At 46.7% G+C, this 71,767-nt stretch overlaps 5 protein-coding genes across 5 annotated transcripts; 3 read left to right on the forward strand and 2 right to left on the reverse strand.

Annotated features, from left to right (window-relative positions):
• Positions 1-1,758: 1,758 nt before the first annotated feature.
• Positions 1,759-2,801, forward strand: LOC119961540 (gamma-crystallin S-1-like). Its single transcript, XM_038788868.1, has 3 exons — positions 1,759-1,835; positions 1,930-2,172; positions 2,451-2,801. The coding sequence occupies exons 1-3, from the start codon at positions 1,827-1,829 to the stop codon at positions 2,724-2,726; spliced, it is 528 nt and encodes a 175-aa protein (XP_038644796.1). The 5' UTR covers positions 1,759-1,826; the 3' UTR covers positions 2,727-2,801.
• Positions 2,802-17,873: 15,072 nt separating this feature from the next.
• LOC119961593 (gamma-crystallin S-1-like) lies at positions 17,874-19,495 on the forward strand. The gene is made up of 3 exons (XM_038788901.1): positions 17,874-17,903; positions 17,998-18,240; positions 19,146-19,495. Exons 1-3 carry the CDS (start codon positions 17,895-17,897, stop codon positions 19,419-19,421), a joined length of 528 nt encoding a protein of 175 aa, XP_038644829.1. The 5' UTR covers positions 17,874-17,894; the 3' UTR covers positions 19,422-19,495.
• An 8,687-nt stretch (positions 19,496-28,182) lies between these two features.
• On the reverse strand, positions 28,183-28,911 carry LOC119962291 (eyes absent homolog 4-like). Its single transcript, XM_038790279.1, has 2 exons — positions 28,760-28,911; positions 28,183-28,693 (listed from the first exon to the last, which is right to left on the reverse strand). The coding sequence occupies exons 1-2, from the start codon at positions 28,909-28,911 to the stop codon at positions 28,183-28,185; spliced, it is 663 nt and encodes a 220-aa protein (XP_038646207.1).
• Positions 28,912-42,903: 13,992 nt separating this feature from the next.
• LOC119961465 (gamma-crystallin S-1-like) lies at positions 42,904-45,212 on the forward strand. The gene is made up of 3 exons (XM_038788843.1): positions 42,904-43,056; positions 43,140-43,382; positions 44,864-45,212. The coding sequence occupies exons 1-3, from the start codon at positions 43,048-43,050 to the stop codon at positions 45,137-45,139; spliced, it is 528 nt and encodes a 175-aa protein (XP_038644771.1). The 5' UTR covers positions 42,904-43,047; the 3' UTR covers positions 45,140-45,212.
• A 9,944-nt stretch (positions 45,213-55,156) lies between these two features.
• Positions 55,157-56,981, reverse strand: LOC119962425 (gamma-crystallin S-1-like). The gene is made up of 3 exons (XM_038790381.1): positions 56,901-56,981; positions 56,557-56,799; positions 55,157-55,503 (listed from the first exon to the last, which is right to left on the reverse strand). Exons 1-3 carry the CDS (start codon positions 56,907-56,909, stop codon positions 55,228-55,230), a joined length of 528 nt encoding a protein of 175 aa, XP_038646309.1. The 5' UTR covers positions 56,910-56,981; the 3' UTR covers positions 55,157-55,227.
• Between the last annotated feature and the right edge of the window lie 14,786 nt (positions 56,982-71,767).

Here is a 71,767-nt window from a genome sequence, read left to right on the forward strand (position 1 = left end):
CCCGGCCAAGGTCAGAAGTGGGGATGTTTGCGGATCACTGCACAATGTTCAGCACCATTCGAGACTCCTCAGATAATGAAGCAGGCCATGTTCAAGTGCAGCAAGACCTGGATAATATGCAGGTTTGGGTTGACAAGTCAAGTGGCAAGTTACATTCGCGCCACACAAGTGCCAGGCAACGAACATCTACTACAAGAGAGGATATAACCATCACCCCATAACATTCAATGCCATTACCATCGCTGCATCCCCCTCAATCAACATCCTGGGGGTTACCATTGATCAGAAACTGAACTGGACTAGCCATATGAATACTGTGGCAACCAGAGCAGATCAAAGGCTAGGAATCCTACGGCGGACAACTTGCCTATTGAACCCCCCTCCCCAATGCCTGTCCACCATCTACAAGGCACAAGTCAGGAGTGTGATGGAATACTCTCCAATTGCCTGGGTGAGTGAAGATCCAACAACACGCAAGAAGCTCAACACCATCCAGGACAAAGCAGCCCGCTTGATTGCTCCCCCTTCCACCACAGCCAAACCCTCCACCACAGACTAACAGTGGCAGCCCTGTGAACCATCTTCAAGATGCACTGCAATAACTCACTGGGGTTCCTTAAAGAGCAACTTCGAAACCCACGACTAATACTATCTAGAAGGACAAGAGTAGCAGATACCTGGGAACACCACCACCTGGAAGTTCCCCTTCAAGTAACTCACCACCTGACTTGGAATTCCTTCACTTTCACTGGGGCAAAATCCTGGAGCTCCCTCCCGAACAACACATGGGTGTACCGCAGCGGTTCAAGTAGGCAACTCCCCACCAGCAACTAAGGATGGGCAATAAATGCTGGCCTAACCAGCGATTCCCACATCCCATAGGTGAATAAAAAAATTGCATCACCCGATGTCTGTGTTTATGTATTTACATCATGCATTTATCGTATGTTTTATGTTTTAATTTTTAAAAATAAATTTAGCGTACCCAATTAATTTTTTCCAATTAAGGGGCAATTTCACGTGGTCAAATCACCTATCCTGCATATCTTTGGGTGGTGGGGTTAAAACCACACCATCACGGGGAGAATGTGCAAACTCCACACAGACAGTGACCCAGGACCGGGATCGAATCTGCGACCTCGGCACCATGAGACATCTGTGCTAATTCCTGCGCCAACGTGATGCCTGTTCTATGTTTTCATGTATGGAGCGATGTGCCTGGACTGTACTCAGATCAATACTTTTCACTGTACCTCTATACACGTGGCAATAAATCTAAATCTAATGTAAATCTAATTGCCATACAATTAAAATGTATTGCTGAAGGTTCTATCGCCTTTGGAATGCAATCTGGAAGCAAAACACACAGGCATTTATGTATCAGCCATTATGTAGAGTGCTGTAAATAAAGCACATTATTCTGAAAATGTACATCTGCATTGTAACCGGTTTTGCAGTCAGCTTCAGCACTTACGCTGAACTGTTGGAAACATACCTGTTGAATGTGTAATGCCAATTCTTCAGTAATGTCCGTGAAAGCACTGTACAGTATCGGAAACACAATGATTCCAATGCATTGTTGCCTTCTTCACACAATTAAAATGCGACAGAGGCAAAACACATTCAGTGATACTCAGGTGCGTTAAATGGTTCTATTTAGTGTATGTGACATGTGTTTTGCTGCTTTTGTGCTGAGTTGAAACTATTGCAATCATTAAAATAACAAAAGTACAGCCCAGGGAGGCAATTCTGTCCAACATATAAATACCAAACTGTGTGAAGTGGTGAAACATAGTCAGTTACTCAGCTAAACCACTGAGCTCAAAATGGGGAAGGCAAGGATAAATCAGAGTTTATATATTGAATTGGAATTCTTCATAGCCTAATTTGACAAGTTATTAATTTAAAAACCTGTGACTTTTTCCACAGATTATCTTTTACGAGGACAGGAACTTCCAGGGTCGGCACTATGAGTGCAGCAGTGACTGTGCTGACCTCTCCTCTTACTTCAGCCGCTGTAACTCCGTCCGTGTTGAGAGTGACTGGTGGGTGATGTATGAGAAACCCAATTACATGGGATACCAGTATGTTCTGAGCAGGGGAGAATATCCTGACTACCAGCGCTGGATGGGATTCAATGACAACATCAGATCATGTCGCTCCTACCCATATGTAAGTTGCTTTTGGTGATTTTTATTTTCTGTCCAATTTCTAAGCCTTAGAAAATGATCAGTGTGCTCAACATTCGATAGGAGCTACTTCTTTGTAACAAGTTTCAAAGATAATCAACCTATTGAATCAATGTTAATAAACTATCTCAGCTTTGCTCTCATTGTTGATGCATCATCTGGGCTCCATTAAATCCTTCTTTCATAATGTTTCTCTTTTTCTATGTATAACAAATGTATATTTATTATTTAATCATTAATGTAATCTTATTTTTATTACAGTACCGAGGTGGAAACTACAAGATGAGGATTTACGAGAGGCCTGACTTTGGAGGACAGATGATGGAATTCATGGATGACTGTCCATCTGTCTACGATCGTTTCCGTTACCGTGACATTCACTCCTCCCATGTGATGGACGGTTACTGGACCTTCTATGAACATCCCAACTACAGAGGCCGACAGTACTTCATGAGACCCGGTGAATACAAGAGATACAGTGACTGGGGCGGCTACAACTCAACTATCGGATCTTTCAGACGCATGAGGGATTTCTAGTTTTTCATTGTAATGTATGATTTAACTTTATTGAATGAGTTGTCAACATAATAAATACTCTCCATTACACTGTCATCTTGTTTAAAACACTTATTTTTAGTTCTTGGCAGAAACTGTTCAAAGCAGTACAACGTATCCAGTTGGCAGAGCAAATGTGTGGACTGATCCTCCAGAAAAACTGGGCCAGTGCCAATCCTCTGCTGATTTTACTAAAGTTTGTGCAGTCATCAGGAGATTATCTAATTTCTCTGGGTATTTCAGGCACATTTTTGCGAGACATCGTGCTCTGTTTGGGGGATGGGGCGGTGGGAAGTGGGTTTCAGAATTTGATGGGAGGCAGGTGGACCTGATGCCAGAAGAGAGGTGGTAACGGATCTTTGCAGCTCGGTGGGTCTCGTTGGCCTTCTTCTGACATTGGAAGGAGAATGTCCTGCTGTCCTGCTGCCTGAACTAACAGCAGCTTGCACTGCCTCCCAGGCAGCATTGGTGACCCAGCCACTGGTCCTCCAACCTCCTCGGAAGAACAGGATGTCAAGCCTCTCATTCACAGCATTGAGAACCTTGGCCCGGACGACATCGCCAAAGCCACAAGCAAGTCAGCGTGCTGCCATGCTTGTATGTTGACTGGAGTGAGTGGTGAGGAAACACTTAAAAACAGCTCCCCCTTGTTCGCGACAAGGAGCTGAGGCAGAAAATATAACTGGTTAACCATTAGCTAGTTCCTGAATTCCCATTTTAACTTGCCTCCACCCTCTACACTGACACACAAGACAGACATACACAGAGGGGTGGAAAGGGGTGAAAATCAGAAGTGAATGGAATATGGTCTTTGTTTAGGATGATGGGTTACACTCACGTTCCCTCACAGTATGCTTGAAGATTAACATTGTTGGTTTGCAGCCTGTAATGGCCTTTTCAGTAGATCCATTCTGTTGTTTAGAAATGCAGCACTCACAACTTTCCTGGGGAGGCACCTTACATCCATTCAAACATTGCTTTCAAATTTTGGTTTGTACTCAGGCCTCTGTAGTTTCAGCAATTCACTCCCCCTTCCCCCCCATAGGATTTCTGGACAGAGAAATAATGCGACAGAAGTGCTTTGGAGTTAGCTAGCTGGATCTTTTTTCTGTGCTGCCAAATTCAAAACTGAAATCTTGGCATTGGGACTCTGAACTGCATACCAGTGGGATAATATCCAATCACCACCTGTAACCATGCAGAGCACAGCCCTTTGGATCAATTCATTGGCCACCAGCACAGCAACCAAACCGAATCCTAACCCACATCTCTCAAAAGATAACAAAAGATCCAACTAATATTCTCTACAATGATCAGTGACAGTTATGGAAGGAAGAATTTATTCTCATTCAGATGAGACGTGACTGGACAATCTTCTTACTTAACTGCATTACCTCAGCATTTATAGATTGACTATAGCACAATTTAGATAGAGAATGAAGCTCCTTCCTCTGATACACTTGTCGCATTTTCAACCAGATTTTCTTTGGCCTCTTAATTTGTGCCAAATTTCATGCCCTCTGAGTGCAGGTGGAGGTACTGAAGGAGAATCAAGAAAGTGTTAGAAACTATTTCATGAGATTGGTATTTGCTGTTTGCAGCTGTTCTAATTCACCTTGCAATTCTCTCACTTAAAAACTATTTCCCTGTTCTCACAGATAATTGTGCAAAGAGCATGGCTCAACTGCCTTTGAGTTTAACACTGCAGGTGCGCCTGGACAAAAGCTGAGTCCGTGAACACAGTACAGCACAGTGAAGCATGTTATCACTCTGATACATATTATTGTTTTGCCATGAGATTATTGAATAGTGGCACAGGCTGAGTGGGCCAAATAGACTACCCCTATTCCTTATTACATGGCTGGCATTGAGGTGGCTGGCACTCAGGACTTCAGCAGAATAACAACATTGGGATTACTGCCAGGATATTGAACTTAACCCTGCATGGTTCATTCCCTATGCCTCTGAGGAAGTTTAAGCGTTTTGGATCAAGTAGGTAAACTCATCAGAGTCCCAGGTCACCATAGGCCACTTTGACTTTGAGGGGGAGAGCAGACTGGTGGTGATTTAAGATGAGAATCACCACACCTTAGACAAGGGGCAAGGCAGAGAAGGCGGGGCCTTCATGGGTAACCTCAGAGGGTACTGGAATTGAACCCGTGCTGTTGGCCTCACTCTGCATCACAAACCATCTGTCCAGCCAACTGAACTAACCCGACCCCAGTACATAAGAGAGTTGAGATCAGATGTACACAAAGATATGTGCTGACACTCAATGGCACCCGGCATTATAGAAAAGTCCAGAATCCTGAGAAAACCTTGTTCTCACTCGACCTGCTTATCTTTGCTATGTCAGAAGGAGATGAATTTGCATAGAGAGCCTCATCATGCAAATTCCATAATGTTGCTTACATATCCAGGAGCTCCATTAAGTGAACCTATAACTCTAGCCATCTTGACAACCACAGGCAATGTGATCCTTGACCTAACAGGAGTTTAGAAAGGAAATCAGAGCAGAAGTTGACCATTTAACCCCTCAAGCATGCACCGCCATTCATCCAGTCCATGGCTGATCTTCTCTCTCAATGCTGTTTTCCTGCATTTTCCCCATATCTCTGATATCTTTAATATCTAGATGTTATCAATCACTGTCTTGAACATATTCAATGACTGAGACTTCACAGCCCTCGGAAGTAGCGAATTCCAAAGAGTGAAAGAAATCATCTCAATCTCAATTTCATGACTATTATTTTGCTTCAGATAATTTGAGTGAATCCTTGCCATTGGTTCAATATTATTTCCTTGGGATATCTGGCATATTTACCTCTTCCTGTTCTGTAAAAGTATCAATATTTAGCTGCCACCTCCTCCTTCTTATTATTGACAACATCAATAATCAGTTTTCAAGGGTTCACAATCCTCTTGAACAATATAATTTCCCCCAAAATAAATATCGTCTTTTTGTTCCGAACTGGCTATCCTTTGCAAATTAGTTTTCAGAATTATTTTTTTGTAGCTTATCTGTTTTGTCACATTTGCTTTTCCTTGTATCTTTCTGTAGTGATCTGAATATCTGTATGTGGGGTTAATGTTTTGAAGTAACAGCTAAGTAATCACTAGATGGCAGCACTAGAGATGGGTATAAAAGACAGTCTCAAAACGAGTTCCCACCTCCCACCTCCCACCTCCAGCGGAGATTCACACGGATAATCCCAGGAATGGTAGGCCTAACATGTGATGAGCGTCTGAGGATCGTGGGATTATATTCATTGGAGTTTAGGAGGTTGAGGGGAGATCTAATAGAAACGTACAAGATAATGAATGGCTTGGATAGGATGGACGTAGGGAAGTTGTTTCCATTAGCAGGGGAGACTAGGACGCGGGGGCACAGCCTTAGAATAAAAGGGAGTCACTTTAGAACAGAGATGAGGAGAAATTTCTTCAGCCAGAGAGTGGTAGGTAAGTGGAATTCGTTGCCACAGAGGGCGGTGGAGGCCGGGACATTGAGTGTCTTTAAGACAGAAATTGATAAATTCTTGATTTCTCGAGGAATTAAGGGCTATGGGGAGAGAGCGGGTAAATGGAGTTGAAATCAACCATGATTGAATGGTGGAGTGGACTCGATGGGCCGAATGGCCTTACTTCCACTGCTATGTCTTATGGTCTTATGGTCTTTGTGGATATAGTGACGAGTAACCAGAGGTAGACCAAGATAGCTCAGAGTGCAGGTGTGGTTAATCATACTTAATATATATTTAATCTTATTTATTTAATCTCCAGTTTAGTTGTTGAAGAGAGAACAAACTCACAATATATTTGTTAGCGCTACTTTATAAATAATTTGCTTGAACTGGAAGAGTTCGAGTGTTAATGAACATCGAAGACAGGATCATCCTGGTAAGAAGCAAATGAATAACATATATTACACACGGTAATATAACATGGTACCAGGTTATTGACTTCAAGAAAATTTACTAGATTAGATTAGAATCAGCAAGAGAAAAAAAATTGTATGGACTATTTGACACGGGAAGGCTTCGCAGCATTCAGGTGCCTCAAAGACAAATCACCTCGACGGACCACGTTCAAGCTCCATGTCAACTGAAAACTACCGGTAATCTAAACTCAAATTGGAAACTATCCAAACAGCAATTCCAAATCTATCTAGAAGCACATGATCTTACCACTGCTACTGAGGCTAGGAAAATAGCCCTGCATTTGTCCATGGCAGGACAGCAGGCTATAGAAATATATAACTCTTTCATTTACTCGAAAGGGGTTGGACAAAAGCAAATTTAATTTGATAATCGCCAAATTTGACGACCAATGCAAAACACAGACAAATGAAATCTTTGAGAGGCATTTTAACAAACATTTGCAAAAACATGAGGAATTGTTCACCAGCTTTGTCACTGATTTATAATTACTAGCACAAACTTGTAACTCCGCAGATTGCATGAGCCGCTGATCCGGGATCAGATAGTGTAAGGAATATGTGATGAGAGTCTAAGGGAAGCATTGTTATGTCAGCAAGATTTAACGCTGAAGTATTTATTTCCCGAAAAGAGTAAAAATCAATATCTTGAATTTTATCATCGTGAAAAAGGTGCGAAAGTCAACCACGAGGTCTAGAGTGTTAAAATGGTGTCGCAGGCAGTAAAGAAGCACGTTTCGGATGACAGCTAGCTTACGCGCGCACACTCCAACCCGGGACATACGCACTCCGCTCAAAAATGCGAGACTGAAGAAAAGAAGTCTGTGCATGCGCGAATGTATCTCATACGTCAGGGAGACAATGTCATCACATGTTACCGATGTGGCAACGCCCACTTAAAATGGCACAAGGCAAAAAAACTTTAAAGTTTGGAAAACTCAATTACTATGCTTCACAATGCAGATCTACAGCGCAATATCAACCTCCGACAGCAAAACAAAAGAACGTCAATGTTGGCAGTGTGGATTCATCGGAGCAGAACAAATCTGAACAAAATTATTCATCCAAAGAGGATCATTTTTCCTTAGAAAACACGTTTTTCATGGGAATAATTGAAAAGAGTGAAGAACCTCAAGCAATAACCAACCCTCCTCAACAGGTCAACATGATCAACTCAGGGCAGCACAGTGGCCTAGTGGTTAGCACAACCGCCTCACGGCGCTGAGGTCCCAGGTTCGATCCCGGCTCTGGGTCACTGTCCGTGTGGAGTTTGCACTTTCTCCCCGTGTCTGCGTGGGTTTCACCCCCACAACCCAAAAATGTGCAGAGTAGGTGGATTGGCCACGCTAAATTGCCCCTTAATTGGAAAAAATAATTGGGTAATCTAAATTTAAAAAAAAAACATGCTCAACTCCAACAGTGAATGGACTTCAACAGTGCAAGTTAACAATTTTCCAGTATTATTCAAGCTTGAAACTGGGGCTTCAGCCAATCTACTGTCAAACAAAGATCTCAATATGATTCCAGGAGAACATGAGATGCTACCTGCTGCATGTAGGCTGAAAGACTACAATGGCAACCAGATCGCTTCAAGAGGATCGTGCCATCTTCAAGTCACAAACAAGAAGACACTACGATTTGAGATAGTGGAGAACGAGAAATTATCACTGTCAGGCGCTCAGGCTTGTGGAGACTTATGGCTTGTTCAATGAATCTATATGAATACTCAGGATACTTCACACGTGGAAGCTGAAATCCAGCAGATACTTCATAAATATCCTGATATATTTAAAGGTATGGCTACTTTACCTTATCAGTACAAGGTTCTACTGAAAAAAGATGTAAAACATGTAATTCATCTACCTGAATGGGTTCGTGCTCCTTTGCGAGAGAGGTTGAAACTCGAACTTGACCGACTACAATCACAAGGAATCATCTCTCGATTCACACCACCGACTGACTGGGTCAGCTCTCTAGTATGTGTCAAGAAATCATCTGGAGATCTTCGAAACTGCATAGATCCAAAGAATCTGAACAAAAATATTCGTAGGGAACCCATTATCCCATCCCTAAGCGTGAAGATATCACATGTAATGAGCCAATGCTCGAATCTTCACGAAACTCAAAACTTCTCAGGGATTCTGGAAGATGCAGCTTGACGACTCATACAGGTTATTGTGCACTTTCAATACTCCATTTGGATGCTTCTGCTCTTCCGCATGTCCTTTGGGATAATATCCGCTTCAGAGATTTTCCATAGGATAATGGAGCAGATGACAGAGGGTATCAATGGTGTAAGAGTCTACGTCAAAGACATAATCATCTGATCCACGACTGAAGAAGAACACATTTGTCATTTGAACATGGTGTTTCAAAGAGTCCATAAGTTTGGATTGAAACTAAACCAATCAAAGTGTACATTTGCACAAGCATAGTTAAACTTCTTGGGAGGTACCATATCCAGTCAAGGTGTCAGGCCAGATGATGCGAAGATTTCTGCAATCCAGAATATGAAAACGCCCCAGGATAAAAAGGCTGTGCGAAGATTTCTGGGCTTTGTAAACTTCTAGGGCAAGTTTATCTTGAACCTGTCCATGAGGACGTCAGCTTTACACAATTTGATAAGGATGACCACCAACTTTAAATGGACACAAAGTCACCATATTATTAATGGGTGGATCTCAAGCATCAACTAATGACTGCACCAATTCTTGCTTTTTCAACCCAACTAGAGCAACCAAGATACCCACTGATGAAAGTCAGGGTGGAATCGGCGCAGTTCTTTTACAGCAAGACGACCAATCTGATTGGGTTCCTGCTGCATATGCTTCAAGGGCTATGACTGCAACAGAAAGCAGATATACACAGGTAGAAAAGGAATGTCTCGGGTTACTCACGGGAATACTGAAATTCCATGACTATGTGTATGGGCTTCCAACCTTTATAGTGGAAACGGATCACGGGCCGTTGGTCCACATCATTGAGAAGAATTTAAATTACATGACTCCTCGCCTACAGTGCATCATGATGAAATTAAGGAGGTATGATTTCAACTTGGTATACACTGCGGGAAAAGATCTCATCATTGCTAATACGTTATCCAGATCAATTGACACAGAAAGTTCACCACCAGAATTTATTAGAGACATCGAGGCTCAAACGCAGTTATGCGCGGAGAATCTTCCGGCATCTGAAGAGACGCTACAACTGATTGGTCAAGAAACAAAGAAAGATGCAACCTTGCTAAGGGTGATGCACCATTTCCAGCATAATTGGCCAAAGGGACAATGTCTACAATATCAAAACATTCAGACCGAGATAAAAGTAGTTGATGGGCTATTTTTACGAAATGACAAAATAGTAATTCCACTGAGTCTGTGCTCTGAGATGCTACACAAGATTCACAAGGGACATCTCGGAATTGGGAAATGTAAGAGGAGAGCATGACAAACAGTTTACTGGCCTGGCATCAACACAAAGATAACTGACATGGTCATGACATGTGATACCTGTCGGAAGCATCAACCTGTACAGTGTAAAGAGACACTTCAGCAACATGAGCTAACAACGTCACTACGGACAAAAGAAGGCATCGATCTGTTCCATGCTAGTGGTCGTGACTACGTTCTCATCATGGACTACTACTCAAACTTTCCGGAGGTTATGAAACTTCCTGATCTTACTTCTTCATCTGTCATAAAGGCTTTTTTCACGACATGGGATTCCGCACACTGTAATGTTCGATGTTTCGCGAATTGGGAATGGACAGAGGTTTCAAATAACTACAACTTTTGTCATGTGACATCTAGTCCACACTACTCCCAACCCAATGGGAAAGCTGGAAACTGTTTTCACATCATCAAACAACTTATCAGTAAAGTGAATGATTAACAATCTGACATACACTTGGCTTTGTTATCGTACCGAGCAATTCCATTAAGCTCAGGACTGTCACCAGCTCAAATGCTTTTTAACAGAGACAGCCGAACAACTTTACCTGCAATACAACTCAAAGATCCTGATCACTTGTATGTTCTCAACAAAATCAAAGAACAATGTTCTAAACAGTGACAATGCTATGATCAGCACGCGATCAAGCTCAAACCCACTGACAAAAGATGAGACTGTCAAACTAAGAAATCCAGAGGGAGGATGGTCTGCTCTAGCCACTGTATTCAGGCAAACAGCACTGCGATCCTACATCGCCAAATCAGCTGAGGGGGCGATTTTTTGACGCAAATGGCAAGATCTACTGAAGAGTCGACTTCAATCACCAGATTTCCTACATTGAATCTAAATGAGCCACTCATTCGACAAAATTTACTTCACAGCAAGACAACAGACGGCGTTCACAATGGCATTAAAATATCCACATCACCACTTCAACAGTTATAAAAGTCTAATAAAAGAAGAAAGAAACCCAACCGACTCAATTTATAAATATTGGACTCTAAAATGATACTTGACTTTGTATAATTATCAATATTGTCATAACTTGTACAGTTATACACATCCTTATTTATATTTTCCTGTTGTACAATTTTCTTTAACCAGTTCAGAAAATGTGTCAAAAAAAGGGGGATGTAGTAATCTACACACCTGTATGTATACAACGGGTAATGTTTAGAAGTAACAACTAAGTAATCCCTAGATGGCAGCATGAGAGTTGGTTAGAAAAGGCAGACTTGACACTTCCGGTGGCGGCCATGCAGTAGGTGATCGCACATTTGGTAGCACTCGCTTGCGACGGAGCTTTTGGACCTTTCCTCCTGATTTTGTCAGAATTTTATCGGATTAATCAGTGGAGAGTGAGACAGTGGGGAAAAATTCCCAACCAGTATATGGAGCAGTGGACTAGAAGTGGCTTCACAAGGAGACATAGTCGAGCCAAGAAGGCGCGTGCAGAAACGGCACCACAGGAAAGCATGGCGGGGGCACAGGATCCTGGTGCGGTGGCACAGTGGTCGATGGTACAGCTGGTGAAGTTCTTCGAGGAGAGTTTCGCTAAAGTAGGATACGCTAGACCCGATTAAGGCATCGATGGATCAGGTGGAACAGGGGCCACGGATGGGCGATCCAGAAGGTGGAGCAAAAGGTGTCCAAGCACGAGGACTATCTAACTGTGTCGGAGGCTGAGGTGGGGCTGATGAAGGACCACCAGAAAAGACTGCAGGAGATGTTGGAGGATTTTGAGAACAGGTCCACTAGAGAGAACCTGAGGATCATATGCCTCCCGGAGGGTAGTGAGGGATCGGACGCGAGGGAAATTGTGGCAAAGTATGCTGCAAAGGTTGATGTGAGAGGGCACATTTACTTGACCCTTGGAGGTGGACAGAATGCAAAGAGCGCTTGCGAGGAAGCCGCGAGCGAATGAACCGCCAAGGGCGATGGGCCAAGCAGTTGCGGAGCTGCAAGTGGGAGAACTGTGAGTTGCGCATCTACGAGGACCTGGGCGTGGAACTGGCCAAAAGGCGAGCCGGATTTAACAGGGCAAAATCAGCCCTCTTCAAGAAGGGGGTGAAGTTCGGGATGTTATATCCAACGTGTCTGTAGGTCACTTTTGTGGGCCAGAAACTTTACTTTGAATCATCAGACAAAGCAATAAACTTCATCAAGGACAAAAGGCTGGCAGGGGTCGAAGGAGACTGAATCTTGGGGGAGGGCATTGCAGGATCGATTTGGTTTAAATTTATTTATGTGAGGTTCTGGATATGCAATGCTCTCTGCAAGAAGGGATCATTCTTGTTTTTTTGCCCCTTCCTTTTTCTTTGGTTTTCATTTTGTTAAGGTGTTTGAGCAGTTGTTCAGAAATGTAATTTAAATCTGTTCTGGTGTGTGATGGGTGGGGGGATTTTTTCTGCTATTTGTTTACTGGGGACTGTGATGCTCTGAATATGTATGTCTGAGCGGGGGGAAGGAGGGAGAACAGAAAGGAGCTAGGATGTCTGATGTCATGGGCGGGAGCTACCAGGTTAGCTAGGTGAGCTAGTTCACGGAAGCGCAGTGGCGGGTGAGCAGGTGATAAGCTTGGTATGGGGGGGTTGGGATTGTGATGGTGCTAATAGGGGTGGGGTGAGCTGCTCTGCTGACAGGGGAGGAACAGTTGCTTGGGGAAAAAAGGGAGGTCGAGGACGGCAGATGCCCGAGGCCAGGCCCGAGGAAGCGAGGGACGTGAGCTGGAGGCTGGCTTATGAAGGGTTGAGGGCCCCAATTGAAATTGAGGAAATAATGGAGGGGCTGGAGGCCATGTAGTCGGGTAAGGTCCCGAGACTGGACGGTTTCCCAGTGTAATTTTACAAGATGTTCTCAGAGATGTTGGGCCCAATGCTGGTGAGGGCATTTAATGAGGCAAGGGAGCGGGGTGTCCTTCCTCCAACAATGTCACAGGCCTCGCCCTCATTGAATCTGAAGCGGGAGAAGGATCCTGAGCTATGCAGGTCATACAGGCCAATCTCCCTATTGAATGTGGACGCCAAACTGCTGGCTAAAATTTTGACCACAACAATAGAGGAATGAGTTCCGGAGGTGATAGGGGAAGACCAGGCGGGCTTTGTGAAGGGCATGCAGCTTACGGCCAATGTTAGAAGGCTCCTAAACGTTATCATGACTCTCTTAGAGAGGGGGGAGGTGGAGGTGGTGGTTGCGATGGAGGCAGAGAAGGCCTTTGAACGGGTGGAGTGGAATTATTTGTGGGAGGTTTTAGGAAGGTTCGGTTTTGGACAGGACTTCATTCATTAGGTGCGGTTGCTCTATCAAGCACCAGTAGTAAGCGTGCGAACGAATCGGCCGATATCGGGCTACTTTAAGCTGCACCGGGGGACAAGTCGAGGGTGTCTCCTCTCCCCGCTATTGTTTGGTCTGGCTATGGAGCTATTGGCTATGGAGTTAAGAGCTTCTAGGAACTGGAAATGGCTGATCCGGGGGTGGAACACCGGGTCTCGCTTCACGCGGATGACCTGCTCCTGTATATTTCTGACCCGTTAAGGGGGCTGGATTATGTGGATCCTAGGGGAATTCGTTCACTTTTCGGGTATAAATTGAACATGGGCTAAATTAAGATGTTCGCGATCCAGTCGAGGGAGCAGGACAGGAGAATTCGAGAGCTGGCGTTTAGAATGGTGGGAATGAGCTTTCGCTATCTGGGAATACAGGTGGCACAGGAATGGGAGACATTGCACAAGCTAAACTTGTCCCGGCTTATAGAGCAAATGAAGGAGGACTTTAGGAGATGGGACATGCTCCCACTGTCACTGGCGGGGAGAGTACAGACCGTGAAAATGACGGTCTTCCCCAGATTTCTGTTTGTTTTTCAGTGCCTCTCCATTTTATCCCGAGGGCCATTTTAAACGTGTAAATAGGCTGATTTTTGGGCTTTGTGTAAGTGGGCAAAACCCCGCGAGTGAAGAAAGTGTTGTCGAAGCGTAGCTGGGGGGAGGGTAGGTTGGCACTGCCTCCCCAAGTTTAGAGGATTTTTGGCAAGGTTTCGCTGATATCATCTCCATGGTACATGAATCAAAGGTGGTGCCGGGTCCGGAGGTGGCGATCTTTGGAGTGTCGTAAGAGGCGGGAGACAAGGGGGCGGGAGAGGCTGACATTTTGGCCTTTGCCTCCCTGGTAGCCCGGAGATGGATACTGATAATGTGGAGTGACACAAAGCCCGCAAAATCAGAGACCTGGGTTAGCGACATGGCTGGGTTTCTCAGTCTTGAGAAAATAACGTTTGCCCTTAGAGGGTCAATGTTAGGGTTCGTCCGGAGGTGGCAGCCGTTTGTCAACTTATTGGGGGAAAATTTAATGTCAGCAGAGGCAGAAATCTAGGGGCAGGGATGGTTTAAACTATTGCTTCATTGATTGGGGGCTTGAGGATCGTGTCAGGGATGGAAATGTCTTACATACATTGTTCATGTTGTTGTTATTGTTATTACGATTGTTATGGGGTTTAGAGAACCCCAAAGTGTATCATGGAGTTCACCTGACCCAGATTTTAACAGACACGTTTTAATAGATTGTGGTATGGGAAGCACACAGCCCACTCTACAGGTGTGGTACAGCAGAAATGGAAAAGTCTTTTTTAAATGCAAAACAATGTTTATTCCATGAACTCAAGTTAACCTTTTTAAAACAAACAGAACATACATCTCAGCAACCATTAATTCAAATACAACCCCAAAAGAATAGAACACTATGTAATTCTTAAGCTGTCCTTTTAACATCGAGAAGACTTTAAAAAAAAACTTTCAGCAGAAGCACAACAGGTTAAAGTCACTACTAAGAGCAGTTATCAGTTTTAAATCACCAAAGGATCAATTTAAATTCTTTTGATTATCGAGAGAGACTGTAAGACACCTTTTGGCTGTGACTGCAGCTATCCAGCTCTGAAAACGAAACTAAAACACACCCTTCAGCAAACAGCCTAAAATTAAATTAAAAAGCTGACAGACAGCCCAGCTCCACCCACTCTCTGACATCACTGCAGTAACAAACACCCATTTCTTAAAGGTGCTCTCACATGACACTATAAAACTATGAATACACCAATAAAATGTTTTCAAAAAAATAAAAGATCAACTCAAACCGGGTCCCCGCCTCTTCATGGATGTAGTGACGAGTAACCAGAGGTAGAGAGAGATAGTTCAAAGTGCAGGTGTTGTGAATCATTGTTAATATATATTTAATCTTGTTTATTTAATCTCTAGTTTAGTTTTTGAAGAGAGAACAAACTCACAGTATATTTGTTGACGTTGCTCAATAAATAATTTGCTTTAATTGGAAGAGTTTGAGTGTTAATGAACATCGATAACAGGATCATCTTGGTAAGAAGCAAATGAATAACATACATTACACAAGGTAATATAACACTTTCCAAGTCACCAGTATCATTGCTTTGATTCTAGTTTTGTACGCAATTTCTTTATTTTAATACTGTCACTTATCTCTTTATTTATCACTGGATTTCTTTTATTGACTTATAGATGAAAAGGAAAAAGTTGGAATCTATGGGAAAGTTGTGGAGGATTGTGCCTAATTGGATAACTCATTCAAAGAACACAGCAGGTGGAGTGGGATGAGCCATAATCTCCACTTTGTGATTCAATAACTCTCGGTCAAATTGCTGTTTCTGACCTTGAGGATGCCATCTCTGGGAACGGAATTTGCTATTATGTCAAAATTATGTTCTGTTTCAGTCACGCAGAGCCTCTTTCCTCCTTCACTGATTTTTGTTTGGTTAAGAATTCAGCTCCCCGCTTCCTACTTTAGAACAAACATTCTAAAAATGAATTTGTTCACACTAACACCTGACGTACTATTGTTCTGTTTATTGTTCTAATATGGCTTCAGGTAAACTGAATTTGTTAAAATATTGCAACATAATATCATGCACCAATAGATTCATAAACAGCTTCTTCCCTGCTGTTATCAGACTCCTGAATGGCTCTCTTATGGATTGAGTTGATCTTTTGAAATATCTTCGCTACAGTCATAGCACTATACTCCATATGCACAAATGAAGTTGGTTGTGGTGGCCGTAGGTCAATAATCTCAACTCCAGGACATCGGTGCAGTAGTTCCTCAGGGTAGTGTCCTAGTCTCAACCATCTTCAACTGATTCATCAATGACCTCCTTTCCATCATAAGGTCAAAGTGGGGATGTTTGCAGATGACTGCACAATGTTGAGCACCATTAGTGACCACCCAGATAATGAAGCAGTTCATGTGCAAATGAAGAAAGACTTGGACAATGTACAGGCTTGGGCTGACAAGTGCAATTTACATTCATGCCTCACAGGCGGCAGGCAATGACAATATCCTACAAATGAGGTTCTAACCACTGCCCCTTGACATTCAATGGCATTACCATCGCTGCATCCCCCCTGGGAGTTACGATTGATCAGAACTGAACTGGACTAGCCACAGTAATACTGTGGCTACCAGGGCAGGTCAATGCTAGGAATCCTACAGCGAGTAACTTTCCTCCTGACCCCCCAAACCCTGTCCACCATCTACAAGGCACAAGTCAGGAGTGGAATGGAATACTCTCCACTTGCCTGCATAAGTGCAACTCCAACAACACTCAAAAGCTTGACACCATCCAGGACAAAGCAGCCCCATTGATTGCTCCTCCTTCCACTAACATTCAAAACATTCATGGATGAACAATGGCAGCCGTGTGTACAATCTACTAGATGCACTGGAGCAATTCACCAACGTTCCTTGGACAGTGCCTTACAAACCCATGACCACTACCATCTACAAGGACAAGAGCAGCAGATGCCTGGGAACCCCACCATCTGAAGGTTGCCCTCCAAGTAACACATCACCCTGACTTGGAAATATATCATCGTTTCTTCACTGTCGCTAGTGCAAAAAACTTGTAACTCCCTCCAGAACAGAACAGTGGTGTACTTACACCTCAATGACAGCAGCGGTTCAAGAAGGCAACTCACCACCACCTTTAGAAGCACAACTAGGGATGGGCAATAAATGCTGACCTAACCAGGGACTCCCACATCACATAAATGAATAAAAAATGCAAGACCCGATGTCTATGTTTATGTATTTACATCATGCATTTATCATATGTTCTCTGTTTTCATGTATGGAGTGGTGTGCCTGGACTGTACTTAGAACAATACTTTCACTGTACTTCGGTATACGTGGCTCTAAGTCAATTTCTAAATCAAATCGACATACAATTACGTGCACTGCTAAACGTTCGATAGCCTTTGGAGTACAATCTGGAAGCAAAACACACAGGTAATTATGCATCAGCCATTGTGTAGAGTGCTGTAAAGAAAGCACATTATTCTGAAAATGTACAGACTGCATCTTAACCGGTTTTGCAGTCAGTTTCAGCACTTACACTGAACTATTGGAAACATACCTGTTGAATGTGTAATGCCAATTCTCCAGGAATGTCAGTGAAAGTGCTGTACAGTATCGGAAACACAATGGATTCCAATGCATTGTTGCCATCTTTATACAACAATTAAAATGAGACGGAAGCAAAACACATTCAGTGATACACAGGTGCGTTAAAATGGTTCTCTTTAGTGTATGTGACATGTGTTTTGCTGTTTTCTGCTGAGTTCAAACTATCGCAATCATTAAAATAACAAAGGTGCAGTCCAGGGAGGCAATTCTGTCCAGCATATAAATACCAAACTGTGTGAAGTGGTGAAACATAGTCAGTTACTCAGGTAAACTCTGAGCTCAAAATGGGGAAGGCAAGGATAAATCAGAGTTTATATATTGAATTGGAATTCTTCATAGCCTAATTTGACAAGTTATTAATTTAAAAACCTGTGACTTTTTCCACAGATTATCTTTTACGAGGACAGGAACTTCCAGGGTCGGCACTATGAGTGCAGCAGTGACTGTGCTGACCTGTCCCCTTACTTCAGCCGCTGTAACTCCATGCGAGTCATGAGTGACTGGTGGGTAATGTATGAGAGACCCAATTACATGGGATACCAGTATGTTCTGAGCAGGGGAGAATATCCTGACTACCAGCGCTGGATGGGATTCAATGACAATATCAGATCATGTCGCTCCTACCCATATGTAAGTTGCTTTTGGTGATTTATATTTTATATCCATACTGAGCTTTAGAAAATGATCAGTGTGCTGAACTTTGACTTTGTGCACATCAGCTCTGAAGAGTCATCAGCTGTTTTGACAGGACTGATTTTAACTTTGGTCAGTGGTGGTTAACAGGTAGTGAATTGTCTGCCTGTCAAACATTCAGCCTGATTTACCAATCCACTGGCATGTCTTTTGGTCATTGCCTGAAGTTAATTTTGTAATTTTTCAGACGCTGTTAAGGCTTGCGAGATGGACCTTAATGTATTGGTTGTGCAAACTGAGTTTACATCTGGGTGTCATGTCGACACTCTGTTGCAAAATCTGGTGTAATTAGATATATTTATTGTCGATTAATCAAATATTTAGAACTGAAATCCGTTTTGATGCATTGATGTTGCTGAAAGTAATTAAATCATCTACAGGTAGACTGAGACATGATTGGCAACAATGTGGTGACAGACATATGCCTACTCACTATCTTATTGTAAATGTTTAATACTTTCTAGGAAAGAGAAAGCTGTTCCCACACAGAGAAACAGAGAAACAAGCCGATCTCAATAGGAAACAGAAATATATACAGCTTATTACTGATATTGATAAACCTCTGTCTGTGTGCACCAACTAATATCAGCCCTGTGCACTCTTACTCACACATCACTGATTAACTGTTTAAAATTAGATAGGAGCTGCTTGTTGGTAACAAGTCTAAAAGATAATTAACCTCTTGAATCGACGTTAACAAATTATCTCAGCTTTGTTCTCATTGTTGATCTCATCATCTGAGGCACCATTATATTCCTTCCTTCACAATGTTTCTCTTTTACTGCATATAACAAATGTATATTTATTATTTAATCATTAATATAATCTGTTTTCTATTACAGTACCGAGGCGGAAACTACAGAATGAGGATTTACGAGAGGCCTGACTTTGGAGGACAGATGATGGAATTCATGGATGACTGTCCATCTGTCTACGATCGTTTCCGTTACCGTGACATCCACTCCTGCCATGTGATGGACGGTTACTGGACCTTCTATGAACATCCCAACTACAGAGGCCGACAGTACTTCATGAGACCCGGTGAATACAAGAGATACAGTGACTGGGGCGGCTACAACTCAACTATCGGATCTTTCAGACGCATGAGAGATTTCTAGTTTTTCGTTGTAAAGTATGATCTTATTTTATTGAATCAGTTATCAGCATAATAAATACTCTTTATTACACTGTCTTCTTGCTTAAATCACATATTTTTATTTCTTGATCGAAACTTTTCAAAGCAGTTCAACTTTTCAGGTGGGCACCTGCAGAATATTTCACCACAGTGATCTCAGGTTTGCGAATGTCATTAAAATGAAAAAATAGAGAAACAGCAAATGTGTGGACTGATCCTGCCAGAAAAACTGGGTCGGTGCCAATCCTCTGCTGTTCTTACTGAAGTTTGTGCGGTCAATAGGAGATTATCTAATTTCTCTGGGTACTTCAGGCACTTTTTTGCGAGAAATGGTACTCTGTTGTGGGATGGGGGGGTGGGGGGAGGGGAGGGGTGGCGGATGGGGGTGGTGATGAGTGGGTTTGTGAAACTGAGGGGTAGCATATGGACCTGATGCGAGGAGAGAAGTGGTAACGTAATCTTGAAGCTCGGTGGAGATCATTGGCCTTCTTCTGACATTGGACGGTGGATTAAGGTCTTTGGTTTGCAGCCTATAATGGTCGTCTCAGTTGATCCATTCATTCAGGTTCTCTGCAGTTTAGAAACACAGTACTCCCAACTTCCCTGGGGAGGCACCTTACTTCTCTTCAAACCTTGATTTCAGTTTGTGGTTTGTATTCAGGCCTCTGTTATCTCAGCAATACCGACCGACCCCCCCCCCCCCCCCGATAACGCTTACAGAAGCGTTTTACAGATAGCTGACTGGATCTTTTTTCTGTGCTGCCAAAATCAAACCGAACCCTTACATAGAGCATAAAACATACAGTGCAGAAGGAGGCCATTCGGCCCATCGAGTCTGCACCGACGCACTTAAGCCCTCACTTCAGCCCTATCGCCGGAACCCAATAACCCCATCTAACCTTTTTGGTCACTAAGGGCAATTTAGCATGTCCAATCCACCTAACCTGCACGTCCAAGCAATCAGACCGAATCCTAACCCATATGTCTCACTGATGCCTAAATGGCTGCAGCACAAGTTTAAACAAGCAAATAATTTCTCCTTAAACTTCTGGATTCTTCTACTGAACTAAAGACCCAGGCTGCTTGCCTTAAAGATACATGTCCATTAATCATCCATGGACCAAAATATGAACGGAAATAAAAGAAAGGGGGAATAAGGAGAATAAGCATGACAGTTCCTTATAATCTGAATTGGAACTCAATTAATGGAAGTAAAGTGATGAAGGTGTAAATGATTTAAAACTTCCAGTCCAGGTGATAGGCTGACTGTGTCCTTATGTGATTTCTTCCACTCCTTTATGCTTCTGCAGTAAATCATCCTCATCGCATCAAAATATTTATTTGCTTGGCTCCCAAGGCATAAATGAAAACGTAGCCTAAATACTTGCTGAATCTTTCATCACATATGTCTTTGAGATGTTTTGCAGAGTGTCTATCTCACTGGTACATACAAACAATGTACATTTATATTTTATATCTCTCTGAATTACTTTCTCAACAATTGCATTGTGGTTGTACAAAATGTTAACTGCCAAGACTGAATTGGTTCAGAATGTGGACAGCAACATGCTGGTATGTCATCAACCCAATGTGGTCTGTCCACTTCCGAAATATGTTGGAAATCCAACCAGGATGCCGAGAGAGCCACTTATATATCCAATTTCGTCTTTGACCCAGGATTCTGACTTCAACATGCAGTACACATATTTTCCGAGCAGTACAGAACTCACCAGGGTCAACAAGGCAAGAGTGTAGCGGGGAGTCATTGTTCAATGAAACTGACAGGCTAGTAAGCATTTAAGCAATGGAACTGCAAAAATGCTGCCTTATCAACAGCCACCTGATAATAAAAAAACCTTTGATTGATATGAATTATTGTGCCTACTCTTGCTGAAGTTAAAAGATCCAACTGATATTCTCTACAATGGTCAGTGACAGTTATGGAGGGGAGAATTTATTCTCATTTAAGAGAGGTGTGACTGCTTCTATTGGAATGGGCAATCTTCTCTCTTCACTACATTACCTGAGCATTTCTAGATTAACTTTTGCACAAGTTCGGTAGAGAATGAAGCTCCTTCCTCTGATACACTTGTCACATTTTCCACCAGGTTTTCTTTGGCCTCTTAATTTGTGCCAAATTTCAGGCCCTCTGAGTGCAGGTGGAGGTACTAAACGAGAATCAAAAAAGTGTTAGAAACTATTTTCTGAGATTGGTATTTTCTGTATGCAGCAGTTTCTAATTCACCTTGAAATTCTCTCACTTTAAAACTATTTCCCTCTTCTCATGGATAATTGTGCATAGAGCATGGCTCAACTGCATTTGACTTTAACACTGCAGGTGTGTTGGACAAAACGCTGAGTCCATGAACACAGTACAGCACAGTGAAGCATGTTGTAACTTTGATACACATTATTGCTTTCGGAGCTATGAGATTATAAAATAGTAACACAGGCTTGGTGGGCCACATAGACTACTCCTGCTCCTTATTACCTGGCTGGCACTGAGCCTGTCTGGCACTGAGGACTTTGGCAGAATTAACAACATTTGGATTATTGCCAGGATATTGAGCATTATCCTACATGGTTCATTCCCTATGGTCAAATACTAACTGCGTATGAGGTAGTGGAAGCATTTTGGTTCAAGTAGGTACTGTCCCAGATGACCTTAGGCCACTTTCTCCTTTGAGAGGAAGAGCAGATTGGTGGGGATTTAACCCGAGAATCACCACACCTCAGGCAAGGGGCAAGGCTGAGAAGGCGGGGCTTCATGGATAACCTCAGCCGGGAATTGCACCCGTGCTGTTGGCCTCACTCTGCATCACAATCCAGCCGTCCGGCCAACTGATCTACACCGACTCCAGTATTTGACAGAGTTAAGATCAGATGCACACAGAGATATGTGCATACACTCAATGGCACCCTGCATTATGGAAAAATCCCAAATCCTTCAAAATTCTTGTTCTCGCTCTACCTGCTTATCTCTGGTATGCCAGAAGAAGATTAATTTGCATAGAGAGCCTCATAATATAAACTCTGAGATGTTGCTTGCATATCCTGGAGCTCCATTACAGGAACATGATGCATTAAAATTCATAATCCCAGTCACCTTGATAACCACAGACAATATGATCCTTGACCTGTCATGTGGTTACAAAGGAAATCAGAGCAAAAGTCGGCCATTCAACCCCTCAAGCCTGCACTGCCATTCATCTATTCCATGGCTGATCGTCTATCTCAACTCTATTTCCCCGCACTTTCCCCATATCCATGATACCTTTAATATCTAGAAATTTATCATTCTCTTTCTTGAATATATTCAATGACTGAGACTTCACAGCCCTCAGAGGATAGTGAATTCCAGAGTCATCACTCTCTGAGTGAAAGAAATCATCTTAATCTCAATTCTAAATTGCCAACCCCTTATTCTGCAACTATCTTCCCTGGTTATAATTACTCCACCTCCCCCTCTCCCCATCCTAGCCAGGGAAAATGTCCTTCCTCCATCCACCCTGGCGATCCCCCAAAGAATTTTGTAAGTTTCAAAGAAATCACCTCTCATTCTTCTGAGCATTCGGAGAATACAGGCCCAGTCTCCTCAATCTCTCCTCATTGGACAATCCCGCCAACCCAGGGCTCATTCCAGAGAATCTCCACTGCACTCGCTTTGTGGCAAGTATGTCCTTCTATAGGTAAGGAGATCAAAACTATAAATGCTGAAGAGCCATTTAAATTGACGGATCTGCCCTAAAAATGGCAATGTAGGACTCCATTGGTTCTCCAGCCAATTAGTGAGATCCTGCTTATTTCCATTAAATTCAACCCCGAATCAAACGCAAGAATTGAATTGGAAATCAGGCCGAAATCGAGGGTCGAGCTGAGCGGTGAACCGACTGCTATGCTCTGGCCCCCTGCTGGTGGCGGGATCGGATTTCATGACCAATAGTGGATGCAAATGAGTCCTATTGACCCATTTTGAGCCGCCATTTTGAGTAGGCGACCCGACAGCTGAATTCCCTGAGGAATGCCTCGTATTCCCCGCTATCCATAAATTTGCATGGTGAGGGATACCAAATTGCTTCCTGATTTTGGAGCACAAATCAGTTCTTCTTTAGGTAAGGGCACCACAACTATAAGTGCCGAAGAGCCATTTAAATTGGCGGACATTCCCTAAGAAAGGCAATGTAGCGCTCCACTGGTTCTCCAGCCAATTGGTGAGACCCTGCTTATTTCCATTAAATTCAGCCCAACATTTCCTCAGACTTAAATGCTTTTACACAGATCAATCACATCCAAATATGAGTGGGCTAGTATACCCTCCGGATGGCAATAACATGACTTGCAGGGTGGAGAGAGGTTATACAGAGCACAACATATGCTGGAAGAGGGAGGTGGATGGGTAAATCGCTCATTATCTCTGAGGAGGCTCTGTCACTGCACAAATCAAATTTTCAGTATTTACATCAAGGCCGTTATGTTTCTAAGGCCAGGCCACAGGCCAATGATGGAAATATGTCTGAAAGAACAAAAGAACCTGTAAGCCTCTGTTTATCTTATTAATGGTTGAAACGTTAACCAATTCAACAATCCAGACCAGGAATATATGCCCTTTATCCATGTTGGGAAAGGGAGAAATCAGAAACACCTTTCTGTTTACAATGGATGGTGAGAGGAGAAATCAGGGCTGTTTAAATTAAACACTTTCCTGGCTGTAACAATATATTAATCAAATTCAAATTCAAGAGAGTTACAACTTCTGAGGAGTAATCAAGCCTTGGAAATGTAACCTACTCTTCATCAACAAGTATTCTTGACGCGGGATACAGCTGGCAAAGAATGTCTCTGCGAACCTCTGTTTTTGCTCCCAAAGTGACTATTACCTCATCTTGAATTGTCCTCTTTGAAACTTTACAATTGGTCAAATTAATTACTGTATTATTTTAATTGCAGTTCAATTACCTGAGCATTTGTTCCAGACAAGAATATAATGGAACCCTAACTCTTACTATTCAAACTATCTTGCCATCTGAAACTTGTACATAACCTCATACAAGACTCTATTCATTCTCTGTCTCTGGGGTTTACCTCGGTTAAAGAAGAATCCTGCCAGTATATCCCATCTGATTATACAGCTGACTTATTCATAAAGTTACTAATGTTTGTTGCGTTATTGGACTTTATGAGGTGAATCAAAAGTTTAAAATCTCGTTGTTCCCATTATACCCCTTTACAGCAATTGAGATTTATACATATTTTCAAGCAAATTAAACTCACTCTTTCTAATTGCCGAGAGTCTCCATTGTGAGTTCTCTCAACTACCGCTGCTAGCGAGGGCAGGGAAGTTGACACTCAGCCAAAACTCCTTCCACTGCAGTGGGACCGGAGAATACCGCTGCCTCGAATGGACAGAGAATCCTGATGTGTTATGTACTCTGGGATAACGCAGGCTCCAACTGGATGCAGCTTTAACCAAAAGATACTCCAGACCTTGAAGTTAGTTAAATCTGATTTATTGAACCAGTAGCATAGTTAGCACAGTTCTCTATGAGTTCGACTCTCTGCTCACCTAAGTGTGCTTATTCTGACTGAACCAGACTAGCTCTTAGCCATGTGCTGGAGATGTGAAACTGTACATACACCTTGACTCACTCTGTAGATGTTCATCAGTGGAAAGAGGCAGGGTGTGAGTGCCTCGTGCCTTTTATAGTGAGATGCCACCCCTGAGTGTCCTGCCTGCTCATTGGTCATGTCCTGTTCTCTGTGTTCATTAGCTGCCTGTCTATGCCTGTCAGTATTTCATTATCTGCATGTCTGCGTATCATGACAAATCCTACCCATGTTTACAATAGGGTAATTATATTAGATGATTTCAACTTTCCTAACATTAATTGGGATCATCACCGTGTTAAGGGCTTAGATGGAGTGCAGGTCTTAAAATGTATACATGCTAACTTTTTAGCTCAAAATGAAGAGGGTCCATCAAGGGATGGTACAGTGCTGGATCTCATTCTGGGGAATGAAATTAAATGAAAATCGCTTATTGTCATGAGTAGGCTTCAATGAAGTTACTGTGAAAAGCCCCTAGTCACCACATTCCGGCGCCTGTTCGGGGATGTTGGTATGGGAATTGAACTGTGCTGCTGGCCTGGCTTGGTCTGCTTTAAAAGCCAGCGATTTAGCACAGTGAGCTAAACCAGGAATGAAGCCAGGCATTGTTGATGTTTTGGTGGAGGAACATTTTGATGAAAGCAACAACATGGTACAGTTTAAATGTGTTATGGACAAAGAAATGGACAAGTTGGAAAAAAAGGTTGGTAATAGGAAGGAGTAAAAGTCCAGAGACATTCAGAATACGATGAGAAGGAAAAGAGAGGCTTTTAGCAAATACAAGAGAGCAAATCAATGGAGACATTAGTGGAGAATAGAAAGTGCAGGATGGAGCTTAAGAAAGCACTTATGAGAGCAAAGAGGGTATACGAAGAGTGGGAAAAGTAGGGAAAATCCCAAGATTTGCTCACCAAGGAAATAGTACGGCCCATTAGGGACCAATGAGGAAATCTGTGGGTGGAGCCAGAGGACATTGATTTAATGTTGAATGAACACTTGTGCTACTGTGGGCAGCACGGTAGCATAGTGATTAGCACTGTTGCTTCACAGAACCAGGGTCCTCGGTTTGATTCCCCGCTGGGTCACTGTCTATGTGGAGTTTGCACGTTCTCCCCATGTCTGCGTGGGTTTCCTCCGGGTGCTTCGGTTTCCTCCCGCAGTCCAAAGACGTGCGGGTTAGGAGGATTAGCCATGATAAATTGCCCTTAGTGACCAAAAAAGTTTCGATGGGTTATTGGGTTACGGGCATAGGGTGGAAATGACGGCTTAAGTGGGTCGGTGCAGACTCGATGGGCCGAATGGCCTCCTTCTGCACTGTATGTTCTATGTTCGATGAATACTTCATTTTTGGCTTCAACCAAGAGATTGAGGAGATAGTATAGAAATCAAGCAGAGAGACTGTATGGCTCTTGAGCAAATTATCAGAGGGAGTAACAAGGTATTGGAGGTGTTGGCAGGCTTAAAAGTGGATAACTCTCCAGGCCTGGATGTATCCCAGGATGCTGTGGGAAGCAAGGGAGGAGATTGCAGAGGCTTTGATCCAAATTTTGAATTGTCTGTGGCCTCGGGGGAGGTGCCAGAGGACTGGAGAACAGTTAATGTGGTCCAATTATTTAAGAAAGGTTGTAGAGATAAGCTAGGGAACTACAGACCAGTGAGTCTCACATCAGTGGTTGGCAAACTATTGGAGAGGTTTCTGAAGGAGAGAATCTACCTCCACTTGGAGAGGCAAGGTTCGATCAGGAATAGTCAGCATGGCTTTGGAAGCGGGAGGTCATGCCGAACAAACTCGATAACATTTTCTGAGCATGTGACCAGGTGTGTAGATGAGGGGAGTGTTGTTGATGTAATTTATGTGGATTTCAGCAAAGCCTTTGACAAAGTCCCAAATAAGAGACTTATAAAGAATGCAAATGCATATGGGATACTGGGTAACTTGATAGGGTGGATTCAAAATTGGCTCAGTTGTAGGAGACAGAGGATGATGACAGATGACGGTTTTAGTGACTGGAAGTCCGTGTCCAGTGGTGTAACTCAGGGATCTGTGATGGGGCCCCTATTGTTTGCTATTTATCGAAATGACATAGATGACTATGTGGGGGTAGGATCAGTAAGTTTACAGATGATGCAAAGATTGGTTGGGTGGTTCACAGTGAGGTTGAGTGTCTTGGGTTACAGGAAGATATAGATGGTCAAATGGGCAGAAAAGTGGCAGATGGAAAGTGTGAGGCGATAAACTTTGGACGAGTAATTTGACAAGGAAGTATTCAATGAATGGCATGAGAAGTTCCGAAGAACAAAGGGATCTTGGCGTGTTTTTCCAGGTTAATAGGTTGGTGAAAATGGCATAAGGGACACTTGCCTTTATCAATCGAGGCATAGATTACAAAAGCAGGGAGTGCTTTTGTTATGCTCTAAGCGTTATTCTCTAAGCGTAGCATAAGCGGCTTCCTTGTGGTACACTTGACAAAGGAAGGTTCAGACATGGAGATAACTTCAACACATTTATTAAACTATTTACACTTCTATTACTCGGGTTCAACACTACTGTTAATCCTTCTATAGCTACCCAGACTGACTAACCAGTCTGCTACAATCCACGTGGTGGGAGTGATATTGAATCAACCCTGTGTCTGTACTCACTGACTGTCTCCACTGGAAAGAGGCCAATTATGTGTGTGGTGTCCTTTATATATGGGTTGGTGTAATGCCCTCCTGTGGTCGTGTCACCTCTGTGTGTATCGTGAATGCCCACTGGTCGTGTCCTATCTAACTGTTCTATTAGCTGAGTGTGTGTGTGTGATGTCTCTGGTGCTCCCTCTAGTGTCTAGATAGTCTACATGTATTTACATTAGCCCCTTGTGTATTTACAGTGATGCACATCACCACATCCCCCTTTTTTATATGTTACATATTTTCTGTACACTTAAAGAAAATTGAACAAAAAAACAGGCAGATAAGTTATGGTATGTACAAGTCAGGAAAACTGTGATTCAACAATAAGTACAAATCATTTGTGTGAGTCCAAAAATCATCAATCATCATGGACAAATGTCAATCTTGGTGGGTTGGTGAATATGATGGTGACATGTTCTTATGAATGCCATCAGTGTCCCTGTGCCACAGGAACCAAGAAGTGGTCAAATCACTTCACTGTCTGATTTGGGGTCCCTTTTATTTCGATGTTTGTGATAGTGATGTTGGATGGCATCTTGTAGGTGACAAGTTGTTGACGTTGAAGATGTACCATCAACAGTATCATTGGAGGTCATGTATGTGCCATATGTTGAAGTTGGATAATTCTGTGCATACTGGTTCTGGCCAAATGCTGTGTAGGAAGGGTGATGCTGATGAGAACTGTTGAAGTTCGACGAATTGGAAACAGAATTGCTCCTCGCATAAATACCGGGTGAGAGTGTGAAACTAGAACCTTGCATCTGATAGGAATATGCCATTTGGCCAGGCTGGGGTGCAGCAAATCCTGGGCTGTAACTAAGGCATCCAGTCTGCAGAGCAGATTGTGCTTGCAGTAGTCCTCCTTCGGTCTTGATTCCATAAGTGGGCAATCCGTAGTGCTGGCCTGTTTGAGAATATGCTGCAAAGAGTGCTGGCTGCTGCATTCCTGAATACTGGGTTTGTCCAGCATAAGCTGTCAGGGGCTTTTCACAATAACTTCATTTGAAGCCTACTTGTGACAATAAGCGATTTTCATTTCATTTCATTGACTGCACTGCTGGTGTGGAAAGAATGTGTGGGTATGGCTTAGAAGGATATAGCTGTGGTGAATATTGGTGTATTCCTCTTGGACTGTAGCCACTACTTATTATTACTGACCCAGTGTAATTGTCAAGTGATCCATCTCCTGTCATCGTCGTCACCCTGAGCGTGCCGTCACTGAGTTTGCAGCACTCCCTGTCTGGAGAAAAGTCCGGCTTACGTGAATCAGAGTTGGCGTTTGGTTGCTCTCCACTTGGAGTCTGGTCTGTTTCACCTGAGTCAGTGTTGGTTTGTCGATGCTCCTCGTATGGAGTCTGGTTTGTGTCACCTGAGTCAGTTGTAGTTTGTCAGTGCTCCCCGTCCGGAGGCATAGCAGGTTCACTGGAGTCATCTGAGATTTCTTGAAGCTGCACGTCTGGAGTCAGAACATGCAGGAATGCATTGACTTGTGGAAAGGTTCGAGCGAATGAGGTTGGAAGTAACGTGGTGTCACCGGAGTCACCAGTGGTCTCACAGTGATTGTCGTGTGCCTCTGTACACACTAGCTGAGGTCTGTCACATTGCACATCTTGCATGGGAAGTGGGATGCTGTCGTCACTCGTCTCACATACAGTGGATAGAGCCTCATTTCATTTTTCATTTCAGTAGCTTCTTGTTGTTCATTTGGGCTGGGTAAACTGTCAGAGTCTTCTCCTTGTGGCTCAGATAATGTGGGTGGACCGTCATAGTCGCTTTGTTGTTCATTTGGGCTTGGACTGTCATAATCGCTTTGTTCTTCACTGGAGCATGATAGACCGTCATGGTCGTCCTGCTGTGCACTGGTGTGTGATAGACTGTCATAGTCTTCTTGCTGTTTACTTGAGCATGGCAAACTTGCATAGTCTGCTGCTACTTGGTCAGAGGAGGTTGCTAGACCCTCATGGTCTTGTTCCTGCAAGGACTGCGCTTTGGAGACTTGCGTTTCTGCAATCGTGGAGTCTGTCCACGAGCTCGGTGTGGAGGCCTGTGACACTGGAGTCACTTCTTGTTCATGCAAGGACTGCGGTGTGGAGTCTGTTTTCCTCAAAGTATTTACCGAATTTATCCAGGACTGCCTGGAAGTTGCTCCTGTTTTGCCTTTTGGAGAACTTGAACGTTTTAAAGATTTCTTCTGCTCTGGCACCGGTGATGGTGAGCAGAAGCTCTGTCTTTTCAGCATTGGCCATGTCTTGTAGGTCGGCTGCTACCAGGAAGATTTGAAACCTTTTCCGGAATGCCCGCCAGTTTTCGCGGAGATCTCCGTGGTACTGGAGCTGCTGCGGAACCGGGATCTCGAACATCCCGCCTGGGTATTATTGCTGGTTGTCACTGTACGCTGAGTTTTAGCTATATGGATTTGAACAGTTCACTCTGGTACCATGTCTTGTTGTGCTCTAAGCGTAGCATAAGCAGCTTCCTTCTGATGCACTTGACAAAGGAAGGTTCAGACGTGGAGATAACTTCAACACATTTATTAAACTATTTACACGTCTATTACTCGGGTTCGACACTACTGTTAATCCTTCTATAGCTACTCAGACTGACTAACCAGTCTGCTACAATCCACGTGGTGGGAGTGATATTGAATCAACCCTGTGTCTGTACTCACTGAGTGTCTCCACTGGAAAGAGGAAGATCATGTGTGTGGTGTCCTTTATATATGGGTTGGTGTAATGCCCTCCTGTGGTCGTGTCACCTCTGTGTGTATCGTGAATGCCCATTGGTTGTGCCCTATCTAACTGTTCTATTGGTTGAGTGTGTGTGTGTGATGTCTCTGGTGCTCCCTCTAGTGTCTAGCTAGTCTACATGTATTTACATTAGCCCCTTGTGTATTTACAGTGATGCACATCACCACAGGAAGGTCATGTTGGTGTTGCCTAGAACTTTAGTGAGGCCAGAGCTGGAGTACTGTGTGCAATTCTGCTCGCCACACTGTGGGAAGGATGTGATTGCACTGGAGAGGGGGCAGAGGTGATTCACCAGGATGTTGCCTGGGATGGAACATTTACGTTATGAAGAGAGTTGGGTAGGCTTGAGTTGCTTTCACTGGAACAGAGAAGACTTTGGGGTGACCTGATCTAGGTTTTCAAGATTGACATGAGTAAGAACTTTTTTAAGCAGGGGTTACTAGGTTTCTGGAATTTGCTTCCCGAATGGTGGTGGAGGCAGAGATCCTAAACTCTTTAGAAAAGTACCATTCTTCCAGCGGAGCAGGCAGAGAGTGGAGCGATTTTTTGAGGGGAGAGATGAAAGGTAAGCTGAATTTTTGATTTTTAACTTACTTTTCGGAGCAGGAAACCGGAAGTCGGCCGTGGGGAGACCTGGGAAGGTTGTATTACCCAATAAATTTGAACAGTGAGGAAACCCGAGACACTACACGTGTAGTGTCTCCCACCCTCCCTCCTTCTCTAACCTAAAAAAAAAGACTCAGTGCTGTGAGCAGGTAAGTTATTTACGGTTTTTTTCTTTTTTGCTGGGAGACTAAGTAGAGGTGATGGCAGCTAGGACAGCGGAATGTTCCTCCTGCAGAATGTTTGAGGTAAGGGAGACCACCGGTGTCCTTGCTGACTTCACCTGCACGAAGTGCAGCCATCTCCAGCTCCTCACAGACCGTGTTAGGGGCCTGGAGCTGGAGCTCGATGAACTGAGGATCATTCGGGAAGCTGAGGGAGTGATAGATTGAAGCTCCAGGGACCAAGTTACACCTGAGAACAAAGGTAGCTGGGTAACAGTTAGAGATGGGAGGAGGAGGAAGCAGTCAGTGCAGGAATTCCCTGTGGTTGTTCCTCTCAACAATAAGTATATCGCTTTGGATACTGTTGGGGGGGGGGGGATTACCCAGCAGGGGTAGGCTGCAGTGACTGGGTCTCTGGCACGAGGTCCGGCTCTGGGGCTCAGAAGGGAAGGGGGGAGATTAGGAGAGCACTAGTTATAGGGGACTCAATAGTTAGAGGTACAGACAGGCTGTTCTGTGGGCACGGGCGTGACTCTCGGATGGTTTGTTGCCTCCCGGGTGCCAGGGTCCATGACATCTCGGATTGTGACTTCAGGATCCTTAGGGGGGAGGGTGAGCAGCCAGAAGTCGTGGTGCACATTGGTATCAACGACGTAGGTAGGAAAAGGGGTGTGGCTGTAATAAACAAGTTTAGGGAGTTAGGCTGGAAGTTAAAAGCCAGGACGGACAGAGTTGTCATCTCTGGTTTGTTGCCGGTGCCATGTGATAGCGAGGCTAGGAATAGGGAGAGAGTGCAGTTGAACAAGTGGCTGCAGGAATGGTGTAGCAGGGAGTGTTTCAAGTATTTGGATAATTGGAGTGCATTCTGGGGAAAGTGGGACCTGTACAGGCAGGACGGGTTGCATCTGAACCAGAGGGGCACAAATATCCTAGGAGGGAAGTTTTCTAGTACTCTTTGGGAGGGTTTAAACCAATTTGGCAGGGGAATCGGAACCAGATTCATAGTCCAGCAATTAAGGGAGCTGATGTTCAGGACGCCAAAGCATGTAATGAGGCAGTGGGGAAGGTAACACTGACAAAGGAGAGTATTTGCAGGCATGGAGATGGGTTAAAGTGTGTATACTTCAACGCAAGAAGCATCAGGAATAAGGTGGGTGAACTTAAGGCATGGATCGGTACTTGGGACTACGATGTGGTGGCCATCACGGAAACATGGATAGAAGAGGGGCAGAAATGGTTGTTGGAAGTTCCTGGTTATAGATGTTTCAATAAGATTCGGGAGGGTGGTAAAAGAGGTGGGGGCACTGCTAATTAGAGATAGTATAACAGAAAGGCAGTTTGAGGAGGATCTGCCTAACTGAGGTAGTATGGGTTGAAGTCAGAAATAGGAAAGGAGCAGTCACCTTGTTGGGAGTTTTCTATAGATCCCCAATAGCAGCAGAGATGTGGAGGAACAGATTGGGAAACAGATTTTGGCGGTATGGGACAATTGGGCGCGGCCGTTTTGGCGCGGCCATTTGGACGCAGCCGTTTGGGCGCCATGGGACAATTGGGCGCAGCCAATTTGGCGCGGCCGTTTGGGCGTAGACGACAGAATTTTTTTTAGTTTTTGTGGCTAGTAAATTGTTGCAAGTAAATTGTTGCAAGATTCAGTATCATTCGAAGGAAGGACTTAAAAGCAAGCTTAAAACTGTAAATTAAAAGATGAGCTTTAAAAAGTTTTTAAACTAACTTTACTGTAAATTAAAAACCTTAAATTAGTTCATTTAGTTAAAAACCTTAAATTAGTTCATTTAGTTTAGTTCATTTGGTAATTATGAGCAAGGCTCCTCAAGTACTCGATAGCATCCATGTTTTCAAATTTAAGAACAGTTTCATGTATTCTTTTATCTGCATCTCTATACTTTTTTAGTTTTTGTGGCGGTTCATGGCCGGCTAGTAACCTTTCATAATATGCATCTCTACCTTTCTGTACTTTACGCAGGCCATCAATTAGTTTCCATATGGTGGGATGATGTATGCCAAGTTCGTATTTCAATCGACGGTGGGCTGCCTCCGCATTATTGTTTGTGCGGTCTTCCTCGTTTAATGTTCTCTGACAAAGGTTCCAAATCTCAGGGCGAAATAAAGGTGTTCGTCTACCATTTCCAACGAAACACTTGTGACAGCGGACCCGCACCAGCAGCCAATTCAACTGAGGCTAATTTACAAATAAAGAAATGTTATTATGGCCAAAACGTCCGGCGCCAAAACGTCCGGCGCCAACACGGCTGGCGCCAAAACGGCTGGCGCCAAAACGGCCGCGCCACAACGGCCGCGCCCAAATGGCTGCGCCAAAACTTACCTAACCCGATTTTGGAAAGGTGCAGAAGTCACAGGGTAGTATTCATGAGGGACTTCAACTTCCCAAATATTGAGTGGGAACTCTTTAGATCAAATAGTTTGGATGGGATGGTGTTTATGCAGTGTGTCCAGGAAGCTTTTCTAACACAGTATGTAGATTGTCCGACAAGAGGGGAGGCCATATTGGATTTGGTACTTGGCAATGAACCAGGGCAAGTGATAGATTTGTTAGTGGGGGAGCATTTTGGAGATAGTGACCACCATTCTGCGACTTTCACTTTAGTAATGGAGAGGGATAGGTGCGTGCAACAGGGCAATGTTTACAATCGGGGGAAGGGTAAATACGATGCTGTCAGACAAGAACTGAAGTGCACAAGTCGGGAACATAGGCTGTCAGGGAAGGACACAATTGAAAAGTGGAACTTGTTCAAGGAACAGATACTACGTGTCCTTGATATGTATGTCAGGCAGGGAAGAGATGGTCAAGTGAGGCAGCCATGGTTGACAAGAGAGATTGAATGTCTTGTTAAGAGGAAGAAGGATACTTATGTAAGGCTGAGGAAACAACAGGGCATTGGAGGGATACAAGATAGCCAGGAGGGAATTGTAGAAAGGGATTAGGAGAGCTAAGGGAGGGCATGAAATATCTTTGGCGGGTAGAATCAAGGAAAACCCCAAGGCCTTTTACACATATGTGAGAAGTATGAGAATGACTAGAGCGAGGGTAGGTCCAATCAAGGACAGTAGTGGGAGATTGTGTATTGAGTCTGAAGAGATAGGAGAGGTCTTGAACGAGTACTTTTCTTCAGTATTTACGAATGTGAGGGGCCATATTGTTGGAGAGGACAGTGTGAAACAGACTGGTAAGTTTGAGGAGATACTTGTTAGGAAGGAAGAAGTGTTGGGCATTTTGAAAAACTTGAGGATAGACAAGTCCCCCGGGCTTGACGGGATATATCCAAGGATTCTATGGGAAGCAAGAGATTAAATTGCAGAGCCGTTGGTAATGACCTTTTCGTCCTCACTGTCAACAGGGGTGGTACCAGGGGATTGGAGAGTGGCAAAAGTCATGCCCCTGTTCATAAAAGGGAATAGGTATCATCCTGGGAATTATAGGCAAGTTAATCTGACTTCGGTGGTAGGAAAAGTAATGGAAAGGGTACTGAGAGATAGGATTTCTAAGCATCTGGAAAGACACTGCTTGATTAGGGATAGTCAGCACGGATTTGTGAAGGGTAGGTCTTGCCTCACAAGTCTTACTGAATTCTTTGAGGAGGTGACCAAGTACGTGGATAAAGGTAAAGCAGTGGATGTAGTGTACCTGGATTTTAGTAAGGCCTTTGATAAGGTTCCCCATGGTAGGCTTATGCAGAAAGTAAGGAGGCATGGGATAGTGGGGAATTTTGTCAGTTGGATAACCAACTGGCTAACCGATAGAAGTCAGAGGGTGGTGGTGGATGGCAAATATTCAGCCTGGAGCCCAGTTACCAGTGGCATACTGCAGGTATCAGTTCTGGGTCCTCTGCTGTTTGTGATTTTCATTAATGACTTGGATGAGGGAGTTGAAGGGTGGGTCACTAAATTTGCAGACGATACGAAGATTGGTGGAGTTGTGGATAGTGAGGAGGGCTGTTGTCGGCTGCAAAGAGACATAGATAGGATGCAGAGCTGGGCTGAGAAGTGGCAGATGGAGTTTAACCCTGAAAAGTTTGAGGTTGTCCATTTTGGAAGGACAAATATGGATGCGGAATACAGGGTTAACGGTATGGTTCTTGGGAATGTGGAGGAGCAGAGAGATCTTGGGGTTTATGTTCATAGATCTTTGAAAGTGGATAGAGCTGTGCAGAAGGCCTATGGTGTGATAGCGTTCATTAGCAGAGGGATTAAATTTAAGAGCCATGAGGTGATGAGGCAGCTGAACAAAACCTTGGTAAGGCCACATTTGGAGTACTGTATGCAGTTCTGGTCACCTCATTTTAGGAAGGATGTGGAAGCTTTGGAAAAGGTGCAAAGGAGATTTATCAGGATGTTGCCTGTAATGGAGAGTAGGTCTTATGAAGAAATGTTGAGGGTGCTAGGCCTTTTCTCATTAGAACGGAGAAGGATGAGGGGCGACTTGATAGAGGTTTATAAGATGATCAGGAGAATAGATAGAGTAGACAGTCAGAGACTTTTTCCTCGGGTGGAACAAACCATTGCAAGGGTTCATAAATTTGAGGTGAATGGTGGAAGATATAGGTGGGATGTCAGAGGTAGGTTCTTTACCCAGAGAGTGGTGGGGCATGGAATGCACTGCCTGTGGAAGTAGTTGAGCCAGAAACATTCGAGACCTTCAAGCGGCTATTGGATAGGTACATGGATTACGGTAGAATGCTGGGGTGTAGATTGATTTGTTCATAATCTCGGACAAAAGTTTGGCACAACATCGTGGGCCGAAGGGTCTGTTCTGTGCTGTATTTTCTATGTTCTATGTTCCACCTGGACCTGCATCTTAAGTGCTCTAAGCTACAGGGCTATGCAGGAAGGTGGGATAAGAAAGGACACCTGGCTGACATGGACAAGATAGGCCGAATGGCCTCCTTCTGTGCTGTAACCTTTCTATGATTCTATGCTTCTATGATTATGAGGGGCATGGACAGGGTGGATAGTGAGTAGCTGTTCCCCTTAGTTGAAGGGGCAGTCACAGGGGGACACAAGTTCATAATGAGGAGGTTTAGGGGGGGATGTGAGGAAAAACAGAGGGTGGTGACAGTCTGGACAGCAGTGCCTTGGACGGTGATTGTGGCGGGTTGCCTCACATCCTTTAAAAAATACCTGGACGAGCACTTAACATTCAAGGTTTTGGGCCAAGTACTGGCAAATGGAATTAGGTAGGCAGGTCAGGTGTTTTTCATGCATCGGAGCAGACTCGATGGGCCAAAGGGCCTCTTGTGCACTATATTATTTTGTGGGCGCTTCGCTGTGGCGGAGCCATAACTTTGTGGTGCATCACCTGAATAATCCAAGGTGTGTCAATCAGTTTTGAACTGCTATTCCCCTCCTATTTTTCTGTGTCATGCCCGAGCTCTGTATTTCTGGATGGGATTCTGATTCTGCCTTCTCTGGAAATGCAAAGTTTATTATCACTTCAACTGCTTCCTCGTTGCGCTGGGTTGTCAGGGACGGTCAAGATTTGGTCCCTTATTATGACACAAACTGCAATATTCTGGTAAATTTTCGCTAGCACATTGAAAAGCTTCAACATTTAAACAGCTTATTGGTGTCTTAGTGTCACTGTGTATGAGTTAGTGAATGGGTGAATGTGTAGCTGGTTAAGAGGATAGGATGGGTGAGGTAAGTAGTAGGGGGAGGTGGGTCAGGTGGTAGGTGAGTAGGTTGGCAGGTGGTTCAGGTGGTTGGTGGTTAGAGTGGCAAGTGTGTGGGCAGCAGGTGCATGAGGAGACAGGTAGGTAGGGTGGCATCTGGGTAGAATGGTAAAAACCATACAGGATAAGCCACAGGCACACACAGAGGGCATCTGCTGCTTGCTGGCATCTTAATTCTTAAAGACAGAAAACTAATGATGAGAAACCAGTTTCTTCAGCTCAGTTAGTCTACAGATATAACTCAAGAACCAGTGCTATATTAATTATAGGGAGGCAGGAGCCACATAGCTCACACACAAAGATTCAATTGATCATCATGCAGCTGCATCTCATGTGTTCCCAGCTAAAACACTAGACAATGGAAGGGGAGTGTGGCACACCACAGCTCAGGCATATATATATCTTACTCATATCTAGTTGTTAGCCAACTAGAAACAAATATGTGCTTGTCAATATAATTAAACATACATGCCCCGATTATTATTGGTAATTATACACATATGTTATACATTACGGCATCCTAATTAATAGTTGTGAATGGACACAGATAACTTCTAAACAAATGTGTTCTTTAGATAGGTATATGTTAATTGCTTGGAGGATAAGCAAAGGTATTATTTCTCTGTATTTTCTATGATTGAGGAGCTGGAAAGCCACCTAATGGATGCTTAGCTACAGCTGGAATGAACTTCTTGAACTTCTTCAAGTGAAATTCCTGAGTGTCGTCTGGTCATTTGTGGAGTGAGAAATGCTATGTTTGAGAGGTGAGAAACTCCCACAGCAGGGGGCATCTGGAAATGCTGGTGGGTGGGTAGGGTGGTGAGGTTAGGTTAGACTGGGTTGGGAAGGCAGTCAGATGGTGAGGTTGGATCAAGTCGAGTAATACGTACGGGATGGGGGTGGATTTGGGTGGGGAGGTTGGCTCAGGTTGGGGAGGTGAGGGAGAGTTGCGGCAGTCAGGGTGGAGTCAGGGGTTCAAGGAGACAGAATCAGGTGGTGACATCAGATCAGGTTTGGTGGGGAGGCTTGAGGTTAGGGGGTCTATCAGGCATCCAAGGGAGCAGTTACGGGTGTCAGTTGTATAGGCACTCAGGCATTAGGCTAGGATTTTTCTGTCTAACATTTCCTGGGTTATTATAGGGAACTGTCCGAAGTCTCCGAACCTAACTCAAAGTTGGAGGCTTTTTCGGAGAGTCCTGGGGAGGAGAGGAATTGCCCACCAGAGAGTCAGACTTCCCAGGCAATCCCCACTAAGTCTGCGCTTCAGGAATCCCAAGGGATTCCAACATGTATCTTATGAGGTCTCTGATGATCCGGAGACTGGAAGGTCTGGTCATATCAGTTTCAGAACTGGTCCTAAAATACAAAATAAACCTAATAGTTAATTCAAAAGATACAAAATATAAAATGGTTGCTGCTCAGGAAGCAGGTTACGTGGATTGGCCATGCTAACTTGCCCTTGGTGTTCAAAGATTACGTATGGTTGCGGGGTTAGGGCGGGGGTGATGGCCCCTCTTTTGGGGGGGGGGTGTTGTTGTAGACTCAATAGTCTGAATGACCTTGCACCATAGGAATTCTATCAATCTGCCCAAAATTGCAGTAGTTGCCTCCTCCGTCAAACATTCATAAAACATACAGTGCAGAAGGAGGCCATTCAGCCCATCGAGTCTGCACCGGCCCTCTGTAAGCCCTTACATCCACCCTACCCCCGTAGACCAATAACCCCTCCTAACCTTTTGGCCACTAAGGGCAATTTAGTATGTCCAATCCAACTAACCTGCATGTCTTTGGACTGTGGGAGGAAACCGGAGCATCCACAGGAAACACACGCAGGTATGGAGACAACGTGCAGACTCTGCACAGACGGTGACCCAGCGGGGAATTGAACCTGGGACCCTGGTGCTGTGAAGCCACAGTGCTAACCACTGTGCTACTGTGCTACTGTGCTGCCCCTCTCCTGCCGATTCTTTTTGAGGTTATTTTTCAACTGTATAATTTCATCGACTGGTGAAATGGTTCTGCTCTGATTCTATTCTGAGACCAGATCCTAACAGCCCCTCTCCAACCCACCTCGTCACCATACAGATCTCTCCTCTCATCCTTGATGCTCACCATGTACACATTTCCATTCCTCCAATCCCTTTAACCCTGGAGCTACTGCCATTGTTGCTATCACTGTCCGCTCCCTGAACCTTTTTCTGTCAATGGGCAGAATTCTCCGAACCCCGCAGGGTCGGGGAATCGCCCGGGGCCGGCGTAAATCCCACCCCCGCCGTGGCCGGAATTCTCCGCCACCCGGGAATTGGCGGGGGCGGGAATCACGCCCCGCCGATCGGCGTGCCTCCTGCACCGGTCGGCGGACCCCCCGCGCCGATTCTCCAGCCCGCGATGGGCCGAAGTCCCGCCGCTAACAGGCCAATCCCGCCGATGGGAATTGGAGCACCTCTGGTGCCGCCAGGATTGGCAGCGCGAGCGAGCCCCCCGGGGTCCTGGGGGGGGGGGGGGGCGCAGGGCGATCGGATCCCGGGGGTTGCCCCCACGGTGGCCTGGCCCACGATTGGGACCCACCAATCGGCGGGCAGGCTAGTGCCGTGGGGGGCACTCTTTTTCTTCCGCCGCCGCCACGGCCTCCACCATGGCGCAGGCGGAAGAGACCCCCTCCACCGCGCATGCGCCGGTGGTCACGTCAGCAGCCGCTGACGCACTGGCGCATGCGCGGACCGGCGAAGGCCTTTCAGCCAGCCCCGACGCCGGGAGGCATAGCGCCAAAGGCCTTTGGCACCAGTTTTGGCGCTAGTTGGCATGGCGCCAACCACTCCGGCGCGGGCCTAGCCCCTAACGGTGCGGAGAATTCGAACCTGTAGGGGAGAATCCCGGCCAATATCCCTACGCCTCATGTCAACTTCATCTCTCCTATCCTGCCGCCGTCTGTACAGTAATAAAAAGGGCTGACCTCCATGAGACCATTGAATGTCCCCCTCTTACTTATTAATTCCCCATTTACATGCCTTGGTTTCCTCCCCTGACCACGACAGTGCCATCTGTAACCCAATACAAAGCCACCAAACCTCAGAACTCAAAATGTGTGAGGGACTGATCACTCCTTGCACACCATGCTGTGCATGACTAATACAACACCAACAGAGTCTTCACCTCCTTGGACCCAGTCAGGCATAGCCTTGTAGCTTGGCGTACACTGCCTTTAAATTCTGGCTCCAACACTGCCCCAGGATATGCCTCACACTTAAACTCCCATCATGCTTTTATCGCCCCCATACTAAAGTCATGTGTCTCTCTCCACCACTTTCCTCCTGTTCTCCAGTTAAATGTCTGCCTTCCACCCCTTCCCTTCCCATGCGGCTTGCCAGCGCAGCCTTGGACAGTAGTCAGAGCAGCCACGGGAGCACTGCGGTGAAAGGCAGCGAACACTGTGGGCGGGATTCTCCGACCCCCCCGGCCGGGTCGGAGAATCGCCGGAGCGCAGCGAGAATCCCGCCCCAGCCAGCTGCCGAATTCTCCGGCACCAGGAATTTGGCGGGAGCGGGAATCGTGCCACGCCAGTCGGCGGCCGTCGGATGCAGTCCCCCCGGCGATTCTCCGGCCCGTGATGGGCCATGCGGCTGCATGTTTTCGGCAGGTCCCGCTGGCATATGTTACGACAGGTACTTACCGGCGGGACCTGGCTCCACGGGCGGCCTCTGGGGTCTTCGGGGGGACGTGGGGCGATCTGGCCCCACGGGATGCCCGCACAATGGCCTGGCACGCGATCGGAGCCCACCGATCCGCGGGCAGGCCTGTGCCATGGGGGCACTCTAGTCCTCCGCACCAGCCGCTGTAACAGTCCGCGATGGCCGGTGCGGAGATGAACCCCCCCCTGTGCATGCGTTGGGATGATGCCAGCACAAGCTGGTCCTCCCGCGCATGTCCAACTTGCGCCGGCCAGGCCCTTTGGCACTGGTTGGCATGGCGCCAAGCCCCTTCCGTGCCAGCCAGCGCAGCGCAAATGACTCCGGCGCCGGCCTAGCCCCTGAAGGTGCGGAGGATTCCGTACCTTTGGGGCGGCCCGATCCCGGAGTGGTTCACGCCACTCCTTCGTGCCGGAGTTGCCCACCCCGCCGGTTTCTGAAGAATCCCGCCCTACGTGTACAAACCTCAAGGTGGTGTGTGAAGAGCAGTTTGCCATTCATAACCAATCATGAATCGACTTGTCTCATTATCCGCTGGTGGGGCAATTAGATTGGGAGTGTGAATGTGACTACAGCGAGCTGGGTTTTTAATCAGCATTCATGAGTTGAAAAGGGATGAAACCCCACAAACCATGAAAGCCTGGACGGAAAGTTCCACTTGATATCATAGAAACATTACAGTACAGAAGGAGGCCATTCAGTTCATCTTATCCATGCTAGCCATGATACCCAGGTGGCTTTTCTAATCCCACCTCCCTGCACCCAGTCCATAACCCGTATCTGGCAAAATTTAAGGTGCAGATCCAGATACTTTTTAAGAGTTTAGGATCTCTGCCTCTACCACCAACTTGGGCAGCATATTCCAGACACCACTACCCTCTGCACAAAAAGGCTCTTCCTCATGTCCCCTCTACACCTTCTGCCATTTATCTTGAATCTGTGCCCTCTGGTTCTAGAATTCTCCACCAAGGAGAACAATTTTCTGTCCACCCTATCTCTTCCCCTCATAATTTTGTACATCTCAATGAAGTCATCCCTTAGTCTTTTTCGTTTCAAGGAAAATAACCCCAATCTATCCAATCTCTCCTCCTATCTACACTTTTCTAGAACTGGCAACATTACGTCCTTCTTATAATGTGGTGACCAGAACTGCACACACTACTCCAGTTGTGGCCTCACCAGTGTTCTGTACAATTCCAACATTATATCCTTACTTTTAATTTCTGTACCTCTGCCAATGAAGGAAATCATTCCATGTGCCTTCTTTACAACTTTCCCTACTTGAATTGCTACCTTTATGCACCTGTGTACTTGTACGCCAAGATCTCTTACTTCATCTACCCCTCTTAGTATATTGTCATTTAATGTCTACTTCCTATAACCGTTTGACCTCCCTAAATGCATGACCTCACACTTCTCTGTGTTAAAATCCATCTGCCCCTTTCCCCCTTACCACCCATCTCCACCAACCCACCTATAATATAGTTTTGGGATTATCGGTATCCTCTACACTGCCCACCACTCGGTTAATCTTTGTGTCATCTGCAAATTTCCCAAACGTGCTCCCCATGTATATATCCAATTGTTAATATATAACACAAACAGTAAGGGCCCCTTATTTCTCTGGCAGAGGAAAACAGACTTTTGTCATCACGTCGAATGTTGTTCCCCCGCCCACTATGACTCCTGTCACTGGCGAGACCAGGTAATTCCTCCCCTGGTCTCCATAATTGATTGTTGTAAAAACCCATGTGGTTCACTAATGCTCCTCAAGGAAGGAAAGCTGCTAACCCTTACTCAGTCTGGCCTATACGTGACTCCAGAGCCACAGAAAATGTTGACTGACCTCTGAAATGGCCAAGCAAGTCGTTCAGTTCAAAGGCAATTAAGGACGGGCAACAAATGCTGAAAACGTTTTTAAAAAGCTGATGTGAAAAATGAGGGAGTGGAGAATTTGAATGAGGTGATGATCATCAGCTGATTATGCAGCCCCAAAACATGAAAGTATTTGTATACATGTAACGCTTTGTGACAAGCACACACCTATTTTATACCTGTAAGCAAAATAAACCATAAACAACCAGTAATGTCCAGTTTATAACAGCACAGCAGAGTTAATAGTTGAACGTTTTTGTCTGTTCCACTTTGAGAATAGCTCTAGTCTCATTCTTTGTTTTCCTTTTTAACTACAGGACAATCAAAATGACATGAAAGCAAAACAAGAAGAACCAATCGCAATCTACTGCTCTGAATAATGGTGTATTCTGTGACACATTTCAATTCTTGGTCTGTTTTTGATGATGTGCGCTTGAGATTGTTTGAAATAACAAAGGTCTATGCAATGGCCTCTCAAACATATAAATACTGAACACCCAGAGCAATAATGTGTCAGTCTCTTGCTTTTCCAACAGTGAGCTCAAAATGGGAAAGGTAAGGTTAACTCTCGTATTTTTCACGTTATCAATAATTGGTTGGAAAATACAAGTATTTAATTTCATCTTCTTTCCTCACAGGTCATCTTTTATGAGGACAGGAACTTCCAGGGTCGGCACTATGAGTGCAGCAGTGACTGTGCTGACCTGTCCCCTTACTTCAGCCGCTGTAACTCCATCCGTGTTGAGAGTGACTGGTGGGTGATGTATGAGAAACCCAATTACATGGGATACCAGTATGTTCTGAGCAGGGGAGAATATCCTGACTACCAGCGCTGGATGGGATTCAATGACAACATCAGATCATGTCGCTCCTACCCACATGTGAGGAATACATTTATGGCCATGTTAGACATTAATGCAACTGATTTACTTTTGTAATTGTCTATATATCTGTTGTTTATTTAATAAATCAAAATTAATTTATCCAAATGTTAACGCCAAATCTAAGTTGTAGCTACAACAGTTGGCCTACACTGCAGGATTTAGGGTTTGCCTTCAGGGCCGTCCTGATGGGAAATTGATGGAACTGGAGGATACACCAGTCGGAGCAAGGGTGGATTTCCATTAATCTTCCATAAAAGTTAGAATGAAAGAGTCCCTGAATTAAACAAGTTCTGGAAAGGTGAGGGAAATATTCAGCTCCTTAACATTGTCATAGATGTAGCTGACACTATTTGTGGAGGAAGGTGTGGGAAGAAGTCCAAAGATTTTCTGGGTGATGTTTGGAAGACTGGTCAAATACACCCTCTTGCCGAGTACATGGAGTTTGCTCACTAATCAGCTTTGATCTCATGAATGGCAACAAAAGAAGCTGCAGGGCCTCAGTGAGCCACTCCTTTCCTGAACTTCCCATTAAATACAAGTACTGCTGAATGTCAAATCAGTATTCAGAGATCCGATTTTCCTTTTCCAATCCGTAGGGCAGTCCAGAGTGGGATTTTGGATCCCAAATCTTCTAGTGTATACTTGTTAACAATAAGAACTTTCATTGAATATTTGATAATATTGATGAAACTTTCAAATTGTAATTGCCAGCAACTGATAACCAACGAGAAAATTCTGGAAATACACACGAGGTCTGTCAACAGGCACGGTAGCATGGTGGTTAGCATAAATGCTTCACAGCTCCAGGGTCCCAGGTTCGGTTTCCGGCTGGGTCACTGTCTGTGCGGAGTCTGCATGTCCTCCCCGTGTGTGCGTGGGTTTCCTCCGGGTGCTCCGGTTTCCTCCCACAGTCCAAAGATGTGCGGGTTAGGTGGATTGGCCATGCTAAATTGCCCGTAGTGTCCTAAAAAGTAAGGTTAAGGGGGGGGTTGTTGGGTTACGGGTATAGGGTGGATACATGGATTTGAGTAGGGTGATCATTGCTCGGCACAACATCGAGGGCCGAAGGGCCTGTTCTGTGCTGTACTGTTCTATGTTCTATGTAACATCTGCAAGCAGAAATGAAAGATTACTAAAAGCAGAACATGCCAAAAAGAATCCAGCAGGTTCCGCACCTGCGGAGTGGGAAACAGAGTTAGTGTTTCGGAGTTCCAAAGAAGAGTCACATTGGAATCAAAATGTTTCTCTCTTCAAAGGTGCTGCCAGACCTGCTGGGTTTTTCCAGCACTTTCTGTTTTTAATCGCAGATTTGCAGCATTTTCTTTTGAGCATGTTTAATGCTTTGGGTGGAGAATTTTCATCAAAGTTGCAGCTGAATTTCCTGATATTATAAAATGACCCTTTGCAATGTTTTTTTTAAATGTTGTGTAGATATATTTCTACCTGCCTACCACATGTCTCATTTCTTTCTATTACAGTACCGAGGTGGAAACTACAGAATGAGGATTTATGAGAGGCCTGACTTTGGAGGACAGATGATGGAATTCATGGATGACTGCCCATCTGTCTACGATCGTTTCCGTTACCGTGACATCCACTCCTGCCATGTGATGGACGGTTACTGGACCTTCTATGAACATCCCAACTACAGAGGCCGACAGTACTTCATGAGACCCGGTGAATACAAGAGATACAGTGACTGGGGCGGCTACAACTCAACTATCGGATCTTTCAGACGCATGAGGGATTTCTAATTGCTTGTTGAAACCTGGATTTTGTCATGTTGAAATATTCTGAAACATAATAAATGTGCCATAATCTGAACTGGTTTCCTATTTTGGATTCTGTTTCCGTGTCTCTGCTGCTGCACACATTTTATAACTGGGGGAGCACAATAACGGGAGGCAATAAATGTTGATTCTAAAATTGGATGTAAGAAAAATGCGTAGCAAGCAATATTAATGTTCTTTACTTCAGTTATTTATTCAGACAGCTATGATAGCTGCAGTAATCGTGTTTCATACAAAATATGATGCTGAGTATTTCCATCATTTTCTGTTTTTAATGCAGACATTTCTGGGCACACTGGCAAAACTTCATTCACACTCTTATTTAATTCGTTCCAGATTATTCTCTGAAATCCATTTAAAAAGGTTTATTAGGCCACCATATCAAACACTTGTCAGGAGTCATGAGGGGAAAGAACTTTGTCATCTTGGTTGGGGTCCCCCTGTACTGGACAAGGAATGAAGCACAGTCATGAGGCAGGTGGCACAGGTGGCAGGTGGCAGGTTAACACTGCTGCCTCACAGCACCAGGAGTCCAGGTTTGATTCTGGCCTTGGGTGACTCTGTAGAGTTGTACGTTCTCCCCGTGTCTGCTCCAGTTTCCTCCCACTCCAAAGATGTGCCGGTTACGTGGCTTGGTCATGCCAAATTGCCCCTTAGTGTCTAAAAGGATAGGTGGGGATATGGGGATAGGGTGGGGCGTGGGCCTAGGTCAGGTGCTCTCTCAGAGGGTCAGGGCATGACTCGAAGGGCCAAATTGCCTCCTTCTGCACTGTAAGGATTCGGTGATTCTGGATTCCATGATCACCAGTTGCTGCGGGAGAGTGTGAAAGGGTGAGGCAGTGACTGACATCGTGCCTGCTCTTGACACCTTCACCAGAACCTCGAGTGCTAGCTCTGAGAAGCTGTGCACTCTATCATAGAATTTAGAGTGCAGAAAGAGGCCATTCGGCCCATCAAGCCTGCACAGGCCCTTAGAAGGAGCTCCCTCCATAAGGTCACACCTCCACCCTATCTCTGTAATCCAGTAATCCTACCTAACCTTTTTTTGGACACTACGGGACAATTTACCATGGCCAATCCACCCAACCTGCACATCTTTGGACTGTGGGAGGAAACCGGAGCACCCGGAGGAAACCCACGCAGATACGGGGAGAACGTGCAGACTCCGCACAGACAGTGACCCACACCGGGAATTGAACCTGGGATTCTGGAGGTGTGAAGCAACAGTGCTAACCAGTGTGCTACTGTGCCGCCATAGACATAGCTGTGTGCTCGGCAGAGTTCTCCACACTTTCTGTGGAGTTGAGTACAAGAAATTCACGTATGCAGCTCCAAAAGCATTGTTTCGAATCAGCACTTGAATAGTAAACCTGTCGGCATCTAGTTTAACACCTTCAGGCAGCTTGAAATTATGATAGTAATTAATAATAATAATTACCTATTGTCACATGTCGGCTTCAATGAAGTTAATGTGAAAAGCCCCTAATCGCCACATTCTGGCACCTGTTCAGGGAGGCTGGTACGGGAATTGAACCGGCACTACTGCCATTGTTCTGCAGCTGTTTAGCTTACTGTGCTAAACCAGCTCCTAATTAGGGCTACTATTGTTGTCTAAGGAGAGTCTGACTGAGGCACCAACACTAAAAATGCTCCATTAAGGCTAGCAGCTGGAATATGCTGCAGGCAAATTAAATATTGACCAACTCTCAGATTTAGAATGTCACCAGACTGATCCTATGACTTTAGAGAAAATTGCTTCCAAGGACCCTTGATTATCTACAGGTGTTGAGTGAAACATTTAGAAGAGGTCCTCCGTATAACTGGGTGACAAACACACAACTGGGAAGTGACAGCAAAACTTATGAGGACTGAATGGAGTTATATTGGGGGTTATGGAAGAGGTTTCCCATTGTCTTGCCAATCAGGGGTCTGGCAGCAGAGCCATGGTGAATTTTTAAGGTGTGCAGTGCAATAGTGTAGGGGGTGGAGAGTTGGTGGTCGGATACTCCATGACTGATGCCTACTGTAAAGGACTAGATCGCCTTCTGGTTTCCCATGCTCCTCTTCCACCTTAGCATATTGATTAGCTCAAGAGTTACCCTGTGATTGTGGTATTCTATGAGCCTTGACTTCCCCTTCTAGATACACCGTTCCTGTCTTTTTGTGTTATTCAAAATTGGGAGAGCATTACCTGAAATACCAATGGTCTCTGGCCCATGGACCAGAGGTTTTGCCAGTTGGTGATGCAGGAACTGCGCTAACGGTATAAGTAGTATGGCTGGGCCAAAGTCCTAGAACTGCCTTCCTAACAGCACTGTGTGTGTACCTATACCATGTGCACTGCAGCGGTTCAAGAAGGCAGTTTACCACCATCTTCTCAAGAATAATTAGGAATGAGAAATAAATGGTTTGCCGACAATACCACATCCATTGAAAGGATTTTAAACAACGATATTTACCACATCAGTTGAATAATGAAGAGTCGTAAGTGTCATGTGAGAGTACCTTTAAGAAATGGATGTTTAAGTAATGTACCTTTAAGAAAATATGGATGTCAGAGTGTGGGTGGAGCTGGGCTTCAGCTCGGCCATTTTGAAGTTTTTAGTTTCAGTTTGAGAGAGCAGCTGGGAGTGTCCGTGTGTTTTGCTGAGAGCTGCAGGAAGGAAAAGAGCTGGTCTGGTGATTTCTTCAATGCCAAAGACTATAAATATATTGAATGTAACCTGTTGTGCTCCAATTTTTGAAGTGCCGAAGTCTTTTGGATGTTTAAAAGAACAGTTTGCAGGATTGGGTAGTGTATTATTTTCGGGGTTATCTTTGAAGTGATGGATGTTAAGATATCCAATGTTTATTTTAAAAGGTTAAGTTAAGTTCATGGAATAAACATTGTTTTGTTTTAAAAACGACGTGCCATAATTGTAATACTACACCTGGGGAACAAGCCGTGTGCGTCAAAAGCAACAATCCATTAAGGGGGGGGGGGGTTGGTTGGACTCCATGATACATTTGTACTGATGCGTTAGCTCAGAGGTAATCACTGTGAATTGGATTTGTGTTTTCCCATTCACATGTTAGGGTGACCAGTCAGGTCATCCATTTTTTGAAATAAATGGATAGATTTCTAGACTCTAAAGGTATAAAGGGGTCTGGGGACAGTCCACAAGTATGGTGGTGAGATAGAGGATCAACCATGATCATATTGAATGGTGGAACAGGCTCGAATTGCCTTACTGCTTACTCCTGCTCCACGTTTCTATGTTCCTTTGTCAGTGTGGTCATATTATGCATCATGACTTGGTGACTTTGGACTGGGTAAGCTTAGGAGTTTAGATTCAGGCATCAATTCCAACGGTCAGTTCAATATAGCACTTGGCAGTTAAATATAGCACTTGGGGCGGAGGGGATCAAAGGATATGAGTGGGAAGTGGGATTCGACTATTGCGTTGGATGAGCAGACTTGATCATAATGAATGGCGGAGCGGGCTTGAAGAGAGAATGGCCTCCTCCTATTTTCCATGTTTTTATGTCAAGTGATCAAATTGGGAAAGTGCAAGGGCCAGAAGTGGAGGAGCACAAATGTCTTGGACAGTTGTAGAGATGGAGTGAATTACAGAGAGAGGGAGGGGTGAGGCCATGTAGACATTCAAAAACAAACAGGATGCTATTGAAATTGAGGTGTTGCAGAGGTCACGTGAAGTGAGTATGGGAGCAGTTGCATTTTCGCGAGTTCTGGCTCTGCCCATTTTTTAATCTGCAAATTAATCCTGATGCACGCTTTCTTTGTAATTTCTTGCTTTACGTTGTGTCCTGAGAATTATTTGTCGGTGTTCCTACATGATGGAGCTGAGTTGGAATCTTTGCTTGTTTGTGGCGACTGGAAGGAATTGGGGTGGCGACCTGCCTTTTGGTGGTGCAGTTGTTTTTGAACAATGATGGAGAGATGTGCATCGACGGATGATGGCTGCCAATGGAGGGGTTGTTCTGGCTGAGGATCTCAGCTCTGAGGTACAGGTCATCAAGGCCCAATTCCACGAGTTGCGTGGTGTTTTTATGAAAGCAATGGAGACACACAAGGAGGTTCTTGCAATGGAGAGAGCACTGTTCCTGATGGAAGCCTGCCTCTGTATGGTAGCAATTCCTGCTGCATAGCCTGTTGTCCATCTTGATAGAGTCAGGAGAGAGAGAGAGAGAGACCGGAAAGGCAAAGGCACAGTTTTCATAAGGGTCTAGTCGCTGGGTGCAGATATCAGACATTGACAATGACTAGGTTGAGTGACAGTGGCCCTGAACATTGTAGGAGATGTTCTCATCACCAAAAAGACACTGGTTTGATTGATGCATTCTTTCACTCTGATGTGACACCAATCAATGAGCTGGCAGACTTGCAGTGATCAGATGGAGGAGATTCTAGACTGAGCATCCAGCCTTGCAATGGAACATGGATGCAGTTGTCTCAGCAACACTACAGGAAGGAATCGTATGTGAACATAGAGAACTGCAGAGAGGCTGCAAAAAGTGTGATTTATTTTATTTCCAGAATTTGATGCTAATTTACATAGGTGCTTGCGCTCTAACACCCGTGCCCATTCTGTGCAAATAGACTTTCTTAACCTTTCTAACCCTGCCACTAAGTCTCACACAGTGGAGGTGGAGGCAGCGTGCTGCCTGCCATGCCCTGTTGTCCATGATGACCTTGGCCGACATCCTCTAAATGCCAGAGGTCTGGAAGGCCTTTGCCTGCTTTTGGGGTACTGTTGTGTGGCAGAGCTATTCTTCCTGCAGTGGGGCTGGTGATTCAGTCGCAAGAAGAGGGGAGTCAGATCGCTGGCACTCCTGGAGTCGCCTCGGTGGATGACTCTGGGGTACTCACCAGCTTTGCCTCCTCACTCTGGGTTCTCGAGGGTTCCTGACATTCGTCTTAGTACAGAGAGGCAGCTGGAGTGAGGTTGAGAAGCCTCATTGTCCTCTGGTGTTGGCACTCGCGGATGCCCCCAAGCACCTGTGTCATGGAGTGCACGCCCTGTGGCATAGAGTTCATGACCTCCACCAGTGCAGGACAGAACTCTCCCACCAAGGTGTCTGTAATATCCTGATAGATGTGTAGCCACCAGGTAGAGTAATGAATGAAGGCTTATGAAAGTAAGAAACTATATACAGACAGTGCGATAAAACCTATCCTGCTGTAAGACTCCTAAACTCCCAACTGAAGTGTTGGCTAGTGTAGACTTGAGAGATGAACAGACACTTCCAACACTGATGAACGTTCAACCCAATTTTATTAACTACTTCTAACTAACTAACACCCAATGACTGTGGGTCTAAATGATGCTAACTTAAACTACAGACCTAAGCCTTGTCCGAACCAATTGATTCTCTCAGCACATGTTGTAAGTCTGTGCTGGGCTGGATGAGTTCTTGTTACACTCAGAGGCAGCACCCAGAATGAGCCGGAACCGTGGTGCCCTCTGCCTTTATGGTGTGTGTATTCTAACTGGTGATTGGCTGCGGTGTTTGTACCTGTTGCTTGGTCCCTGTGTGTGTCCATCAGTGTGTCTCTGCACCATGATATACTGGTGTATATTATGACACCAACTAACTGGGAAACCCTACGGGTCACATGATCCGGCCCCATTATCTGTTTGGGTCATATGACACTCCAGGAAGTCGCCCTATCAAAGGGGCATTATACTACAGTCTCCACTGCGTCTGCCACCTCGGTGTTGACCTGGCTGCCTTGGAATATTGGCACGATCTGCCAGGATTCCTCCATTCTGACTTTGAATCTGAGGAGTGAAGTTGCTATCCCTTATTGATGGTCCCAGCTTAGCATCTGGGGCTGCAGCAACTGAGGCACGACCAAGTCCAGAGACACGTCAGCTGACTGGGCATCAGAAGATTCCTGGCCTCCAACAATCCTCTGAGTGCTGGCATCCCTGCCTCTGCCTGCTGTGGTGTGAAGGTATGATGTTCTCACCTGATTGTGGCGCCTAGGCTACTCCAGAAATAAATCCCTCTGTGGTTTTAGCCTCTGCATTAGTGGAAGCTATGGATGAGAACTGTGATGCCTCTACAATCTCTACTTCCGAGAATTAAACGGGGCTGTGTTCTGAAGTGGACTCCTGTGTTCTGACTACTGGAGGTACAGGGCACCTCCCTGATGTGTGTGCAAGAGAAGGAAGATGTAACTTGTGCATGGCAGGAGCATAACTAGAGAAGAGACAAGACTCATGTTAGCTTGATCTGATGGATGGTGGTGTATTGGGTCCTCACTTCATTTTTGGGCTCCCACTTCACCCTTGGTGCAGGAGCGGTCGAGTTCCCCCCCCCCAGGCCAGCTGGAGAGCTCTATCCTCAAAACTTTGAATGGGCTCTAAAGTCGGGCATTCCTCCAACCATCTAGGATCTCTCATTTTTATTGTGAACCAGCTTGTTCAGCATGCAGGCAGATGGAAAAAGTGTAAGCCAACCGCGTACCAGGGCTAATGGGGAGAACGTGCAGACTCCGCACAGACAGTGACACATACGGGGAATCGAACCTGGAACTGTGAAGCAACAGTGCTAACCATTGTGCTACCATGCCGCCCACGGTATCCATATCAGATATCATTGAATGGCGGAGGAGAATCGATGGGCTGAATGGCCTTATTCTGCTCCTATGTCTTATGGTCCTATGGTCTAGGCAGTGTATTTAGACCCTAAATACTCCACACTATCAGACAGTGTATACAGATCCTAAACACTCCACACTATCAGACAGTGTATACAGATCCTAAACACTCCACACTATCAGACAGTGTATACAGATCCTAAACACTCCACACTATCAGACAGTGTATCCAGATTCTAAACACTCCACACTATCAGACAGTGTGTACAGATCTTAAACATTCCACACTATCAGTGTTATTTTTTTATTAATTTATGGGTTGTGGGTGTCGCTGGTTAGGCAAGCATTTATTGCCCATCCCTAGTTGCCCTCCAGAAGGTGGTGGTGAGTTGCTATCTTGAACTGCTGCAGTCCTTCAGGTATAGGTACACCCACTATGCTGTTAGGGAGGGAGTTCCAGGATTTTGCCCCAGTTATAGTGAAGGAACGGCGATATATTTCCAAGTCAGGGTGTTGAGTTACTTGGAGAGGAACCTCCAGGTGGTGGGATTCCCAGGTATCTGCTGCTCTTGTCCTCCTAGATGGTAATGTTCGTGGGTTTGGAAGGTGTTGTCTAAGGAACCTTGATGAGTTACGGCAGTGCACCTTATAGATGGCGCACACGGCTGCCATTGTTCAATGGTGGAGGGTTTGAATGTTTGTGGAAGGGGGAGCTGCTTTGTCCAAGTTGGTGTTAAGCTTCTTGAGTGTTGTTGGAGCTGCACTCATCCAGACAAGTGGGGAGTATTCCATAACACTTCCGACTTGTGCCTTGTAGACGGTGGACAGGCTTTGAGGGGTCAGAAAGTGAGTTACTTGCCGTAGGATTCCTGGCCTTTGACCTTCCCTGGTAGCCACAGTATTAACGTGGCTAGTTCAGTTTAGTTTCTGATCAATGGTAACCCCCAGGATGTTGATTGTGGGGGCGATTCAGCGATGGTAATGCCATTGAATGTCAATGATTAGATCCTTTCTTGTAGGAGATGGTGATTGCCCGGCACCTGTGTGGCAGGAATGTAATTTTCCACTTGCCAACCCAATCCTGGATATTGTCCGGGTCTTGCTGCATTTGGACATGGATTGTTTCATTATCTGAGGAGTTACGAATGGTGCTGAACATTGGGCACTCACCCGCAAACATCCCAACTTCTGACCTTATGATGGAAGGAAGGTCATTAATGAATCAGTTGAAGATGGTTGGGGCTAGGACACTACCCTGAGGAACTCCTTCAGTGATGTTCTGGAGCTGAGATGATTGTGTATACAGATTGTAAACACTATACACTATAAGGCATTGTATACAGAATCTACAGAGTCCAAACTATCAGTGCATACAGATCCTAAACACTCCACACTCTCAAACAGGGGATACAGATCCTAAACACTGCACAATATTAGTGTCTACAGATCCTAAACACTCAACATTATCAGCTGGTGTATGGATCGTGTAAGACATAGGAGCAGAATTAGGCCACTCAGCCCATCGTCTGCTCCACCATTCAATCATGGCTGATATTTCTCTCATCCCCATTCTCCTGCTTTCTCTCCATAACCCCTGATCCCTTTATTAATCAAGAACCTATCCATCTCTGTCTTAATGACATTCAGTGATTTGGCCTCCACAGCCTTCTGCAGCAAAGAGTTCCACAGATTCACCACCCTCTGGCTGAAGAAATTCCTCCTCATCTCTCTTTTAAAGGATAGTTCCTTTTGTCTGAGATTGTGTCCTCTGGTTCTAGTTTTTCCTGCAAGTGGAAACATTCTTGTGGGCAGCACGGTAGCATTGTGGATAGCACAATTGCTTCACAGCTCCAGGGTCCCAGGTTCGATTCCGTCTTGGGTCACTGTCTGTGCGGAGTCTGCACATCCTCCCCGTGTGTGCGTGGGTTTCCTCCGAGTGCTCCGGTTTCCTCCCACAGTCCAAAGATGTGTGCAGGTTAGGTGGATTGGCCATGATAAATTGCCCTTAGTGTCCAAAATTGCCCTTGGTGTTGGGTGGGGTTACTGGGTTATGGGATAGGGTGGAGGTGTTGACCTTGGGTAGGGTGCTCTTTCCAAGAGCCGGTGCAGACTCGATGGGCCGAATGGCCTCCTTTCTGCACTGTAAATTCTATAATTCTATGATCCTCTCCACGTCCATTCAATCCAGGCCTTGCAATATCCTGTATGTTTCAATATGATCCCCCCTCATTCTTCTAAACTCCAACGAGTACAGACCCAGAGTCCTCAACTATTCCTCATATGACAAGATTCCAGGGATCATTCATATGACTCTCCTCTGGACCCTTCCCAAGGTCAGCACATCCTTGTTTAGATACGGGGTCCAGAATTGCTCCTATCTGCCGACTGTACCTGCACATTAACCTTGGGAGAATCATGAACAAGGACTCCCAAGTCCCTTTGTGTTTCTGATTTCCTAAGCATTTCCCCATTTAGAAAATAGTCAATGCCTGCATTACTCCTTCCAAAGAGCATAACCTCACACTTCTCCATATTGTATTCCATCTGCCACTTCTTTGCCCACTCTCCTAGCCTGTCCATGTCCTTCTGCAGCATCCCCCCTGCTTCCTCAATACTACCTGTCCCTCTACATATCTTTGTATCATCTGTAAACCCAGCAACAGTGTCTTCAGTTCCATCTTCCAGATCATTAATGTATATTGTGAAACGTTGTGGTCCCAGCACCGACCTCTGACCCACTAGTCACCGGCTGCCATCCTGAAAAAGACCCCATTATCCCCATTCTCGACCTTATGCCTGTCAGACAATCCTCTGTCCATGCCAATATCTTACTTTCAACGCCATGGGCTCTTAACCTATTTAATAGTGTCCTGTGTGGCACCTTGTCAAATGCTTTCTGGAAATCTAAATAAATCACGTCCACTGGTTCTCCTTTGTCCAACTTCTTTGTTACCTCCTCAAAGAACTCTAACAGATTTGTCAGACATGACCTCTCTTTGACAAAGCCGTGCTGACTCAGTCCTATTTTTTCAAGCACTCCGTGATCTCATCTTTAATAATGGACTCTAAAATCTTACCAATTACTGAAGTCAGGCTAACCGTCTTATGCCTCCCTCCCTTCTTAAACAACGGTGTTACATGAGCCACTTTCCATTCCTATGGGACCCTTCCTGCCTCCAGTGATTGTGTAAGCTAATATTTTCCCTTCATCAAGATGAAACTGACTAGCTTGTAGCTGCTCATTTTCACAGAGATAAACATTTATAAATTTCCAGACCTCTGGCCCCTTTCCCTTATCTAAGGATTATTGAACGCATATGGACAAGAGATTTCTATTGATCTACACAAAAATTCAAAATAATTGAAAAGCATGATTGTCAATAAGAGGCCATTTTATTATTTTCAAGTAAATGTTAGCAAAGTAAATCAGGTTTGTAAAGACAGTCTAGAAATCTCTCATGCGTCTGAAAGAACCGATAGTTGAATTGTAGCCACCCCAGTCACTGTATCTCTTGTATTCACCGGGTCTCATGAAGTACTGTCGGCCTCTGTAGTTGGGATGTTCATAGAAGGTCCAGTAACCGTCCATCACATGGGAGGAGTGGATGTCACGGTAACGGAAACGATCGTAGACAGATGGACAGTCATCCATGAATTCCATCATCTGTCCTCCAAAGTCAGGCCTCTCGTAAATCCTCATCTTATAGTTTCCACCTCGGTACTGCAATAGAAATGAAAGCATATTTGTGATGAGAATTTAGAAAAATGACCTTCTGTTCTGCAGGGACGATATGAAGAGTTGCAGTTGATTTCTAAACAATGGAGTTCATTATCTTTTGAATAATTTCCTCTGAATCTCCCCTTCAAATGGTTCCAGAAAAATGCTGAAATCTTTTGTGAGGTAAATTCAGGATGGATTCCAGTTGGTCCAAACGGGGGGAGATTTTTCTGAATGTGAAAGTTCACTTCTGTTACACATTGTGATGTGTAGTCTTTCCATCTCACTGAGATTTAAAACACTGTAGTTCAGTTGAATCTCTTTTACTAATACCCTCCTTTTACAGCCTTGCTGAAAATAATACTTCTACGTTCAAACTGGTCCATTCTAACAACTATGTTTTCAGCTCCATATTGTTAAGTAACTTGAACCAATTTCCTCTAATGTGTCTGCATTTTGGACGTGAAGCAATTTATAATGATATTATTACATTCTATTAAATCTTTGATCCCACGGCATTCATATTTAAAGCTTCATTAATTATAGATAGAAGGACAATAATTAGTATCTGTTCCCATTTCCCAAATAAGAGTATTTTGATGCTCCTTGCACAACATCGAACATACAGTGCAGAAGGAGGCCATTCGGCCCGTTGAGTCTGCACCGACCCACTCAAACTCTCATTTCCACCCTATCCCCACAACCCAATAACTCCTCCTAACCTTTTTTGGTCACTAAGGGCAATTTAGCATGGCCAATCCACCTAACCTGCACGTCTTTGGACTGTGGGAGGAAACCGGAGCACCCGGAGGAAACCCACGCAGACACGGGGAGAATGTGCAGACTCCGCACAGACAGTGACCCAGCAGGGAATCAAACCTGGGACCCTGGCGCTGTGAAGCCACAATGCTAATCACTTGTGCTACCATGCTGCCCATTAGCAAAAACAGCTGAAGGGTTTCCTCAGTCTATACCGACAAACTCAACGGCCCAATAACTTATCATTTTCAACTCATCCATCCCGGTTATATATAAAAGTCATCAAAGGTAACTTACATATGGGTAGGTACGACATGACCTGATATTGTCATTGAATCCCATCCAGCGCTGGTAGTCAGGATATTCTCCCCTGCTCAGAACATACTGGTATCCCATGTAATTGGGTTTCTCATACATCACCCACCAGTCACTCATGACACGCATGGAGTTACAGCGGCTGAAGTAAGGGGACAGGTCAGCACAGTCATTACTGCACTCATAGTGCCGACCCTGGAAGTTCCTGTCCTCGTAAAAGATAATCTGTGAAAAGAGACAAAGCCTGAAATTAATAATTTCTCAAATCAGGAGATACATTGAAAGAAAAATTCTAATTCTATACATAAACTCTGAGTTCTCCTTGCCTTGCCCATTTTGAGTTCACCGTTAGTTTTGGAATTGAATGTTTCAGTGCTTCACACCGTTTGGTATTTATATGCTGGATAGAAAGACCTCTGTCGGCTGTACTTTGTTATTCTAATGAGTCATTGCTGAAAATCAGCAAAATTGAACAAAACGCCTGTTGTATTCATTGCAGTAAAACACCTGAAAGATGCCTGATGTGTTAGTGATTCTTTCCCTTCTGATTGTCATTTCACTTTCATTGTCATTTGAACAAAATATTTCTGGAACAGTCCCGGCTCCGAATTCTCCCAGATTTGCTTAATGAGCCGGTTTATTTGAAATAACAAATAGAAGAATAGAAAGTAATGCTGTGGAAAAGAGCGACTGGCTGTTGTTGTGTTCTGTTACTTCCTCGATAATGATGGTGCATATAGACCGTGAAGATATTGTTGCTACAAGCATATATTCTTTGTGGTAACTCTGCATCACTAAGTACAAACGATTCCGTCTCCGGTTCTGATGTCTGTCGTCTTGTCCGTCCTTCTACCAAGTGCCTGGCTGCTGTCCATCATTTAATATACGAACAAAGAACAAAGAAAAGTACAGCTCAGGAACAGGCCCTTCGGCCCTCCAAGCCTGCCCGTCTAAACTAAAATCTTCTACACATCTGCCCGGTCTGGTTCCACATGCTGGCGGGAGGTTATAGCTGTCCCTACATATGTTGGTCATTGTTTATATACAGTGGAACTGCTTTATACAAATATATACATTGATACAGCTATGCACAATTATGGATAGATATGTCTGTGCGTATATCACCACACCCCACTCCTTTGGAGAAATTTTTAAATGACCTTATTTACTTTGACATTTCTGCATTAAGAGAGAAGGGTTCAGTCACAGGTTCATTCTATCAGGCTTCTGCCGCACTCTGGACGACTGCCTGAGTATCATCAGGGCTGGTGAGCATGCCCCATCTGCTTCGCTCACTGCTCCATCCACCGGCACCAACATAGATGCATCAGTTGCTCCAGGATGCGCCCATTTTCTCCATCCATTTCTCTCTTGGGAGTTTACTCCAACTCATCTGCCAGGTTGAGGACAAAGGTTCGCTCTACCTTGAGATGAGCTCTTCGATTTTGGCGCAGGAATGAGTAATCTTCAGTGAGCACCCCGTATGAGTGTGGACTCGCTTGCTGTACAACCGTTGATAGCTTCGTCCACCCTCCATCATTGGGAGTCTCGACTCTAACTGTGTCACGCATTTGCAGAGGTTGGAGTGCCCTCGCAGTTTTGTCATCTGCAACGTCTTGTTTGTGCTTTTGTGAGATGAGCTTCGACTGGAGGTTTCTATCTACTGTGTGGCCTACCATATAGGGCAGGGTTGGCTGCAGCTGCCTGTTCGTCAACAGCTGTGCTGGTTACAGGCCATTTCCTAGTGGGGCTGACCGGTAGCTGAGCAGGGTGAGGTACATGTCCTCCGCACTGTCTAATGCTTTCATGAGCAGCCATTTGACTGTATGAACGCCCTTCTCCGCCTTCCTATTTGACTGTGGATAGAGCAGGCTTGATATTACATGCTTGTAATCATACCGGTGAGCAAATGCAATCTATTCGTAATTGCTAAAACAGGGACCATTGTCCGACATGACAATTGATGGTATGCCATGCTGTGCGAAGATCGATTTTATATGCTGGATCAAACAACTTGCTGTTGCGTTGGACAATTGCGCCTCCTCAGGGTAATTGGAAAAATAATCAATGACCACCTTTATCCTTTAAAAGTGGAACAGGTCCATCCCGACGTTGTACCATGGGCTGGCAACAACTCCTTCGATTTACATGGGCACCTTGTTTTGCATACAGTAATGTGGTCACCATATTGAAGTATATTTGAGCTTTGTTTCCCCCCCCCCCCCCCCCCCCCCCACCAGAGAGACTTCATATACGGGTGCAGCTCTTGAGCGTGTGTAAGCGACAGCCAGAAATTTGCCTGGTGTATAGATCAATTTAAAATCACATTACTGAAGCTTCATCATGAGCAGTTGTATCCGTGGGGACATCTGGCAGTTTCTTGTAGACTATTGAGACCAACGGCTTGTGGTCCGTCTCAACGAAGAAGTGCATACACGTAATCATGGATCTCGCGCCTTCCTTCAGTTGTATACAGTCGGTGAATGGTAAGGTGCCAAACTCCTGAAATACCACCGGATGTGTCTTGGAAATGGCCTCCACCAAGACGTGTTGGGGAGACTCCATGCAACTTGCAGCGTAAACCCTTTAGACTAGCCTGAGCTGTTCACAGGCCTGCACACCAATGAGTGATTTACGCTCTGCCGCAATTACGGAGAATCGTATCCTGTGAGTTATCTTGTTAATGGTGACATTCAGCTCACATTCTCCCACAGTCACAATCTGATGCCCATTGTAGCCCTTGAGAATGATGCCTGCTGGATCAATGTGAGGTACTGTGTTGAACTGCCGCACAACCGAGAACGGAATCTGTTTGGCCCTCGCTCCCATATCAAGCTTACACTTCATGACCGTTCCACTGAGCATTACTTGGATCATCCACCTTTCCTCGATGGTCCCCACCTACCCCTCACCTATGACTGCAGACGGTGCACGTCCATTCTTGGCCCAGGTCGGCCAAAACGTTTGAGTCATGTCTTGTAATCATATTCACAACAGCCCAGTGATCAACTTGTTATCCAGCTTCGGGTTCCTCTGTTCTGCCCGATCAACTGTGAAACAGCGAGCAAAGTGGCCCTTCCTGCCACACCGGTAATAGTTCTTGTTAAATTCCAGACATCTTTTCAGCGAGTGTCCGTTGCCACAGCTCAGGCACAAAATGTCGGATAAGATCTACTGTCCAAAATATCCACCCCCAGCGAGACCACATTTCTTGTGATGTCCAAAATGGCCACCCCCACGGAGACCATGGGCTCTCTGATGCCTTTTATCGATTTGTTCCAAATGACCACCCCCAACATGAGGACTTTTCTTTCGCCAGAGCGGAGCAGTGTTCTCAAAAAAGCCGTCTGCCTCGAGGCCATGTTTTGTGTCCGGCTGCATACCATAGCGTTCAAAATGGTCACATCAAGACCATAATTTGTTGCACTGCGTCTCAGAATTTGCAGTGCCAGAATCCTTTCTTGGATCGGCATTGAGTTTGTGGAAGGCCCTGACCCACTGTTCAGAGAGCTCACTTGCCTGGCACATCCTAATAGCGGCATCCAGCGTGAGATTGTCTTCTTCTAACAGCTGTTTTCGTAGCGCACTATCCGAGATCCCATATGCAATTTAGTCTCAGATCATAGAAGATTACAACTGTCCAAAATTGCATGACTGGTCCTTTAAATGCGGATCCATCAGAAAACTGTTGAAAAATTCCTTGTCTTTCTTGGCGCGAGACCAGAACACAATCCCGTCTCCATTACTGATCTCTATTGTCTTGACCGTCCTGCTAGCAAGTGTCTGGCTCTTGTGCGCCCTCTGATATATGTACATCTCTCTGGAATGTTTCCACCTGCTGGCGGGGGTTTATCGCTATCCCTCATGTGTTGATCATTTTCTATATACAGGGCCACTTTTATATACAAATGTATGCATTGATACAACTATGTACAATTATAGATAGATATGACTATACGTATATTATCACAGCTGTGTTATTCCCAAGGGCAAAGTCTTCAAGTCCAGAAAGGTTGGGCGGGATTCTGCAGGAATCGGCGGGGCGGGCAACTCCGACACGAAGGAGTGGCGTGAACCACTCCGGCGCGGGGCCGCCGAAAAGGTGCGGAATCCTCCGCACGTTCAGGGGCTAGGCCGGCGCCGGTGTGGTTCACGCCACGCCGGCCGGCGCAGAAGGGGCTTGGCACCACGCCAACCGGCGCCGAAGGGCCTCCGCCGGCTGGCGCGAGCTGGCGCATGCGCACCTGTCGTAATTTATGCCAGTGGGACCGGCTGAAAACGGACAGCCTCTCGGCCCATTGCAGGCCGGAGAATCGCCGGGCAGGGGAGTGCTGCTAGCGGCCACCGACCGGCGCGGCGCGATTCCCGCCCCTGCCAAATCCCTTGCGCCGGAGAATTCGGCAGCCAGCGGGAGGATTCGCGCCGCCACCCGGCGATTCTCCGACCCGGTGGGGGGGGCGTAGAATCCCGCCCTTTATCTGTGAAAAACGGAGAGAAAAGATCAAGAAATCATTGGTTTTAGCACAAGTTTGTTGTACTACTGTGTCTCCCTCTAGCGTCCATAACCTTAAGGTCTTTGAGATCTCCAACGGTCCATGGTGATTTTGGTGACTGTGATATAGTCCCACCATCTTTTGCACAGTTACTGGATATTCCACCAACATCTGGTACAATTTAACAATAATCTCTTTATTGTCACAAGTCGGCTTACCTTAACACTGAAATGAAGTTACTCTGAAAAGCCCCTAGTCACCACATTCCAGCCCCTGTTAGGGCACACAGAGGGAGAATTCAGAATTCTCAGCTGGTATTGGAATTGAACCCAGGGTCCCAGCGTCAGGGTCCCAGGTTCGATTCCCGCTTGGGTCACTGTCTGTGCGGGGTCTGCACATTCTCCCCGTTTTTGCGTGGGTTTCCTCCCACAGTCCGAAGATGTGCAGGTTAGGTGGATTGGCTGTGACAAATTGCCCTTGCGTTAGATGGGGTTGCAGGGTTACGGGGATAGGGTGGAGATGTGGAGTTAAGTAGGTTGCTCTTTCCAAGAGCCGGTGCAGACTCGCTGGGCTGAATGGCCAACTTCTGCACTGTAAATTCTATGATTCTGTGCAGGGATCCCTAAGCAGATACAGTAATCTCTTGGCAAATGCAGGGATCTCTGGGCATGTATCGTGATCTCTGGGTGGACACAGTAATCCCTGGGTGGGAACAGTGATCTTGGGGCATGTATCCTGATATCTGGATGGACACAGTAATCCCTGGGTAGGAACAGTGATCTCTGGGCATGTAGGGTGATATCTGGGTGGGCACTTGTGATCTCTGGCTAGATGCAGGGATCTCTGAGCAAACACAGGGATCTCTGAGCAAACACAGGGATCTGTGAGCAAACACAGGGATCTGTGAGCAAACACAGGGATCTGTGAGCAAACACAGGGATCTCTAAGCAAACACAGGGATCTCTGGGCAGAGGCAGTGATCTCTGGATGGGAACAATGATCTCTGGACAGACACAGTTATCTCTGGGCAAGAACAATTATCTCTGGGCAGATACAGTAATTTTGGGTAGTTAAGATATCTCTGGGCAGGTACAGTGGTCTCTGGGCAGATGCAGGAATCTATGGGCAGACACAGGGATCTCTGGGCAGACAGAGTGATCTTGGGGCAGACAGAGTGATCTCGGGGCAGACACAGTGATCTCGGGGCAGACACAGTGATCTCGGGGCAGACACAGTGATCTCGGGGCGGACACAGTGATCTCTGGGCGGACACAGTGATCTCTGGCCAGACACAGTGATCTCTGGGCGGACACAGTGATCACTGGGCGGACACACTGATCTCGGGGCGGACACAGTGATCTCTGGGCAGACACAGTGATCTCTGGGCAGACACAGTGATCTCTGGGCAGACACAGTGATCTCTGGGCAGACACAATGATCTCTGGGCGGACACAATGATCTCTGGGCAGACACAGGGATCTCTGGGCGGACACAATGATCTCTGGGCGGACACAATGATCTCTGGGCAGACACAGGAATCTCTGGGCAGACACAGGGATCTATGGGTAGACAGAGTGATCTCTGGTTTGGAACAGGGATCTCAGGGCAGCCACAGGGATCTCTGGGCGGACACAGTGATCTCTGGGCAGACACAGTGATCTCTGGGCAGACACAAGGATCTCTGGGCAGACACAAGGATCTCTGGGCAGACACAGGGATCTCTGGGCAGACACAGTGATCTCTGGGCAGACACAGGGATCTCTGGGCAGACACAGGGATCTCTGGGCAGACACAGTGATCACTGGGTAGGAACAGTGATCTCTGGGCAGACACAGTGATCTCTGGGCGGACACAATGATCTCTGGGCGGACACAATGATCTCTGGGCAGCCACAGGGATCTCTGGGCAGACACAGTGATCTTTGGCCAGACACAGGGATCTCTGGAAAGTGCAGTGATCTCTGGACAGACACAGTGATGTCTGGGCAGACACAGTGATCTCTGGGCGGACACAGTGATCTCTGGGTGGACACAGTGATCTCTGGGTGGACACAGTGATCTCTGGGCAGACACAGTGATCTCTGGGCGGACACAGTGATGTCTGGGTAGACACAATGATGTCTGGGTTGGAACAGTGATGTCTGGGCAGATAGTTATCTCTGGGCAGACACAGTGATCTCTGGGCGGACACAGGGATCTCTGGGCGGACACAGGGATCTCTGGGCGGACACAGGGATCTCTGGGCGGACACAGGGATCTCTGGGCGGACACAGGGATCTCTGGGCGGACACAGGGATCTCTGGGCGGACACAGGGATCTCTGGGCGGACACAGTGATCACTGGGTTGGAACAGTGTTCTCTGGGAAGACACAGGGATCTCTGGAAGGTACAGTGATTTCTGGGCAACACAGTGATCTCTGGGCGGACACAGTGATCTCTGGGCAGACACTGTGATCTCTGGCCGGACACAGTGATCTCTGGGCAGACACTGTGATCTCTGGGCGGACACAGAGATCTCTAGGCAGACACAGTGATCTCTGGGCAGACACAGTGATCTCTGGGCAGACACAGGGATCTCTGGAAAGTACAGTGATCTCTGGGCAGACACAGTGATCTCTGGGCAGACACAGTGATCTCTGGGCTGACACAGTGATCTCTGGGCAGACACAGGGATCTCTGGGTTGGAACAGGGATATCTGGGCAGCCACAGGGATCTCTGGGCAGACACAGGGATCTCTGGGCGGACACAGGGATCTCTGGATAGACAGAGTATTCTCTGGGTTGGAACAGGGATCTCTGGGCAGCCACAGGGATCTCTGGGCAGCCACAGGGATCTCTGGGCAGCCACAGGGATCTCTGGGCAGACACAGGGTTCTCTGGGCGGACACAGTGATCTCTGGGAAGACACAGGGATCTCTGGGCAGACACAGGGATCTCTGGGCAGACACAGGGATCTCTGGGCTGACACAGTGATCTTTGGCCAGACACAGGGATCTCTGGAAAGTACAGTGATCTCTGGACAGACACAGTGATGTCTGGGCAGACACAGTGATCTCTGGGCGGACACAGTGATCTCTGGGCGGACACAGTGATCTCTGGGCGGACACAGTGATGTCTGGGTTGGAACAGTGATGTCTGGGTTGGAACAGTGATGTCTGGGTTGGAACAGTGATCTCTGGGCAGACACGGGGATCTCTGGGCAGACACAGTGATGTCTGGGCAGACTCTGATCTCTGGACAGACACAGTGATCTCTGGGTTGGAACAGTGATTTCTGGGCTGACACAGTGATCTCTGGGTTGGAACAGTGATCTCTGGGCAGACACGGTAATCTCTGGGCAGACACGGTAATCTCTGGGCAGACACAGTGATCTCTGGGCAGACACAGTGATCTCTGGGCAGACACAGTGATCTCTGGGCAGACACAGTGATCTCTGGGCAGACACAGTGATCTCTGGGCAGACACAGTGATCTCTGGGCAGACACAGTGATCTCTGGGCGGACACAGTGATCTCTGGGCTGGTACAGTGATCTCTGGGCGGACACAGTGATCTTGGGGCAGACACAGCGATCTCTGGGCAGATAGTGATCTCTGGGCAGACACAGTGATCTCTGGACGGACGCAGGGATCTCTGGGCGGACACGGGGATCTCTGGGTGGACACAGGGATCTCTGGGCGGACACAGGGATCTCTGGGCGGACACGGGGATCTCTGGGTGGACACAGTGATCTCTGGGCGGACACAGAGATCTCTGGGCGGACACAGAGATCTCTGGGCGGACACAGTGATCACTGGGTTGGAACAGTGATGTCTGGTTTGGAACAGTGATCTCTGGGCAGACACGGGGATCTCTGGGCAGACACAGTGATGTCTGGGCAGACTCTGATCTCTGGACAGACACAGTGATCTCTGGGTGGACACAGAGATCTCTGGGCAGACACAGTGATCTCTGAGCAAACACAGGGATCTCTGAGCAAACACAGGGATCTCTGAGCAAACACAGGGATCTGTGAGCAAACACAGGGATCTCTGAGCAAACGCAGGGATCTCTGAGCAAACGCAGGGATCTCTGAGCAAACACAGGGATCTGTGAGCAAACACAGGGATCTCTGAGCAAACGCAGGGATCTGTGAGCAAACGCAGGGATCTGTGAGCAAACACAGGGATCTCTGGGCAAGAACAATTATCTCTGGGCAGATACAGTAATTGTGGGTAGTTAAGATATCTCTGGGCAGGTACAGTGGTCTCTGGGCAGATGCAGGAATCTATGGGCAGACGCAGGGATCTCTGGGCAGACACAGTGATCTCGGGGCAGACACAGTGATCTCGGGGCAGACACAGTGATCTCGGGGCAGACACAGTGATCTCTGGGCGGACACAGTGATCTCTGGGCGGACACAGTGATCACTGGGCGGACACAGTGATCTCGGGACGGACACAGTGATCTCGGGGCGGACACAGTGATCTCTGGGCAGACACAGTGATCTCTGGGCAGACACAGTGATCTCTGGGCAGACACAGTGATCTCTGGGCAGACACAGTGATCTCTGGGCAGACACAATGATCTCTGGGCGGACACCATGATCTCTGGGCGGACACCATGATCTCTGGGCGGACACCATGATCTCTGGGCGGACACCATGATCTCTGGGCGGACACCATGATCTCTGGGCGGACACAGGGATCTCTGGGCGGACACAATGATCCCTGGGCGGACACAATGATCTCTGGGCAGACACAGGAATCTCTGGGCAGACACAGGGATCTATGGGTAGACAGAGTGATCTCTGGTTTGGAACAGGGATCTCAGGGCAGCCACAGGGATCTCTGGGCGGACACAGTGATCTCTGGGCAGACACAGTGATCTCTGGGCAGACACAGGGATCTCTGGGCAGACACAGGGATCTCTGGGCAGACACAGTGATCACTGGGTTGGAACAGTGATCTCTGGGCAGACACAGTGATCTCTGGGCAGACACAGTGATCTCTGGGCGGACACAATGATCTCTGGGCAGACACTGTGATCTCTGGGCGGACACAGAGATCTCTGGGCAGACACAGTGATCTCTGGGCAGACACAGTGATCTCTGGGCAGACACAGGGATCTCTGGAAAGTACAGTGATCTCCGGGCAGACACAGTGATCTCTGGGCAGACACAGTGATCTCTGGGCGGACACAGTGATCTCTGGGCGGACACAGTGATCTCTGGGCGGACACAGTGATCTCTGGGCGGACACAGTGATCTCTGGGCAGACACAGTGATCTCTGGGCAGACACGTGGATCTCTGGGTAGACACAGTGATGTCTGGATTGGAACAGTGATCTCTGGGCAGACACGGGGATCTCTGGGCAGACACAGTGATGTCTGGGCAGACTCTGACCTCTGGACAGACACAGTGATCTCTGGGTTGGAACAGCGATCTCTGGGCAGACACAGTGATCTCTGGGCAGACACAGTGATCTCTGGGTTGGAACAGGGATCTCTGGGCAGACACAGGGATCTCTGGGTAGTCAGAGTGATCTCTGGGTTGGAACAGGGATATCTGGGCAGCCACAGGGATCTCTGGGCAGACACAGGGATCACTGGGCAGACACAGAGATCTCTGGGCAGACACAGTGATCTCTGGGCAGACAAGGTGATCTCTGGGCGGACACAGTGATCTCTGGGCGGACACAGTGATCTCTGGGCGGACACAGTGATCACTGGGCTGGAACAGTGATCTCTGGGCAGACACAGGGATCTCTGGGTTGGAACAGGGATATCTGGGCAGCCACAGGGATCTCTGGGCAGACACAGGGATCTCTGGGCGGACACAGGGATCTCTGGGCGGACACAGGGATCTCTGGGCGGACACAGGGATCTCTGGATAGACAGAGTGTTCTCTGGGTTGGAACAGGGATCTCTGGGCAGCCACAGGGATCTCTGGGCAGCCACAGGGTTCTCTGGAAGGTACAGTGATTTCTGGGCAGACACAGTGATCTCTGGGCGGACACAGTGATCTCTGGGCAGACACAGTGATCTCTGGGCAGACACAGGGATCTCTGGGCAGACACAGGGATCTCTGGGCTGACACAGGGATCTTTGGCCAGACACAGGGATCTCTGGAAAGTACAGTGAACTCTGGACAGACACAGTGATGTCTGGGTTGGAACAGTGATGTCTGGGTTGGAACAGTGATCTCTGGGCAGACACAGTGATCTCTGGGCAGACACAGTGATCTCTGGGCAGACACAGTGATCTCTGGGCAGACACAGTGATCTCTGGGCAGACACAGTGATCTCTGGGCAGACACAGTGATCTCTGGGCAGACACAGTGATCTCTGGGCGGACACAGTGATCTCTGGGCGGACACAGTGATCTCTGGGCGGACACAGTGATCTCTGGGCTGGTACAGTGATCTCTGGGCGGACACAGTGATCTTGGGGCAGACACAGCGATCTCTGGGCAGATAGTGATCTCTGGGCAGACACAGTGATCTCTGGACGGACGCGGGGATCTCTGGGCGGACACGGGGATCTCTGGGCGGACACGGGGATCTCTGGGCGGACACGGGGATCTCTGGGTGGACACAGTGATCTCTGGGCGGACACAGAGATCTCTGGGCGGACACAGTGATCACTGGGTTGGAACAGTGATGTCTGGGTTGGAACAGTGATGTCTGGGTTGGAACAGTGATGTCTGGGTTGGAACAGTGATGTCTGGGTTGGAACAGTGATGTCTGGGTTGGAACAGTGATGTCTGGGTTGGAACAGTGATCTCTGGGCAGACACGGGGATCTCTGGGCAGACACAGTGATGTCTGGGCAGACTCTGATCTCTGGACAGACACAGTGATCTCTGGGTGGACACAGAGATCTCTGGGCAGACACAGTGATCTCTGGGCGGACACAGGGATCTCTGGGCTGACACAGTGATCTTTGGCCAGACACAGGGATCTCTGGAAAGTACAGTGATCTCTGGACAGACACAGTGATGTCTGGGAAGACACAGTGATCTCTGGGTAGACACAGTGATCTCTGGGCGGACACAGTGATCTCTGGGCGGACACAGTGATGTCTGGGTTGGAACAGTGATGTCTGGGTTGGAACAGTGATGTCTGGGTTGGAACAGTGATCTCTGGGCAGACACAGTGATCTCTGGGCAGACACGGGGATCTCTGGGCAGACACAGTGATGTCTGGGCAGACTCTGATCTCTGGACAGACACAGTGATCTCTGGGTTGGAACAGCGATCTCTGGGCAGACACAGTGATCTCTGGGCAGACACAGTGATCTCTGGGCAGACACAGTGATCTCTGGGCAGACACAGTGATCTCTGGGCAGACACAGTGATCTCTGGGTTGGAACAGTGACCGCTGGGTTGGAACAGTGATCTCTGGGCAAACTCAGTGACCGCTGGGTTGGAACAGTGATCTCTGGGCAAACTCAGTGACCGCTGGGTTGGAACAGTGATCTCTGGGCAGACACAGTGATCTCTGGGCAGACACAGTGATCTCTGGGCAGACACAGGGATATCTGGGCGGACACAATGATCTCTGGGCAGACACAGGGGGCGAAATTCTCCGCCCCCCACGACGGGTGGGAGAATAGCGGGAGGGCCTTCCCGACATTTTTGCCGCACTCCCGCTATTCTCCCCCCCCCCCGCCGAAGTCCCGACCCGAATCGCTGCCGCCGTTTTTTTACGGCCGGCAGCGATTCTCAGCTGTTAGATGGGCCGAAGTCCCAGCCCTTTCCGCCGTTTTTACGAACGGCAAACACACCTGGTCTTGCCGTTCGTAAAAACGGCGTCACAAACTCGCTATTAATAACCATGGCACCGATTGGCACGGCAGTACCACGGCCGTGCCAAGGGTGCCATGGGCCCGCGATCGGTGGGCACCGATCGCGGGCAGCGGGCCCGATGCCCGCGCACTACTTGTCCTTCCGCCGCCCCGCAGTATCAATTCACGGGGCGGCTGAGGGGCAACCCGGCCCGCGCATGCGCGGGTTTCGCGCAAAAACGCGATGACATCACCCGCGCATGCGTGGGTTGGAGTCTTCCAAACTGCGCATGCGCGGCTGACGTCATATGACGCATCAGCCGGCGCTAACTCCGGCAAGCGGGCTTAACGATTTTCGTTAAGCCCGTCTTGCCGGAGCCTACGGCGTCGGGCTGCTAGCCCCGACCGGGGACCAGAATCGGTCCCCGGTCGGGAAGGGGCGCGCTGCCGTAAAACCCGCCCGGGTTTTACGGCAGCTTTACGATTTCTCCCGTTTTGGGAGAATCGCGCCCAGTGTTCTCTGGAAAATACAGTGATCTCTGGGCAGACACAGTGATCTCTGGGCAGACACAGTGATCTCTGGGCAGACACAGTGATCTCTGGGCAGACACAGTGATCTCTGGGCAGACACAGTGATCTCTGGGCAGACACAGTGATCTCTGGGCAGACACAGTGATCTCTGGGCAGACACAGTGATCTCTGGGCAGACCACAGGGATCTCTGGGCAGACACAGTGATCTTTGGCCAGACACAGGGATCTCTGGAAAGTACAGTGATCTCTGGGCAGACACAGTGATCTCTGGGTAGACACAGTGATCTCTGGGTAGACACAGTGATCTCTGGGCAAGAACAATTATCTCTGGGCAGATACAGTAATTGTGGGTAGTTAAGATATCTCTGGGCAGGTACAGTGGTCTCTGGGCAGATGCAGGATTCTATGGGCAGACACAGTGATCTTTGGGCAGACACAGGGATCTCTGGGCAGACACAGTGATCTCGGGGCAGACACAGTGATCTTGGGGCAGACACAGCGATCTCTGGGCTGACACAGCGATATCTGGGCGGACACAGCGATCTCGGGGCAGACACAGTGATCTCTGGGCGGACACAGTGATCTCTGGGCGGACACAGTGATCTCTGGGCGGACACTGATCTCTGGGCAGACACTGATCTCTGGGCAGACACAGTGATCTCTGGGTTGTAACAGTGATCTCTGGGCGGACGCAGTGATCTCTGGGCGGACGCAGTGATCTCTGGGCGGACGCAGTGATCTCTGGGCGGACACAGTGATCTCTGGGCGGACACAGTGATCTCTGCGCGGACACAGTGATCACTGGGCGGACACAGTGATCACTGGGCGGACACAGTGATCACTGGGCTGGAACAGTGATCTCTGGGCGGACACAGTGATCTCTGGGCGGACACAGTGATCTCTGGGCGGACACAGTGATCTCTGGGCGGACACAGTGATCTCTGGGTGGACACAGTGATCTCTGGGCGGACACAGTGATCTCGGGGCAGACACAGTGATCTCTGGGCGGACACAGTGATCTCTGGGCGGACACAGTGATCTCTGGGCGGACACAGTGACCTCTGGGTTGGAACAGTGATCTCTGGGCAGCCACAGGGATCTCTGGGCAGCCACAGTGATCTCTGGACAGACACAGTGATCTCTGGGCGGACACAGTGATGTCTGGGCGGACACAGTGATCTCTGGGCGGACACAGTGATCTCTGGGCGGACACAGTGATCTTTGGGCGGACACAGTGATCTTTGGGTGGACACAGTGATCTTTGGGTGGACACAGTGATCTCTGGGTAGACACAGTGATGTCTGGGTTGGAACAGTGATCTCTGGGCAGACACGGTAATCTCTGGGCAGACATAGTGATCTCTGGGCGGACACTGATCTCTGGGCAGACACTGATCTCTGGGCAGACACTGATCTCTGGGCAGACACAGTGATGTCTGGGCAGACTCTGATCTCTGGGCAGACACAGTGATCTCTGGGTCGTAACAGTGATCTCTGGACAGACACAGTGATCTCTGGGTTGGAACAGGGATCTCTGGGCGGACACAGTGATCTCTGGGCGGACACTGTGATCTCTGGGCGGACACAGTGATCTCTGGGTTGGAACAGTGATCTCTGGGTTGGAACAGTGATCTCTGGGCGGACACAGTGATCTCTGGGCGGACACAGTGATCTCTGGGCGGACACAGGGATCTCTGGGCAGACACAGGGATCTCTGGGCAGACACAGGGATCTCTGGGCGGACACAGAGATCTCTGGGCGGACACAGTGATCTCTGGGTTGGAACAGGGATCTCTGGGCAGCCACAGGGATCTCTGGGCAGCCACAGGGATCTCTGGGCAGACACAGTGATCTCTGGGCGGACACAGAGATCTCTGGGCGGACACAGAGATCTCTAGGCGGACACAGTGATCTCTGGGCAGACACAGGGACCTCTGGATAGACAGAGTGTTCTCTGGGTTGGAACAGGGATCCCTGGGCAGCCACAGGGATCTCTGGGCAGACACAGTGATCTCTGGGCAGACAGGGATCTCTGGGCGGACACAGTGATCACTGGGCGGACACAGTGATCACTAAGCTGGAACAGTGATCTCTGGGTAGACACAGGTATCTCTGGGTAGACACAGGTATCTCTGGGCGGACACAGTGATCTCTGGGCAGACACAGGGATCTCTGGACAGACAGGGATCTCTGGAAGGTACAGTGATTTCTGGGCAGACACAGTGATCTCTGGGCGGACACAGTGCTCTCTGGGCGGACACAGTGATCTCTGGGCGGACACAGTGATCTCTGGGCGGACACAGTGATCTCTGGGCAGACACAGTGATCTCTGGGCAGACACAGTGATCTCTGGGCAGACACAGTGATCTCTGGGCAGACACAGTGATCTCTGGGCAGACACAGTGATCT

Source organism: Scyliorhinus canicula, chromosome 2, assembly GCF_902713615.1.
Source record: "Scyliorhinus canicula chromosome 2, sScyCan1.1, whole genome shotgun sequence".
In the NCBI taxonomy this organism is placed as follows: Eukaryota; Metazoa; Chordata; class Chondrichthyes; order Carcharhiniformes; family Scyliorhinidae; genus Scyliorhinus; species Scyliorhinus canicula.

Bases quoted from the DNA above. Each gene is read 5' to 3' on its own strand.
- LOC119962291 (XM_038790279.1), bottom strand. From the start codon at position 28,911: ATGACAGGAGATGGATCACTTGACAATTACACTGGGTCAGTAATAATA. The intron at 28,694-28,759 runs ATGAAATGAAAA...AAAGCCCCTGAC, and splicing joins CCAGCAGTGCAGTCAATGAA to AGCTTATGCTGGACAAACCC.
- LOC119961540 (XM_038788868.1), top strand. The intron at 2,173-2,450 runs GTAAGTTGCTTT...TTTTTATTACAG, and splicing joins CATGTCGCTCCTACCCATAT to TACCGAGGTGGAAACTACAA.
- LOC119962425 (XM_038790381.1), bottom strand. The intron at 55,504-56,556 runs GTAAGTTACCTT...TTTCTATTGCAG, and splicing joins CATGTCGTACCTACCCATAT to TACCGAGGTGGAAACTATAA.
- LOC119961465 (XM_038788843.1), top strand. The intron at 43,383-44,863 runs GTGAGGAATACA...TTTCTATTACAG, and splicing joins CATGTCGCTCCTACCCACAT to TACCGAGGTGGAAACTACAG.
- LOC119961593 (XM_038788901.1), top strand. The intron at 18,241-19,145 runs GTAAGTTGCTTT...TTTCTATTACAG, and splicing joins CATGTCGCTCCTACCCATAT to TACCGAGGCGGAAACTACAG.